At 37.8% G+C, this 72,089-nt stretch overlaps 2 protein-coding genes and 1 non-coding gene across 5 annotated transcripts; all 3 read right to left on the reverse strand.

The window, feature by feature from the left end:
• Nucleotides 1-22,049: 22,049 nt before the first annotated feature.
• On the reverse strand, nt 22,050-22,124 carry LOC118759374 (small nucleolar RNA SNORD107). Its single transcript, XR_004996164.1, has one exon. It is a non-coding gene; the product is annotated as a small nucleolar RNA SNORD107 (small nucleolar RNA).
• Nucleotides 22,125-26,172: 4,048 nt separating this feature from the next.
• Nucleotides 26,173-34,424, reverse strand: SNRPN (small nuclear ribonucleoprotein polypeptide N). 2 transcript variants are annotated; one of them, XM_058666533.1, is made up of 8 exons: nt 34,388-34,424; nt 30,424-30,490; nt 29,327-29,478; nt 28,286-28,397; nt 27,685-27,837; nt 27,150-27,288; nt 26,446-26,571; nt 26,173-26,339 (listed from the first exon to the last, which is right to left on the reverse strand). In XM_058666533.1, the coding sequence occupies exons 2-8, from the start codon at nt 30,424-30,426 to the stop codon at nt 26,302-26,304; spliced, it is 723 nt and encodes a 240-aa protein (XP_058522516.1). In that variant the 5' UTR covers nt 30,427-30,490; nt 34,388-34,424; the 3' UTR covers nt 26,173-26,301. The 2 variants fall into 2 exon arrangements, with proteins under 2 accessions (XP_058522516.1, XP_058522515.1); XM_058666532.1 differs by lacking the exon at nt 34,388-34,424 and adding an exon at nt 32,140-32,509 and having other exon boundaries at nt 30,424-30,569.
• Nucleotides 30,424-45,585, reverse strand: SNURF (SNRPN upstream open reading frame). 2 transcript variants are annotated; one of them, XM_058666536.1, is made up of 4 exons: nt 45,466-45,585; nt 39,689-39,784; nt 34,388-34,539; nt 30,424-30,569 (listed from the first exon to the last, which is right to left on the reverse strand). In XM_058666536.1, exons 1-3 carry the CDS (start codon nt 45,477-45,479, stop codon nt 34,434-34,436), a joined length of 216 nt encoding a protein of 71 aa, XP_058522519.1. In that variant the 5' UTR covers nt 45,480-45,585; the 3' UTR covers nt 30,424-30,569; nt 34,388-34,433. The 2 variants fall into 2 exon arrangements, with proteins under 2 accessions (XP_058522519.1, XP_012784670.1); XM_012929216.2 differs by lacking the exon at nt 30,424-30,569 and adding an exon at nt 33,734-33,766.
• Between the last annotated feature and the right edge of the window lie 26,504 nt (nt 45,586-72,089).

Genomic DNA, 72,089 nt, shown 5'->3' on the forward strand with positions numbered 1-72,089 from the left:
CAGTTGCTTCAACTATACGTACAACTTAGTTATCCTGCCTGTATATTTTAATACCAACCAAAGTTCTATACAACTGCATAAAAATGTATACCTGGGAGAAATTAGGAGTTGAATAAATTTTTTAATTGTTCCAACTGGGAAGGGTTTAAAATGTACTAGATAAGGAAAAAGGAAATACAGAATTTGTGTCAATAGAGGTGTCCTACAGTACACATCAGTAACCCCCAGCATATTCTTTAAATTTGACTTGCTTCCTTATTTCATGCTATTACATATGTGGACTATAAGGTGTTATGACAAGATATAATAATATGGCATGATAATTCAGGTTAAGAGTCATTTAATTTTATGGTGATGTATTTTAAATTAGTTACAAAAATACAAGTTTTTTTATCATTTATGTTCATAAGCACAGGAGAAATACACTTGGTAAATACCTATTTCAGATATCCATGTAATTTATTTTACCAGCGTTCTGTTGTGCATAGAAGCCATGGCATAATTTAATATTATCTCTCCCATTCTCATAATGAATTATCACTGTCTTTCTGTCTTCCAGCCTCTCATGAACACAGACTCCCTAATAAATCCTGATGGAAAACTGCTATTGAGAAATGCTTGTGGTTTTAAATATCTGAAATTTTCCAGCTATGCCCATTTCTTCAACTAACATACATTTAAAATCAACTCTCTTGCATTCATTTGTCATTCTCGATGCTACCTATCCAAGGAAATGCTTTTCTCCAAACTATTTTGCATTTACAGTTCAATTATGTTTCTTCGCTCCACCCAAGAAGCCACCAACTTGTGCATCACCTGTTCTCTATCAGTCTTCCTCACTTTACTCTCACCTGTAAACTTAATCCTCTATTTTATTTGGCCAATCATTCTCATGCTGATTAAATCATACAAAAATGTGTTCTCCCAGAGCATTTCAAAACACTTATAAAGGAGGTGGATTGAGGCAGTGGTTAAAAAGATGCTTCAGCAATTATTTCCACACACAAACAACAATTAGAACATCCTCACAAGAGCTCTGGAAGCCACGAAAAAGAACAAAGTTATCATAAGTGATCATCAGGGAAATGCACATAAAAGCATGAGAAAGCCATGTTATCCAGTAAAAATGGCTATTGTATGGAAAAAACAAAAGATAAGTGGTAGTGAGAACTTGAGGAAAACAAGTTAGACCTATTAGATTGGAAAGTACATCACCACAGCCATTGTGAAAAATGGATACTCAAAGGTACATCTAGAGCTGCCATATAATAAAGCAATGTAAGTATTCACTATGTACTCAAGAAATGTAACGAGTCTGCCAAAGACGTATCTTCACTCACGTGTTTATACAAGCACCATACAGGAAATGTAAAGAACCTAAATGCCTTTCAGCTGATAAAAATATAAAAATCACATACATACAGGAGGTAAAATCTATCATTTCTAACAACATGGAAGTCATAACATTAAACAAGATAACAAAAGCCAAGCATGTTATGACTCATATGTAGAAGTTAAAATTAACTGACCTCATAAAACTTCAAGGAGGGATGGCAGCTACTGAAGACTGCAGAAACTAGAAGAGAGAAATAAAGTCAGATAATTAGTACCACTTACAACTGTAATAAAAACAAGTTGTTTTCTATTGAACAGGAGGGTGACTACAGATTGATGAGTTTGTGCACTTAAAAGCTAAGACTTTTTTTATTTTTCAGTAAAACTCGATGTAAACTGTCAACCAAGTTGCTCCTTAGTAGGAAGTTAGAATCAGGAGCCAGAGTCAGCTATCTAATGTGGCAACTCTGCTGTGCAAGACTGGCATCCTGGGAGACAGCCAGCTATCACACAACTTCTCCCACAAAACACATTTTAATTCATTTTTCCACAATTTTTTTTTCTGGTTATTAATTTAATCAACACGTGTGAGAAGCTAATAACTGGTGTCCCACAACACTCTTCGGGATTAATAGCATCCCATGAGCACACTTTCCAGTCCTGTATACCTGCAAATGCTTGATAAATAAATGTAAGGTTATATATGCTTTTTCACAGTGTTTTGGGGGACGGATAAGTCACATTCACACATGTACAGCCAGTTTTCAGTGGGGGGTTTACAAGCATCTAGAACCTGTACCTTGCTTTCTACATGCTGCAATCCGGACAAATAAATGCTTCCATAATTGCAGTATGAGAAGAAAAAAAATGAACTTACATGTTGCTGAATGTTCAGAAAACATAATAAGATTATACCAAAGTTTTAATAAGAAAGATTTAGTAAGATTAAAAGGACACAATGGTCTTTTTTTTTTTGAAAGGCTGACTAGCCGCAACTAGTACAATTAGCAAAAACAATGAGAATGGAACATTTAATTTGGCAGCTAGAATCTACATACTGCATATCAGAGTACCTGTCCTTGATTCCTGGTTTCCAGCTCTAGCTTCCTCTTAATGCAAAGCCTGTTTCTGGATACTTTCTTCTGCTCATATCAGAAAGATATTGGGGGAATGAACCAGAAAAAAATAAGCCTCAAATAAAAATCTTAAAATTAAAATAATAAAATGTAGATATATTTTGGCACAGACAGCACTGAAGTCAACTTTTGAATATCCACATCCCAAATGGGAATTGCCTGGGTTGGAGACTGGCTCTGAACCTTATTCTACCTTCTTAGTAATTTGAACCCTGGAGGAAACTGGTGATGGTTAAAGTAAATGTTCTGCACCTTAAATGTCGACAAATGTCTTGTTAGAGGTAGAAGCCAATCTAGATTATCCTAAAATCTGCCAAGATCAGCAAAATTATACTTCAACACAACAAATGGCTAAATACTAAAGTGAAATAGACACAAGACAGCTGAATGGTACCTTATAGCCATTTTAAGGTATATAGCAGCCGGTTCCGTATGTAAACTAAAATTGAAATGTCAATGAGCTAATCATAGGTTGTGGTTAGGACTTGTTTTTTTTTTTTTTTTTTTTTTTTTAACATACTGGTTACTCAAAACCATGTCAACTCCATAATATTGCAAACTGCTGTTGATATTATATTGGGACTCTTAATTAACTGGGATGACCAGCTCTAACTTCGGACCAGAAATGGTCTCCCCAAGAAACTGTTCAACCCATCTGGACAATAAGTAGCTGGACTCTATGCGTGGTATATGTTTGCAAGGAAAGAATCTTGATTGAATTTGAACTGTAATACTGCATCAAGGTGGAGGAATCCACCAGGGGGGAAGGGAGGGGGAGGGGTGGGGGGATTCCCAGAGCCTATGAAACTGTCACATAATGCAAAATAATTAATAAAAAAAAAAGTAAGGTCCTATAGCCTACATGAAAAATATATATTGATTGCCCAACTTAGCTTCAAACACTTTTAGTTATTTGAGAAGTGAAACTGTGTATGGGATTTCTCACTTCATTTCAAATAAATTTGTTTTAAAGAGAAAACCAAAATGCAAAAATGATACTGAGGACCTTAATCCAGGGGGAAAAATATACATTAGTTAAAATATAAATACTTAACATGAAAAATTAGATGTTTCCTTTATTCTACCTAATTCCAAAATATGGAATTAAAATATTTGAAACCACAATCTAACACAGAATTACAGACTTCATGTATGCAAAAATAAAATGAATATGACAAACATTTGCAGTACCAATTATTACACATAAAAATCAAACCTAAAAAAACACACAAAATAATTTCTAATATATCTTTCCCATAAATTGGTAAACTCAATTTCAATAATGAAAGACTAATATTCAGCTATGTTATAGAAACTATGAAAATGTAAGAATTATTAAAATAAAAGAACCTATGGGAATGTCCAATAGGAAACAACTGAACTTTGATATAATATCAAATCTGTGACCAATGAAGAATTACATTAAAACTATAAATATGAACGTGGTGTGTGGATTTGCAAACACTAGCATTTCAGTGTTATATCCTTATTTAGGTAATTAAATAAATGTGAGTATTAAATAAAGCTAGCGACTAATGCAAAAGCGATCTATACTGCTTTGAAGTATATGAAAGATATTACCCTTCAGATTTGCAATATTAGGAGGCTATCCCCCTGTAGGGTACAGACAAAGATTTTAAACTTACTGTAGTTTTTACTTTTACTGTTTACTTTTTAAACTACTTATTTATTACCTAGTGATATATTATCCTGTGATTATAAAGTAAATTGAACTACTACTATAAAAGATTAAGGAAGAAATGAATGGAAGGAAATTTGGCTTGGATAAGGAAGCCAGTCAGGGAAGAATGTTCGGTTTTTCAGAAACTTGTAGCTATGAAATAAATTCTCATTATGCTAATAAAACATTTAAAAATAAAAAAAGCAAGTTTAAACATTCCAAAATACAAAATTTTCTATTATTCTAGTATTTCAGACAGTGATGAGATTGCAATGATTTACCAACAAGTAAAACCACTTAAAACTCTGTCATAAATAAGTATCAATTATTTAACTAAGGAGTATCACATCACAAAAATGACAGAGGCCTTTGGGATGCTAGGTGTGGCTTTTCCCCTCATCTCCTCCCTTCTCCCAGATACAGAAAGGGAAAAAAAAAAGATAATGTGGAAATGGCAATTTTACCCACCGTCCTGTATCCCTTGACCCTTATTACCCTAATTAACTATGTAAAAATGATCAAAACAAACAATTCTAAAAAAATAAAATTACAGAATATACTAACATATGCACGGTTTTATCATAAAATGCACATCCTATTTTAGAAAAAGAGTAATTCTACTTTAGTTGAAAATGCTAATTAAATCAAAATTTATCATTAAATTTGGAGAACATTAAAAAAGCTTCCTAAAATACTACATCAAATTAATTTTACTGTTAACAAAAAGATAAAGAGTACCTTGTTATGTATATTCTGAGTACTTAACCAGTGTATTTCATCAGATAATTATGAAAAACATCAATAACAATCATGTAATGCACTTACTGGTACCAATTTCTAAATTAATGCTTGGAATGAAAAAACTATACTATACAATAATTCAAAGTCATATTTTAATTGAGAATACACATACCTTATAGTTGTACAGGAAGGTTTAATTTTAAAGACATCTATTCTCTCCTAATTAATCTATTATATTTGATGCAAACGAAATTGAAACTTCACTTTTCCAACTTTCAATATATCTGTAGTCAATTGAGAGAAAAACACACAAGTATATACAGGGAATGTTCTGCAAAAGAAGAGAAATGAAATATCACTCAGTAGACTAGTTGTCACAGTGTAAATCATCAATTATTCAAGTATCAACAGAATGAGAAGCAAATACAAGAAATTCAATCACATATGTAGAGATACTAACTATGAAGGTTAATGTGAATAAAAAATAAAAATGAATACTTAATTCCATACCGGTACAGTAATATGCTGTCAAAGAAATTATTTCAAGACGACAAGAGAAAAATGGTTGTATTTTCAACACATAAATGCTGTATAAACAGAAACATAAAACACCACTTTAAAATAAAAGAGGAAAAGATGGTATTTCATTTGCAATGAAAGACTACAAAAAAATGTATTCTCACAAAGTACAACCAAGAGACTACGGCTAAATAAAGGTGATATCATGTAACATTTATATATATGTCACAAAATATTACAATGCATTATCATTATCAAAATATTGTTATCATATATGTACACGCAATTTTAGGAAATTAGGAACTACAATTCAAACTCTACAAGTACTTTCTTCATTCAGTAGAACATGCAATTAAAAATAATTATTGCATATATTTAACCATGGGTAATTCAAGCAGATAAAAATTAAGGATGCCTACTACACAGTAACTCTGTAATTAACACATAATTTTATGATAAACAAATTACTATCATTAGTATGATACACACAAAACTACTTCAATGGTAGATATCACTGGGGAGTAACTGATAATTGTAAATACATATACTTCATACTTAAGGACGCACTGAGATGAAACCCTGGTAATTCCACCATACAGATATTCTTTGTGGAATAAAGTCCAGATATTCCAGGTCCTTTGATTTAGTCCAATAACAAAAATGAAAGCAATCAACATGTCTAGCGAATATTCTCTCCAATGACAGATATTATGTTACTTCTCAAAATGACATAAATGCAGTTTCTGATCTATGGGGAGTTTCTTCTGTATGCTACTAAGAAGGGATTCCCACTTTGCAGAATGAAGACCGTCATGTTTTTGCTGAAGCTGATGAAACAAAGACAGAACTTCCTTTGCTGTCATCACCTAATAAGTCAGAGAAAATTGAAAAAAAAAACCTTAGAAGCAAACTTGTTCATCAGCAAGAGGTAACAGAAATAACTTGCAAAAAATGACATTAATAGCCAAACAGCAAAACAGCTAATATCTAATAGCAGGTGCTATTAGATATGAGCCCCCCATCATCGATCTTTCTACTATTAAAACATTCTAAAACATTTTATTCATTTTGTCCATGGATCTGGCTGCTTGTATCTCTAGGTCACTAATTAATACAGTGAATTATTACATGCAATTAAAAAAAGAAAATGATGCCTACACAATTAAATGAACTTTTCTTATGAACATTCACTCCTCTTTCATGAAAAAAAAAAATTGACAGGGAAAACAGAAAATTGCTATGCATCCTAAGGAGTGTGAAATCCAGACATAATCATTGTTATTTAAGGCACTATTGGAGGACAATTAGGTAACAACACACCAACACCAACTAGCTTCATTACCAAAAAGGCACCAAGCTTAGAAAAGCAAAAGCAGTATAGCGTAACTCCCAGCCACTTCTGTTACTTACTTCCTTTACAATCATACTGCCAGATGGTATTCCCGAAAAAGATGGGAAACAACAGTTGAAATAGAATATCCAAAAGATATGCAAAAAAAATCAGACGTATTCCTCCTCTTAAAAATAACATCCCTGGCACAGAAAAAGAAGAAAACCTTCTAAGAAAAGCACACATTACTCTCATAGTTTCTCTACACTGTTCTGGTAGAAATGAGCACATGTTCATCTGGAACATTCCTACTCATTACTAGCAACAACAATTCCTCCATAAGCAAACTTAGAGCTGAGTCAACTCAGCATCTTGCTTACATCTTTATACCACTGCGTAAGTTTTCATTAAGTTTCCACTTTTAACACATCCCCAAACTATTTGATGCTGTGGATTGTATCATTTCTAATCATTAATAATTTAGTAATTTACTTTCTTGTATTAATAAATTTTTTGTTTCGTCATAACTCAGCTGATGCATAGGATCATACATCCCACAACCATATCAATTTGTACTCTATTATCTTGAAAAATATGATAGATTCCCATATTCTTCAACACACATGAAAATTCTCTAGTGCATAATCTGATTTGTACTCCAAAATTTCTTGATACTAGACATCACATCAAAATGAACCAGAAAGTCGCATTATCAATGAAGAACCATACATTAAAGGTATTCCATTACAAAGATGTTTCTGATTATTTCAGATGTTGTCAGGAAATCTGCGAATATGTCTTTCCGTAAATATTTCTCATCCAAGTACTAAAATTTAATATAGCCAGTGATATACAAATGAAACCCCAGATTATATAAATTAGAATTATTAGGCTGGTGATACATCAGCTAAATTGAAAAAAAGCACTGTTACCCACTAGGGTAATCTAACTCACTCCTAGAGTACAAATATTAAAGATTCAGAAATTGCTCCTTGCTTATGTTTAGTGAGGTTAAAAACAAAGTCTTGGGCCTGAGGTGGTGGCCAGTAGCTCAAGTCCTCGCCTTGAACACACTGGGATCCCATATGGGTGCTGGTTGCAATACTGGAAGCTTTACACTCCATGCAGCTCCCTGCTTGTGGCCTGGAAAAGCAATGGAGGACAGCCCAAAGCCTTGGGACCCTGCACCCGTGTGGGAGACCTGGAGGAAGTCCCTGGCTCCTGGCTTTGGACTGGTGCAACCCCGGACGTTGTGGTCGCTTGGGGAGTGAATCATCTGACTGAAGATCCTGTCTCTCCTCCTCTCTGTATATCTGGTTTTGCAATAAAAATGAATAAATCTTTTTTAAAAAAGAAAAAAAACCAAAACTCTTGCGACCCATTGAAATCATTCTGACCTAATATAACACCAAAAAAATTAAAGGGCAAAACTCTATTCCCTATGTGCCCTCAAATAACTTGAGAATAATCTGTAATGAATCCAAACTGTGATGACTTCTGCAACATGTTGATGTAGTCAGAACACTAAATTTTGGATGGTGAATATTAAAATGTTATCATTTTTATATAGTTACCATGTGCTTGACACCTACCGCAATTTTGGTCTTCTTCCTTCATGGGCATTCCAACTATTCAATTTTAATTATTTCCTTCTTTACTGTCTAAATATCAGGCTCTTCTTGGAATCATTAAAAAGTCATCCATAATGGTCATAGCAAATAAAGTGTTGAATACAGTAGCACAACATTCACATGACATTTACAAATACAGGCATAAACGGTCCTCTAAAATGTCCTTTGTTGCTCATTTAAAAGAACCTACTCATTGTTATTTCAATACAGGTTTTAAAATTTTTTCCATGAACTGCTTAACAAATTAATATTCATATAAATAACATTCACTATATATTTATTCACAATCAAGACACAATATGTAGACATGCCTATTTGCTTGTTATTTTACACAGGTCTCTAATATACTATTAGATATATCAAAAATGTCAAAATATTATTTCCCTGAAAAATAACATGTTTTTTCATAAATAGTCATTAACATTTTTACGTAGAAAAAAAAAGAAGCTTATATGTATCCTTTGTAAATAGACAATTACTGGAAAAATAATCTAATGCTAATTATCAATATGAAAAGCAATGAAATGCTTCCATATTTATATTTGGGGGTGTTTGATTTACATTCAAGCTGAATAAGCTATAATCATTATATTACTACCTTGACTGATGAACATATCAGTGAGTAACATGATATGCTAATTTTTCAAGTGAAATTTTTTCTTCACCGGATATTTCTGAGTCAGAATCAAATATTAGTTATAAATTGTAACAATTTGATTCTCACTTCCAAAGAGCTGTTCATAAAATACTGATTTACACTTTAATCAAACCAAATTATGTTTATCAGAAATATTGTTATTGTGTATTGGAAATAATATTTGACATCTTTTATCATCCTGCAATATACAAGTAACAGAAATATACAAGATCATTTTATAAGAGCAAAAATAATCATCAGCTGTCTTGCTCTTACATAAATGTATAAAAATGGAAACAGCTTAGAAACAAAATGGTTATGGACCTTATTTAATCTGCTACCCTAGCAATGAGACCTCAAACATGTGTGTCCTTACAATGAAATATTTGTTCCTAACTTAAAAATGCTAAAACGTAAATCAATAAACTAAATACTGAGAACTTAGACCCCTGAAAGAATATCTCAAGTAGTATTCATATAAAAATAAATATTTACATGATTAAAAGTTTTATGCAGTAAATGTAGGTCTAAATGTGATCTAGACAATAGTAACAATCATGCTATCAAATTTAAAAGGACAATTGGCGTGTTCCTGCCCCGCTGGAGTAAACCTAAGATAAAAAAAAAAAAAGGACAACTGATATATTTTCTTCCAAAAAATGTATATCGAGGAATATTATACACTCTAAGATCAAGAGTTATTTTCTTGTGAAAGAAACCCTAACACTCGAAGAAATACAAAGTGGTTGAATGCTTTCTCCAAATACACCAAACACTACAAAGTTTTAGAGCTCATTATTATTGTTCGCAGTGACAAAACATTTTCAATGAGGTAATTGTAAACTTATACTTTGATGATATTCCATGCTTTTAAAAATATATATTTTTAAATAGTATACATTATACATGTTATACCCCAAATTCTTAAACTCTGTCATTCAGTCCAAGTAAACACAAAATTCTATTAAAGAGGTAAAGTAAAATTTTCTGTGTACTGTTTCCAATCATGATTATAAAAAGGTATTTATATAATGCTCTAAGATTAATAGTTATAATTTTATTAATGGCATATTAAAATATAAAACACACCAAAATCCATGGTTAGAATATGCTGTTTTAGAGGAGAATTTAAAACCTGCATCCTTCCTTCATATAGCTATATGACTACATACTAAAATATGCAATCCACCTACCAATTGCATCAATTTCATTACAGAAACATTTTCAAAATACAATGAAACCATGAAATTTGATAATCACTTATTTACAAAGTATGCCTTGTGACTCTATACATCTAGAAAGACTAGATGTTAATATTACAAATTATGCAGCTGTGCATTCTTTATAAAGTTGTCTTTGAATACTGTTATGCAATCATCAAAACACATACAGGATTTTGTACAGTTCTCAGAGGTAGCATATGATGTTTTTTATGAAGTCATTTAAAACTTGGACACTGGCAGCAAAAATTATGATATTCTTGCCCTTAGAATTTACAAAATGGATTTACAAATAACTTTGACTTAAAGTAATTCATACTTGATACAATAGCAAACTATTCTTCTACAAGTATGGAGGAAACAAAGTGCATTGTCACTTTTCTCTTAAAAAAAAAAAAAGACATTTTGTATAGCTCCATGATTTGGATTACCAATAATCTATTTCATCACAAATTTAATCGTGAAAGATGATGGTGCTAATAAATTTAGAATAATTATAAAATTATACCTTGTGAGACTCTGAATGCATCTAGAAACAATAGATGCTTAATAATAAATATCAACAAGGTTGTATTTGTTATTGTGATGCAATAACAAAACACAGAAACATATAATACAAGTTCTAAAACATATTAGGATAAATGAACTACTGTCATGAACCTCAGTATAGATAGGAAAACAAAAATATATTCAAAAATACATTAACAGATTTAATTTTTTTAAGCATAATGCACATGATTCAGTTATTACAATCTAAGTTTGCTTCCAGGCAAAAATGCATAAACCACTTTTGTGTTATACTTAATGTCATATATTTTAACAGGATGTATGCTCACGTTAATGACTATATGCGAGGAATATCTTAACAACCCCAATTACTGCAATAAAAATTTCACAAAGATATAAACAATGTATTTAACAAAATATATTCATTGTTTATGCTTCCATTGGTCAACAATCAATATATTTAAAAAGTTGAAAGTTTATAAACATTATAAACATATCTGTTTTTGGGTTGACATTGTGGTGTGTGGAAAGTTAATCTTCTGCCTTGGACAAAGTCATCCGCTATGAGTGCCAGTTCACTTCCAATCCTGCTCCCTGATAATTTGAGAGCAGTGGAGGACAGCCCAGGTGCTTGGGCTTCTGCACCCATGTGGGGACAAATGAGGAAGCTCCTGGCTTCAGACCAGCCCAGATGTGGCCACTGCGGCCATTTGAGGAGTGAACCACCAGCGGATTTGGGATCTTTCCTCTCATTCCCTCCTTCTCTGTGGCTCTGCCTTTCAAATAAAAAAACAAATAGATCTTTAAAAAGATATCTGCTTAAAGGTAATTCTCATTGTGTTATACTAATTTTATTCCTTAAGGTATTTTCTGTACATTAACCAACCTTCCTCTACCCTCCATCCCTTATATGTTTTACAAGACTAACAAGATTACAGGAAATTTATGCTACTAAGCAGAGTAACAAAATGGAAATGTTAATCTGATCTGAAAAGTACACATTGCACATGCGTACACTGATGTAACAGTAACTATTTGCAGTTACTATATGCATACTTACTCATGTGAAACTGTTGTGAGATTATAATTTTAATATTTAAGTACAAAGAAACTTTTAAAAAGAGCCATACAAATCCAGCTCTTAAAAAATCATTTTCTAGGGCCTGGTGCGGTGGCCTAGTGACTAAAGTCCTTGCCTTGAATGTGCTGGGATCCATATGGGCACCAGTTCTAATTCCAGCAGCCCCACTTCCCATCCGGCTCCCTGCCTGTAACCTAGGAAAGCAGTCGAGGACGGCCCAAGGGCTTGGGACCTGTACCTGCGTGAGAGACCCGAAAGAGCTCCTGGCTCCTGACTTCGGATCTGAGTAGCATCAGCCATTGCTGTCAGTTGGGGAGTGAATCACTTGGGGAGTGAATCACTGGACAGAAGGTCTTTTTCTCTGTCTCTCCTCCTCTCTCTATATATCTGACTTGGCAATAAATAAATAAATCTTTAAAAAAATCATTTTATAAATCTAAACATTTCAACTTGCTGAGATAATTTAGCAGTCATAATACTATAAAGTAGCTAATTGTACCTTTTTTTTTTAGATTTATTTTTATTACAAAGTCAGATATACAGAGAGGAGGACAGACAGAGAGGAAGATCTTCCGTCCGATGATTCACTCCCCAAGTGAGCCACAACAGGCCAATGCGCGCCGATCCGAAGCTGGGAATCTGGAACCTCTTCCTCCGGGTCTCCCCATGCGGGTGCAGGGTCCCAATGCATTGGGCCGTCCTCGACTGCTTTCCCAGGCCACAAGCAGGGAGCTGGATGGGAAGTGGAGCTGCCGGGATTAGAACCGGCGCCCATATGGGATCCCGGGGCGTTCAAGGCGAGGACTTTAGCTGCTAGGCCACGCTGCTGGGCCCAGCTAATTGTACCTTTACATGAGATCACAAAACACTTAACAGCCTTTCCAACATTTCTAAATTATGCAGAATTTAAGTCATTAAAATGTTGTTTTTTCAAAATGTATATGAACTGTGTATATTCATATTTGTATGTGTTTGTAGACAGAGGTTTTCAACACCTAAACTGACTATGTTCATAGCACTCAAAAATTGCCAATTAATTCAGAGGCACAGGGTTTGAACTACAATTAAATTTCAACAAGCCAAAAACCCTACCAAAAAAAATGGAGAAATACAGTCACAGAATTTTCTTCGCTTCTATAAAGCAGGACCCATGCACACAGATACAACTAGCAGCGCAATAAATCTTCCACTCTCAATGTAAATCTGTAATGGTTAACATTTCTATAAATACAAGATCTTATCCCCATCATCTTTCTGTCTGCTCTATCACCCATTATCGAAACACACAAGCAGAGGCAAGCTCACAGTGAAATTGAATAAGAAAAAAAAAATTTACACATTTAAAAATTCAAAATGAAAAAAAACCCAAAATTTAATTAATAAAGATAGACCATGATTCTACTTTTTCATATCACCAGGGAAATTTACCTATATATCTGACACTATGTATCCTGACATTTATATAATACAATCTTATTACATTGTCCCTACCAACCATATAAAATCTAAACATGGTCTAGCAATTCAATTATCATAGTATCTGGATACCAGCAACTGAAGACTGACCTATTGCCCATGTAGCTACGAGCCATACATAATCCTGTAGTGAATCAATAGAATTTCTATGATTTCATTAAATTTCATATGCAGATGTCTGTAGATATAACCCTCTGTACAAACACACACATGAGCAATTCCAATGAATAATAGAAAGTTTAAGCGAAATACTCATAGGCTATGCATATTTTATCTATTTCTGACAAAGTTGCTCAACTGATTATATAAGTGTTCAGAGAAGTATTGGGGAAAAAAGATCACTAAATATTTAGAAAGAATACATGTAACAGCTTCAATAGTTTCATGATATAATTCCTCTCTATTATGTACCCAATACCATTCCAGGAAACAGCCCATTGCCTATGGAAATTGGATATATTGTAACACTACTATCTTCCCCCTCCAAAAAAAAATAAATGCTTCTTATTACAAGCATTTTAATATTAAGTAAAATATAATTTAGCATTGTTAAATAAAGTTAAATTCCATTGGCAAATGCAGACTTTTCACAACTGTGGTGGATTTTTATGAGACTAAAGAACTCTGTTATTTTAATAGAAACACATCTAAAACCACAAATGCAATCAGACCAAAATTTACAAAGTCATTTTCACAGGGTCTGTCAAAAACACACCAAATTACATTATGGAAAAATATGTATGTGCTATAGTATGAGATATCACAAGAGTATTTACTCTGTTTACCACAACCACAATTTTGAGTTCAATGATGCAATGAATGCAAGTATGTAGATGCAACACAGCTTCTTGCAAACAAAAAATCACTCTAACATACACAGACTTTGTAGAAATTCATAATAATGTTCCTAAACTTTAATCTAGAAAACTGAACAACCCAGCAATTCCACTGAGTGACCAAGAATATCTCAGTCCAACAATCTGACTCTATTTCCAAAAACCAAATTGCAAGTTTAAGATCAAAAACTTCCTTTTATAATATATGGGGGTTATGAAAAATATTCCACAATCTAAATACAAATGTCTAGATAAAAGATTGTATATTAAAATTCCATCACCAAAAAGCATTTACAATGTGTTAATGTTAAAATAAAGAAGACCATCATCTACATGCCAAATTCCATCCTTATAAAGTTCCTTAACAAAAAAAAAAAATTTACACTTAAATGTCACTTGGGGGAAAATTCATGGCAATAATCCCATAAAAGATTTTTACATACCATAAAAAGATATTCTAAGATTCCTTTCCCATAACCCTATATTAAAATATTTACACCTTTCAGAAAACCTGATTATAAATCTACATCACCAAATGTCTTTTAAATGATTATATTTTGTACTTCATGTAATAGTCAAATGTGCATAATACCTTATCTTTCTAAATAACATGAACCATTTTCATGATCTCTTGTTTTCCTTCATCCTTCAGCAGAAAAAAAAAAAAATCCAAAGCATAACTGTATAAACATTTGACTGAAAATGTCTTGCTAAATTTTATTTAAAAGAAAATTTTAGGGCCCAGCATGAAGGTTCAATTGACTAGCCCTTCACCATGTAAGTGTTGAGATGCCATACGGGCACTGGTTCATGTCCCAGCTGCTCCACTTCCCATTCATCTGCTTTCTTATGGCCTGGAAAAGCAGCACAACATGGCCCTAAGGCTTGGGAACCTGCACTTGGGTGGGAGACTGGAAGAGGCTGAGCTCTGCCCACCATAGACATTTTAGGAGTAAACCAGTAGATGGGAAATCTTTCTCCATCTCCTTCTAACTAAATCTGCCTTTCCAATAAAAATAAATCTTCAAAAGCCAAAAACAAAAATTACCAATGAACATTCACATTTCAGTAAATAATGTAAAAGTTTCCTTTTGAAAAATCCAAGTAATTCTGGCACCTTAAGTCTATTTCAAAAGAAAAAGCCAATAAATACATGAATCAGTAAAAGTTGCATTTTCTGCCTCTTATATAATTTACTTTGTACATGTCCATCATCATATAATTGCCATATTTTTCCAGACCACTATCCAGTTTTCCCAAGAATTTAAGCAACATACATGAGCTAAATATGTCCAGAAATTAACTATTAATATAATTTGAAGAGTGGCAGGTATTTCATAATTCCATGAACAAGGAGAAGTATTGTTTGCTTCAAGAATAGTCTTAACAAATGTGGCCCATGCAGGATTTTTCTGGCAACATTTAAAAACAGTGGATATCCCATTATAACAAAAACAGCCTTCATTTATCAAAGACTATACAATAAAAAGTATCTGAATGTCAAGATTAAACACAGTATAGTAACAAATGCTGTGATAGGTTTTGTAGCTTGTGAAGATTCCAGTCAAAATCACAAGTGATACATTTCCCTTTCTATTGATGTACTCCTATAGATTGTGGTTTCTGCTTTGAATTATTTTTATAAAGTCATTTACTACACTTACACTAACAAGTAAATTCTGCAATATCTTCAACAGCAGTGTTCTCTTGATATCTAAAATTTACACAAAGAGCAAAATCAACTGAACAGATGCCTTCGAAAAACCAACCAAAAAAGCATGGTACTTATTCTCCAGTGAGCTAGCTTGAGGCAGCCAGAGACCCTCAATAAAAAGACAATTTCAAATTTCCCCTTCCATTTCCAAACTCAAGAGATCTATAGGCATCATGCAAGAGTCTCACGTACTGATGAAATAATTAACTATATTTAGCAAAAGAAAATTATCCAAATTTGCAATTCTTATTTACCTATAAACCCTAACAAAGGAAAGGAAAGTTTCAGAGAAAAAATGAAAAGCAAACTTTACTTCCTTCCTTCTTCCGGGTAAATTTCTTATAATATGGTTCAGTCATGTATTTACTTTATCAATTAGTTTGATAATATAAAAATCTGACTACCCATCAAGTACACTAAATGCCAATTTCTTTGTGAAGTTTTGGAAAACAAGAAAACGAAACAGCAAAGACATTTAGCAACCATTAGGTCTCAGAAAGCCATTTGATAGCATCTTGGGGTCACATTCTCAATATGTCATCATAAATACATGAAATGTATTTTTTTGGTTAAGACGTTAGAGAAAATACTACCATGATTTCAATAGTTTCTCAAGGTCATATTTTGTTGCTGATATTGTTGCCTTAACGTGACTCATGAGTATAATGTACCCAGCAGTTAAAACTAAGCGATGTAAAATCTGAAGCCCTAGTTTCACTAAAGATTCCAGATTCTTCAGCATTTCCAGCTACAAAGCAGCTACCTTTACAAAATTACTATATAAAACGTCTATAGTAACAGTATTCCCATAGATAACTGCTATAAGAAAATAGTACTTCACACAACAAATCACCATTTTTAGCCATCCTACGCTAATGAAAAGTTTCCACAGCACATTGAAGCAATACAGGGAAATTGGCAGATGTTGTGTCACAGAAAATAATCCAAAACTAAAGGCTTAAAAACCAATTAGTGTCCAGCACAGTAGCCATTAGTGGCTAACATCCTCAGCTCAAAAGCGCCAGGATCCCTTATGGGTGCCAGTTTGATTCCCAGCAGCTCCAATTCCCATCCAGCTCCCTGCGTCTGGCCTGGGAAAGAAGCAGAGAACAACCCAAGACCTTGGGACTCTGTACCCCAGTGGGAGATCCACAAGAAGCTCCTGGCTTGGCCTTTGCAGCCATTTGGGGAATAAACCAGCAATGGAAGATCTTTGTGTCTCTCCTTCTCTCTTGTAAATTTGATTTTCTAACAGAAATAGAGCTTAAAAAAAGAAAAAGAAACCAAGCAAAAGTCCTATGCTTCCTGGTAAAAATGCTACTTCTAGTCCAGTTTTAAGAATTAAACTATGGGGCCCGGTGGCATGGCCTAGCAGCTAAAGTCCTCGCCTTGAAAGCCCCAGGATCCCATATGGACGCCGGTTCTAATCCCGGCAGCTCCACTTCCCATCCAGCTCCCTGCTTGTGGCCTGCGAAAGCAATTGAGGACGGCCCAATGCATTGGGACCCTGCACCTACGTGGGAGACCCGGAAGAGGTTCCAGGTTCCCGGCATCGAATCTTTAAAAAAAAAAAAAGAATTAAACTATGTTATACTTTGCTTAAGATCACAAACATTTGTTCCAAACTGTCATGAGTTAGGACCGAGTGTCAGAGGATCAGATCTGATCAGAATATTCTATAACTTGACTTGTAATTATGTTCTTCATACACTAGCATTTTAAGAAACTGAAAGTTGCATCCTGGGCCCGGCGGCGTGGCCTAGTGGCTAAAGTCCTCGCCTTGAACGCCCGGGGAACCCATATGGACGCCGGTTCTAATCCCGGCAGCTCCACTTCCCATCCAGCTCCCTGCTTGTGGCCTGGGAAAGCAGTTGAGGACGGCCCAAAGCTTTGGGACCCTGCACCCGCGTGGGAGACCTGGAAGAGGTTCCAGGTTCCCGGCTTCGGATCGGCTCGCACCAGCCGTTGTGGCTCACTTGGGGAGTGAATCATCGGACGGAGGATCTTCCTCTCTGTCTCTCCTCCTCTCTGTATATCTGACTGTAATGAAATAAATAAATCTTTAAAAAAAAAAGAAAGTTGCATCCTGAATATGTTGTACTGACTGGCAGCATTTGGGAACTTGTAAAAAAAAATATATAATATATATTATATATATTATATCAACATTTCACATTTTAAATGTAATTGAGCCAAAAATTCTTAATGTTAGGCTTATGGTATGTGCCTTAATATACCTCCAGGAGAGGTTTGAAAATGACTGACTTAACCAGAACTTATTGGAAATACATAATCCTTTATTCTAATAACTTTAAACATTTGATAAATATTTCTTTAATGTAAGAAATTATCCTAACTATAAAATCAGCTAAAGAAAGGGCTCAAAAGTGCATAATACAAAGCTGAGACTTTTTAAACCTATGAATAATTCTTACTCCAACCTATCTCTACTGTCCGAAATTCAAGTATCTTGCCACAAAAGTAAAATACCAACACTGTTCACAATTCATCTACTTTGCTTCTTAAAACTGAAGCTCCAAAAACAGTAAGCTTTATTTCTTTACTCTTTCCACTCACTGCTTCCATTAATCTCTCCTCAAATTACTGTAATCACACACACACAGGTTAGCTAGAAAAAGAAGATTCCCTTTAAAAGGGAATTATCATCAGCTTAAAGAAAGTCTCATCATAAAGCCAAACCTGCACACACTTCCCCACAAAAATAAATTCTATTCACTTCCACATACTTTACTTACATAAAGTTAAAATTTATTCAATTGTGCAAGATATGTACTATATATAGATTATTCTAAAACAAACTTAAATCGCAATTTATCCTATACAAAAAGTACCACAACCAAAGCATGCAGTTAATCACACTAACTATACACTGTCAATCGCAGATTTTTAAAAAGAAAGATCCATATCTAGGTTGAACCAATTTCCATACATCTTCCTGTAAGTGGCCAAGGAAAAGCAGCAGCAGGTGGCCCAAGTTATTGAGTCCCTGAACCCCACATGGTAACCTGAGGAAGCTCCTGGATGTCTCTTGGCCTTGAACTGGGCATTGTGGCCATCTGAAGAATGACTGAATCTCTCTCTCTTTCTGTGTCTCCAACTCAAGACTTTCTTATCACTCATAATAACAAAATAAATATTGAATAAAGGGATGCAAGTTTTCAGAATCAAAAATTTTAGAACGCTAATTACAAGTCGTCAAATGAATCACAAAAGGTCAAAACTCACCTATGTCTTGCCAAGATAGATAAAATGATTGTTTATTAAATAGGTTGATTTTAAGACTAGAGAGGAGTACAGTGGGGTGAGGAGGGAACATGGGAGATCCCAGTGCCTATTAAAAGGTGGCATAAAACAATAAAAAAATTTAAAATAATTTTACCAATCTCTCTGAATGTACATTTACTATTCTGCTAAAATTATTTAAAGGCTGCACATTAAGAGCTAAATAATGTCTCAGTAACAAACCTGCAGTTTCTCATATCTGGAAAAAGAACAAATGGCTTCCAGGTAAATGGTGACAAATTCATGAATTTGCTCACACAAGGTTAGAGTTGGGTGGTGGGCCTTCACAGCAGCATACTAGCTAATCCTGCACATGGCATCCTTTTGGATGCTAGGGCACATCCTGGTTGCTCCACTTCTGATTCTGTTCCTCGATTAAAGTTCAGCAAAGCAGCAAAGCATGGAACAAATGTTTGGTCCACAGAATCCATGTGGGAGACCCAGAAGTTCCTAGCACTTGGCTTTAGACTGGCTATGTCTCCAGCCACTGTGGACAACTGCGAAGTGAATCAGCAAATAAAAAAACCTCTAGGTCTCATTTCTCCATAAAATATGTTTTCAAATAAAGAGAAATACAAGTGGGTGTTATAAATAACATGGAGAAAAGCACAATTTCCAAGTTGTTACTCTTGAATTTCTCATTCAAATGTAAAATGTAGAAAACAGGCTATATTAAATGCTCTGAGCATAGAAGATTCTCAACAAAAAATTTATCAGTTTATATGGACCAATTTCCTTCTACTAATAAAATATTGATGGAAAATATTCCGAAAACTTCTATACTGAGTGTTGGCTTTCAGAATAATCATATACAGGGAGCCTCCCTTCAATATGCTCAGTAAATGAGCACATCGTTACATCCAGCCTACTTCTATCCCAGATGTTACAAATCTAATGTGTAAAGTTTGTAAAAACATGAATAGGTTGCAGACAGTGTATTGTGTCCCATATTCTTCTGCCAATGTGCCAGAATTACAGCGAAAATAGGGAGACATAAAACCATGTACATATTTACAGCTTGGCAATTTGTCAAAACCATTAATATCATTAATATCCTAAAATTAAATTAATATCCTGTAACAAATTCCCACAAATAATTAATTGTAAGTTGGGATAACAAATCATTCAAACAATTAAGACACTTGAAATATCTATCCTTCCAGTTTTAACTGCCCAGAGGCAGAATCACCAAGGTTGGAAAACCCAGAAAACCTATCTCAGCTCCACCTGACCTCAAGACCTTTACTAAGGTATACTATGTAAACTCAGCAGCACTGCCACGCCCAACAAAGTCTTGCTCACTGCCTGTACATGCCAGTAGTTAGCCATCATCTCATGAATGTTTTTGTCTTGAATAGCTTCTATTTGTCAGTGAAAAACTGGAGATTCATTTGCTTAAGATATGGAGGACCTGGCCCTAACGTCTTTGCCTTGCACACACCAGGATCTCATATGGACACCGATTCTAATCCTGAGAGTTCCACTTCCCATCCAGCTCCCTGCTTGTGGGCTGGGGAAGCAGTCAAGGATGGTCCAAAGCCTTGGGACCTTACACCCGTGTGGGAAACCCAGAGGTGGCTCCAGCCTCCTGGCTTTGGTTTGGTTCAGCTCTGGCCATGCGGCCACTTGGGGAGTGGATCATCAGACAGAAAATCTTTCTCTGTCTCTCCTCTTCTCTGTATATCCAACTTTCCAATAAAAAAATAAAAATAAATCTTAAAAAAAGATATGGAGAGAAATATCTACAACATGCTCCCACATTATTTTCTGCTTAGTGAACATCTTTGTGATAAATCTTAATATTGCTCTTAAATTATGTAGCTTGCATGCCAATAATGACTTTTCATTTCTGTTTATCTTCTTTACACCTTTTTAAATTAAAAGTGAATAGAAGATCTGCCAAAATATACTGCAAATTGCCAGGTACTAAGTTTGATAAATAGAAATGATTCAACCATCCCCGTAGGTATGGCTAGCCAACTTCACTGGTTGTGGCTTCTCCTTTTTCTCTCCCTTTTCCCCAGAGACAAGAAATGGAGAATTAAGAAACAATGATTTCACCCACTTTTCCCTCATCGTTGATCCTTCCCACCCTGGTAAACCCTGCAATCACCATCATATAAATAACAGAAATTAAATATATATATGTGTGTGTGTGTATATATATATATAGTCAGCTGTTAATCACATATATTACAGAATAACACATAACTAATGTATCCAAAATCATTCTTTTAAAAAATAGTATTGTTGGGCTTGGCAGCGTGGCCTAGTGGCTAAGGTCCTCGCCTTGATCCCATATGGCTGCTGGTTCTGATCCCGGCAGCTCCACTTCCTCTCTCTGTCTCTCCTCCTCTCAGTGTATCTGACTTTGTAGTAAAAATGGAATAAATCTTAAAAAAAAACAAAAACAAAAACAAAATAGTATTGTTGCTTTCACTTACTTTGCATTTATTAAATGCTGCATTTAAATTTATTAACTACAGAAAACTAAACACTAAATAAATCAATCGTCATAAAAGACCAAATGTTCATATAAAGGAATCATACTCACTGTGTTTCAAAATACATGCTTCAAAAATATTACTCTCCCTCCTTCCTGGACATAAATCAGAACCCTTGAGTGCTCGCATTTTTTATGGAAGAGACATGTCCATGTTTCTGTCTCAGCAGATGCCTGTCTTCTCTGATCAAAGGGCGAGGTTCCTGTTCACTTTCAATAGACAGAGTGTAGAAAAAAGAAAAAAAAATAGCTCAGAAAATCCATGTACAAATATGGGGTTGCTGGCAAAGGGTAGCATGACACCTGTCATTCCCACATGTTCAATGTTTATTCATATTAGATAAAATTTTCTTATTGAAAATAATGTACTCTAAAATTTGAGATGAGGCACGTTGACCAGATTTCAGAATGTCGTTTTAAGCTCAAATTTTGAAATCATTAATTTTCAGACAAGGTCCTGTGTCATCATGAACCTAGTCAAAGCCTCTGCAATATAAATGGTTTTTGCTAACAAGGTTACTTTACCTGGAACATTGTATGTTTCAGTCCTAAATGCAGCTGGAATGATTTGCAGCCTTGTTGAAATACTCCTGGCTAGGTTCCACGTGATGCCACATCATTGAATTCAGCAGGTTCTCTCTTTCCTTCAGATTCAACAACTCAGTTGAAAATGTTGCAACACAAACATCCATTTTAGGCACATTTAACTTCACTATTCAAAAAAGGAAAAGAAAGAAAAAACTAGTAGTATGTGAGCTTTGATTTATTTCATAAAATTCATATACTGAGAATTAGATTTCTGAACAGGACTAAAGAAGAGAAATGCAATGATAAGGAGGAACAAAGAGTCTTAACATAAATTTCATTCATTTGGAAATTCCACACCATATAAGATGGGCTATAACTGTGAAATTAACAAAGGTAATATTGAGTTAACATACCATGTTTTTTTCTAATCTTTTCAACCAAAATATGAAAATAATATGAAAACAATACTATTTCACAGTATTATGGCAACCAGCTAAAATTTGGCTTCTTTATTTCAAGAAACAAAACACTAATGTACAAAATCTAATATTTGGCATGATAACCTAATAAAGAACAAATTAATGCATAAAAACAAAATCACCTTTTACAAAAATTTTTAGTATTTAGTGCAGTTCATAGTGATGCGCCTAATACATTGCAACTTACTTTAAGGTAGTTTAAATATGAAATCCATAAATTCTATCTGAAACATTCTCTAAACCATAGTGAAAATATGTATTAAATATGATACACAGAATCAATGTAATTGTGCAGTTAAGTGATAAACAATAAAATGTGTATTAGAATCCAGAAAATGAGCCTCAGATTGTGGAAGGGTGAGTAATCTACCTACCACTTGCAACACAAAGAATGCTGTTTCAAATCCCTACTGCTCTGCTTTAGATTGCAACTGACTGCCCACATACCTTGAAGGGCCGTGGAAGATGTCCTGTATGATCCCTGTAGGAGACAAGGATATAATTTCTGGTGTCCAACTTCAACTAGAACCAGTTGTGACCATTTGCAAAGTGAAATGCAAAGCTTGCTGTCTCTGTGTGTCTCTCTATCTCTTTGACTTTACCTTTTAGATATATAAAACAATTAAGGGAATATATACTGATGAAGTAACAGAGACTACCATGGCCAGATGTGGAGATGCAATGCCTCATGCATCCATCCCTACTTCCGAAACAAGGATGGACTTCCAATGAAACGGTTGGACATGTCTAAACAATGGGATGCTGGAATGTGTGACATTGTCTGTACCAGCAATGTTGTGGCATACTTAACAAACTTACGGAATTATAACCCCTTATGAAACACTATACCATTGTAACAACATGGCGAAAACCAGTCAGGGGGTGTAAATTGGGGGTGGGGTAAGGTGAGGTATACCAGACTCTAGAAATGTTCCATAAAATTCAAAATTAAAAATTAAATAAAATTAAAATAAAACAAGAGAAATTAAATTAAGCCATGTAAATCAAACACATTATGCCCTGAATTCTTGAAGGTTGGCAGGTTAATCTATATCCACAATAGAACCCAGCAGAAGCTTAGATCTGCCAAGTCACAACAAAAATTCTCGTCACATATCTATCTGATTCCACATTTTGTCACACTTGAAAATGTGTGCTGGCTTGACTTATAGTCAATAACTTGTATATGATTCTGAAAATGCCCAGGATTTTGAGATGAAAGATACAATTATATTGTCTGCAAGCAATGTAGTAAGACAAACTACCTTGCAGAGCCTACAATTCTTCTAATTCACTTAAAATTGCAAAAATACAACATAGTTGATCAATAAAATAAGTATGCTGCATTACCACTCATGCCAGAATTTTAGAGTCATTCATGTGAGCAGATTTCCATAAGGAATTATTTTCCTTCCAAAAACAAATTTCAGATTAACAGTTATAAATACTACGCAGATATTGCTTCTAAAGAAAACTTTATGCTGATTGGCCTTAGTTCACAAATCCAGAGAAAATGCTTTCTTTGACACAGCAAGTAGTATACTTTAACAAACGTTAGAAACTATAATCCTATCTATAATTATCTCTGAAACAAAATAAGGCATGGGCTACCTCTGTGTTCCATACCTCATAGTGGCCTTCATTTTTAGAAAATATTCCAGCATAGAATATAAATAATGCTGATGACACTAACTGTTGTCACTTCAATGGTTACCTCTCTAAATGTCTTACAAGGATGACTTAAAGATGGGAAACAAAACATACAAACATTGCTAATAAAGTAAAAGAAAAAAATCAAAGAAACACTTGTTGTATCATGTACGGCTTGCACAGCTCATAATAGTCAAAATGAGACATCAAGCAAGGTTTGTATCATCACATTAATGGATAACACAAAGGTGTATATGCCTGATGGAATGTGATTCAGCCATAACAAATAAAATCCTGTCTTTCTTAGTAAACTATATGGAAATCAAGAATGTACTAGTTAGTGGAATAAGCCAGTCACATTCAAATATTGCATGCTCTCCTTCACATGTGGGAGCTTAAAATGCAGTAACTAAATTCTGGGAAGTCTAGCAGGGAAAGGGGGAATTTTAATAAAAAGTTAGGCAAAGTCGCATATGGTTTATTATTGTGACACATCAATAAAATATTAATAAGCCAACATGGGCGTGAGTATTTGTGGGCATTCTTTATAAAACTTTATAATTTGTCCTGAAAATGTAAATCTACTCTGAATAAAATATGTAACTCCAATGACCCTTACAGGCTTAAATGTATTACATAACTGACACACTCCAACAGTAGATCTTAACAAGCTAACTCGTATATCAATCAATAATTCATGAATATCAGAAGCAAAACATAAAAATATCTCCACTTTTAAAAATGATTTACTGGGGCTAGAAATGTAACCAATCAGATATAGCGACCACTAGTAATGCTGGCATCCCATAAATATAGCAGTTTAATTGCTGGCTACCCTGCTCTGTGATCCACCACCCTGTTAATAGGCTTAAGGGGGGGATAGAAAATGACCAAATTTCTTGGACCCCTGTATTCATATAGAATTTCCAGGGTCCTGGCTTTGCTACAGCCATTTAGGGAATGAATGGCAGCCTGAGGATGTGTGTATGTTTGTGTGTTGTGTGTGTGTGTATCTGTCTGTTTCTTACTATAACTCTACCTTTCAAATAAAATAAAACATAACAAATATTCCTTTCCATGACCAGTTCAAAGTGTATCTATATAATAGGAAATTCCTTTAGCTCTAAGTCCAAAAACACTCTACTCCAACTTTCTATTACATCAAAGTGGTGCAATTGAAAATATGTCTAAAATTACTTTGGTACAAATTATTTTAGATTATAAATTAATTTTATTTTAAGCCACATAGCTTTTTTATCCTATGGAATTTATCTCAGTTACCTCAAATGCACAGTCCTCTGGCTCCCAGGAACCAGAATCTGAAACGCTTTGAGTAAAGTGTAAATGAATACTTACTGATAGGGAATGGTTACTTCAGAAGTCAGTCTTCTGTTCTCATCACTGGACAAAAGCGGATCAACTAGGCAAATTTCCCAGGAATTAGGCTGACACCTAGTACATTTTTTTTAAGAATTACATCACGCCATAGAAGTATCATTACTTCCTTCAGTTCACAGGTGGTCTTTTAAAGCCTTTGCTCCCATCTGGATTTCCTTTCAGATAATGTGGCATACTAAAATAATGAGCAGGTGGCCTGCAGTGGACAATGGCACAAACTGCATAAATCCTCAGATCATGAGCTTCCTTATGAAATATTTACCAACACCAACCAATACACTAAAATCAAAGCTTAAAAATAGAAACAAGCGTCATACACATTTGCTCCAAGAATTAAAGAAATAAATGATCTGAATAAATTGATTAATATAATTCATTTCATTCACAATTTCAAAATCAGAAAAATCTGTTTTACCCTGAAAAAAAAAAACAGTAGGCAACAAAAAATGTACAGTAGTTCCTCATAGTTTAATTGATCTGTGCATTTATTATTAGTTATTAACGCAGAAAGTGGGGACAAAAAGCTCACAAACATTGTGCACAATTTCACAAGATGCATTGCAGGGGAAAAAGTGACTGTGACAGAGCAACATATTCTAGGGTCTTGGTGGACGCATTCCTGGGGGAGGTGGGCCTGGAAAGTAAAAATAAATAAATAAATGAGTAAGATAGGACAGATGAATGTCATAGAATTCTCCAAAGGCCTGGCTGTCATCCATAAGCTGTGTGCTTCCATTTACCTCTGATTCCTGGTGGAGGTGGTCTCATTCCTGGAGGAGGCATACCTATCGGTGTCCCTCGAGCAGGAGGAAGCCCAATTGGTGGGCCCATTGGTGGCCTCATACCAGGCGGAGGTGCCATAATTCCTACAAAGAAAAATATAAATGTGTTAATTGGTGCTATGGCATAGTGAGTTAAACAGCCCCATAGTGTCCGCATCCCATAACCACTGCCTGTTGTGTCCCATTTGTTCCACCAAAATCCAGCTCCTTGCTAATGTGCCTGGGGAAGTAGTGGAGTATAACTCTAGTGCCTAGGTGTCTACAACCACATGGGAACTTCAGCAAAAGCTCCTGGCTTTAGTTTGGTCAAGCTATTGCAGCCATCTGCAGAGTAAACCAGAGGATGAAGCACCTCTCCTTTGGTCTCTCACCTCTCACTGTAATTCTGCATTTCAAATAAATACATTTGAAAAAAAAATAATAAAGGCTTCCTAAGGTGGCTAAAGTAAGTTACTGGAATTCAGACTCAAGGTAATGGTGAATAAATGGTCCCTAACATAAGCAATTTTAAGTCTTAACATATTGACAATTATTCCTATATGTCATTCCCAACTTCAAAATTCCATCACCTTTTTAGCAATTATCCTGGGAATGCAGGCAATATAGAGATCCCACATAGTCTCCTCAGAAACTCAACCTCTTCTTCTTCACCACCCGCTTACCTGGAGGTGGGGTTGCTCTACCCACAGGTGGGGGTGGAGTCCCTCGCCCTGGCGGATACTGTGTTGGGGCTCCAGCAATGCTGGCAGTAGCAGCAACAGCAGCAGCTGCTACTGTGCCTCTTCCCTGTGGAGTCATTACCTGTGAAAACATGAAAAGAAAGTAAAGATGACATTCCCCTCAATGTTCCATCCAAAAAAAAAAATAAAAGTGGTTATAATTTACAAAACACTGTGCACAACAATTCCACTCCTATCATTAGTCCCATTTTTTAAATCATGACATATCAATATTTAATAAGCTTTGTTTTCCCAAATGCAATTTATCATCTATATTTTTCCTTATTCACTAACACTGGTGAATTACTATCATTAATGTAGTTAGCTTTATTAACATTCCTGAAGTAATTATCCATTAATTCATTCTATAGCATCTGCTTTTCACACCATAAGATGTACATCAAAATTTTAAATCCCAACTGCATCATGCTCTAGTCACACTCTTTCCATAACCTAAAACTCTCTCCTAGTGTCCCACCTGCTGTGATGGCCCCCCAACTCCTCGGACAGGGCCTGCTAATCCAGCAGGGGCCTGGGGAATTGGGACCCCAGCTGGTACGCCTCTGCCAGCAGCCCTACCAACTCCAGGGCCTCCTGCAGCTCCAGCAAGTGGTACCCGAGCAATGCCAGTCTAAAACAAGAAAATTGTTAGCTTAAAAGGATAATAGTTTCTCAAGTTTTAGTTGTCTTATTCACAGGTCACTCCTTATTATTTTCCCATGCTTCCTATCTCATTATTAGTTCTGATTCCAACAGAATAAATCAGTAAGGTACCCTAGTATAAACCACCAAGTAGATCAGCTCACTCCTATCCTTATCTAGGTAGCACCCAGCATGTAGAACAACATGTCAAAAAACCCTACGTTCCTAAATAAATGGCGACCAGGAATGTCAGTATATGATGGCTCATTCGGTAGATATATTCTACCAAGCTCACTGTACCATGATTTCACATGGCAGAAATTAATGTCCTTTCACATCAAAATTCTTTGTGAATCAGGTAAAAAAAAAAAAAAAAAAACACAACTTTTTTTTAATTTACTGAAAAAAAAGTCTGTCCTGTCCCACATCTTCCTTACATCTTTGGGAGGTGGTCCCTCAACAGTCATCGATACCAAGTTTTCCCCACGCAGCAAGACCAGACCCAAAACCCGCTTTTCTTCCCGTTCTGGTTGCTTTGCATTCTTTGGCCTGTAAATTACAATGAAATTTTAGTTTTAAGATAAAATTTAGTGATTTATAGATCACTCAGCAAAAATTTGTAGAACATTATGAATTATCAATTAGTAATTACTGACAAGATACTCACAAATAGCTACAATTGTTTACACCCAACAAAGGAAAAAAACAAACACCTAAACTCAGTTAATACATAACAAATACAATTTTAGCTTTTCAGACTGTTTCACTTGATGTTACACTATAGAAAACAAATCACTTCTCTACAGACATAAATACAAATAGCATAACTAAATAAGGTAAGACAGGAAAAATTAAAATCCCAGTTACCAATTTAAGATAAGTAAATGGCTTTATTTTATTGACCTAAGAGGGAAACAAACAGCCAGCTCCTATCTGCTGGTTAACTCCTCCAATGTCATCAATGGTCATCAATGACCCAGAGGGGCAAAGTTAGTACATGAGAAATCAATCCCGACATTCCACATGGGTGGGAGGGGCCAAAACACTGGGAAATCCAAATGCATTAGCAGGAAGTTGGAGTCAGGAATTGGAGCAGAGTATTAACCCAGGGCAGGGCACTCATCTTAACCTCTAATATTAACTCTTACACATAATATTTTTTATTTCAATCAAGATTTCTTCAATTTGGAAAAATAAAACCTGCTGCAGACTCTGGATAAAATTATTAAATGGAACTAGATCTGGCAATACTGGACAATTTTAATTTATGAATGATAAATCAACAACTGCTTTTACAAAATCAAACCAGTCGTTACTTGGGTGCAATGCTCTGGTTTTGAGACAAGGTCAATAGCTTATATAGATAGGTACTGTCATGGTTTTTCTTTAGCCACCCTTTGTAAACCCTACTTCAGCTTGTCCTGGTTTCTCCTGGCCTCTGACTCCAACTTCCTTTACCCAACCCAAACCACCCGTACTTTATCTTCCTGAACTCATCACAATCACAGAGGATCAAATTCATATGCTTGTCAAAAGCCTTAAAGGTGCCAATGAAGATTCGGCCATCTTGCAGGATACATCTCATTCTATAGTCAATGTGTTGAAGCATCTTGCTGCTCTTGCCCACAGTCTAGAAACAGGAAGATGAGGAGTCAATGACCAACTTGTCTGCATCTAACCTTTCTGCCATCATGTCTTTAATATCACATTAAATCGGTTCCCCATAACATAACCTATCTCCCTCAGTTTGTTTTCTTCAACATTTAATTTATGGGACTAAATTTGACCTTGGAACAACTAAACATTTCTAAATCATCTCCACTAATCCTCAGAGACCTAGATAGCATTGCCATCATCATAACTAAAATTGCTCCCAAATAGAGATCCATGAGACTACCATCTTTGTACATCTGAAATGTTGATCTTATTTTCTGCTCCACCCCTAAAGCATCCTGTCTGTTATCATAGTATGTGACATTGTTGACAATTCTCTTTACCCTGGACAAATTCCTACTTCAATTAAACATTACAACTCCTACAAGGTATCAAAACATTTTGTAACTCTGATGTCCCAACAATTTTCACCCCTTTGGGGATGGTACCATTCCCTTAGATAACACATGCTCTAGACTGTGAGATCCACATAACCTTTGGTTAGGATGCTGGCTCCTCATGCTTAGTTGCTCTCTCCTTACAGAATGCTCTCCTGTGTATTAATCAAGCCACAAGTTTTTAAGAAGCTCAATTGTTGAAGTAGTCTTTACATTTACTATAATCTAAGAGTCATGCATATGAAAAACAGTCCCCTAAGAACTCAAAAGGACTAGCAACTTCAACCATATTCTCTCGCATCTTATGCATCTTTCAAGATGATTTCCAAACCACTTTGAGATCATCAACAGAAAAACATTTCTAATCCATATTTGTTTCTCAATGCAATTAGAGTGCATGTCTAAACATTTATCCTGTTATAACATTCAAAACCCAAAGGCACCCACATATAACTGCAAACTATTACTATTTGGTGTCCTTATCTCAGCTTACCACCACCCACCTTAATATATGTACATCTTACCATGTTGCTGTTCCACCAAATCCAACGTCCAAAGTACAATTTCAGGACCCTTAGACCTAAGGGAAGGCTACAGATAAAGGTATGATGGAAGGTTCTCCTAGAAACAATGCAAGCTGTGCAGAAGCTTCGCTAACAGTAGATGGAGCCTGCAGAGGAAAGCATGTTATAGCTGCACTACAATCAAGTAGGCAGAAAATTTTGCACAAAAAACACATTAAAAAAAGAAATGATCTCATGCCTTTATCCACTGTCTTCTCATATTTAACATTCATATTTGATGTACCTGCGATTGATGAAGCTGTTATAATTTCATTTTACCAATATCTTTTCATTTACCTGTCTCAAAACTTACTATTCTTCCTTTCCATCTTTCAGCTCCAAGACATGTATAATACCAATTACTCCCAAGTTATTTCAAGCTTCTTCTTTTACTCTTTCAACTGTAGTATTCTCTTTCCTTAAGTAAAGAACTAAATGAATTACAAACTTAAGGCTTTTTATGTCAAAAGATAATACATAACAGAAATAGACACACACTGATCGCTTTCTTCATAATAACAGCAACAAGTTACCTTCACCATTACTTTTCAAAAATGTGATATTAATACGAAAATGGAATCTAAGGAACACTCTCAGTGTCTCACACTGCTGATTTTACAAAGTGAGACATTATTTTTAATGAAAATTTGGAATTAAACATTTAAAACTGATGCAAATGTAAATAACACCACAATGAAATTATGTGTAAAAAGTAAATTTAGGACTTACATATATAAAAATTTTTAAGAATGATTTTGTATTACAATTGGCACACACAATAAAAGGAAATGCTAACCCATCAAGATATTATTGATCCCTCAATAAATGATCAAAATAAAATAACAGACAATGGACCACATAAGATTACAGCAAATGAAACTATATGTAGTATTTTTAATTTCAACAGAAAATAACTAAGCTGCTATTTTTTATGTAAGAATAAATGCTGCAGAAACCATTATCTAAATGTATCTAAGTTTTCAGCTTAGTATAACTTTAAACAACTTAAAGAGTCCAGTGTTTGAATTCAAGTGATAACAGATTTCGGCAGATTTCCTATCCTGTCTGTCTTAAATACTCTATTCAATTAAGCATCCGGGGGAAGATATGCATTGCTTATGATTAATAGATTTTTAATGTGAGATATAAACAAAATTTCCCTTAATTTAGAACCATGTGGGTTCTCCATAATTACTCTTTATACAAAGAATGCAAAAAAAGATTTAACAGTAAAGCAACAGGAGTATACAACTAAACTGAAGATACTATTTGACACAGCTCTATCTATAATCAAAAGACACCTTCTTCATTGGATGTGCTTATTCAAAAACCAACAGTTGCAATGAGAAACACATCATTTGAAAGTTTTTATTGATTATTTAGACAGGCAGAGGGATCCCAAGAATTAGAATCCATGTCTCCTATGTGGGTGGCAGCAATCTGGTTATCCATTTCATCACTGCTGTCACCTAGGGTCTGCATTAGCAGCAAGCTGGAGTCAGGAGTCAGAGCTGGGAATCCAACTCGGTACTCCAAACAGGACATCAATGTTCAAATGCCCACCTCTAATCTACTAAGGTTTTATGGCAATCAAAATTTCCTGTGGAGGAAAAAAAAACTTCCTGTTGCACATTTAAAACTCATTCCATAGAAGGAATCTGGGATAGTAGTTCATACTCATTGGGATAACTGCAATCTATATCACATTGTCTATGATGGCATCTCGGCCCCACTCCAGATTCCAGCATTTTCCAACCTTGTAGTCTGGCAGCCCAGTGGTATCCCTGCAATCCACAGACACAGTTTGAACTCTTGACCGGTGGTTTTTGCCTGGCACAGCCTTGCTGACTTCAGGTATTTAAGAAGTAATTCAGTAGATCAGAGATTTCATATTTAAAAGACATAAATATTTTTAGATATTATATCCACATTTGGGAAATTTATCCTCAAACTTTCTGTGCCAAAAAACAGAATTAGAGGTTCAGTATCTTTTATAAAATGCTTGAGACAACTAACTTGCATTTCAAATTATTTTATTGTTGAGTATTTTCATACACATCATTATTTTGCATATGATGTTTCATATACAACATATACACAGTAATTTTATGTGGGAGTTTTAGTAATCTTGTGCATGAAAAAAGACAGCATGTTGAATTTGGCACCTAAGGTGTCATGTCAGTGCTCAAATTAAAGCATCTTCAATTTCAGGACTGGGGAATAAGGACGGTCTGTCTATAACATTCATAAACTTACTTTCAAAAATTTCCTGGCTATCATAATTCAGAAGCTTTTAATTAAAACGGGAATTTTTTAAGTAGCCTTCAAAACTATCTACCCATCTGTATAAAAGTGGGATTCTCAGACCATTCCTTTAATGAAGAAATTCACACAGTACTCTAATTATCATTTATACTTCATTTACAATCTTCCAATAACCCCTTTTTCTTTAGCATTTTGTTATTTCCACTGGCAACCCCTGGCTATTTTCAGTCAATGTATGTCTCTAAAACAACGATCAGTCAACATCTTTGGCCTAAAGAGACAAAGATATTAAATATTTTAGGATGTGATTATCATCTGATCTGTCACAGCTGCTCTATAGCCAAAATAGCCATCAGTTATACTAAGACATGTCCATATTCCAATAAAATGTACATACATATATAATGAGCAAGATATCAAACCTTGGTCCAGTGAAATAAATATTAATAGTAGTATTTACGTAGAACTACCACTTGGACACAGAATAAAACAAGATACAATTAATTAGGAGAAAGTGAAATGGCACTATTTTTAGATACTGACATAGTTTAAATACCATATCTAGATGTTTTCAACTGAGATGCCAAAAAACTTATTGGCTTTATGAGTTAGAACACTAATTCATTGAGAAATGCCCTAACTGACAATTTTCAGATTCCACACTTGATTTGTAACCAGGTTCATTTAATTAATTGGGCATGTTGAATATAAAGGTTTCAATAATGGAACAGTTCCCAGAAAAGTCTTGTCTGTTTAGATTTAAGCTCAAAACACTAGATATAAACAGGTCTATTAATTCATGTTGAGGAATAATATTACAAAAATATTAGTGAAAGCCCTGAAGATAAATCACTCAAACACTTAATTCCATTTTCTAATATGTATTTAATATTCAGAAATAAGGGTATTCTAATTAAAAATAGAAAAAAATATGAATGAAAACCAAGGTATTGATGTGGAAAATGTAAAGAAGCAACATAAACAGACAAAATAAATCTACATCACATTGATAATTTATGGACAATCTTTATTGCATTGTCTGTCAATTCCAACAGGAAATACACATTGATGAAAACAGAAAAGTGAGAAAAAGACAAAACAATGAGAGAAATAATTAGCTAAATAAAAACAAGGAACTTATCAGATACTCTAACAATCTTATTAATGATTATGATGAATATTTATAATTTAGTAAGTATAAATTACACTACAATTAGAATTAAGATTGATAATTATTTTAAATATCACACTACTGTTTTATGGAAATGAAAACTAATTCAATACAACACAAAACTTGCAAAAAAATGGAATCATCCACAAATAGCCATTAACATTAACATTATCTTTTTTCTGTAAGGGAAAGCAGAACAAACAAAATTGTAAAGGACTCCAAAAAGCACACACCACAAAGACAGGAAGCAATACATCACTAATCGTCCTGTCAGGGACAGGGAGATTTTTCACTTCCAAAAAAGAAACAACCTTTGTGCTATGTGTTTTTTGTTATGAATATTTTTATTTTATAAGTAATTTAGATAAATTTAGTAAAATAAATATATTCATTTAAAAAATCTTTTTCAAATGCCCTAGATTATTACACAAATCCCAACCCCTATGTTTCAATAATTCATTTTCTCATCATTACTTTATCAGCTCTAACCTGGTTTTTGCTTGGGAATCGGCTACCTTGAAAATCCAATCCTGCTTTAACCACCTCTCGGTGTCTCGGCTAAGAAAGCCTGTCTCAGCTCCGCCTGGAAATCCAGCACAGGCACTTGCTGCTGCTGAGAACGTCTTGGGTACAACTGACACCTATGATAAGAACACAGTATACATGAATGATAAAATAGAAGTCTCTGAACCCAGGAAATGGTGGATACTTAGCCAGTCTAGGGTTATTTCCAAAAACTGAAAAAAAAAAATGGTTGCAGGACTATCAGAAACATGAGCACTGACTTCACATTACTATCATGCTAGATGGAAACATTCTTTTCTCCACTAGATTGCATGAAGAATTTGCTAAGGCAAGGCATTAAGGAAATCACTATTACAGATCCTCCTAAGATGTCACCCCAAGAACCAGCTTCTTGACAGGATCTGAAAGCATAAATCATCTGTGAATAAGCATAACATTATGCAGAAAAGATCTCAACATACCTCTACTGACCAGTAACCTGGATGTAACTCTGATCATGAAAAAAAAGAGATATAGGTGATCATCTTGTTATGCAATAAAATATGCCTAGAGCACAGAACAAGAAATCACTAACAACTCTGCCTCATATGTAAAGGAAAAAAAAAGATAACGGGGAGGAAGGGAGAAAGAAGGGCTTAGAGGGAGAAGACTTGAGATTGATTACTTGACTTTCCATCCACTAGCTTACTTCCCAAATGGCGTCAACAGCCACATCTGGGCTGGCTGAGAACAGATGCTAGACGCTCTATCCTGGATACCCATAGGAGCTGCAGGGCAGCAAACAGCTGAGTCATTCTCTGCTGCCTTCCCAGGCAGATACAATCATGAAGTTAGGTAGGAAACAGAGAAACCAAGACTCTGATTCAAGCAGATGTTTAATGTGCTGTCACAAAGCAAGCTCCCCAGAAAAATCTTTTCAATTCATTTCCCAACAAACTTTCTGAAGCTTCATGAGTAAATAAAAATATTTGATAGCACTGGAATTAGGAAATGGAACAGTGGTAATAAGATTTTGTACTTCAGTTTTTCAATATTTGAATCATGTTGTTGGATGGACAGTTAAGATCATCTAAATCCTTGTAATTTACCCAAAAAGGTATAAGGGTTTTTTGTTGCTGTTTTTTTTTTCTATTGTTTATTTTGGGTTCCTCAGATCACACCTGAATTGATGTTACTGAAGTGTCTTCAAGAAAATGGTGATATTAGTATGGAAACAATGGTATTACCCACTTTTCTGTAGCCCTTGGCCCTTTGTACCCTAATCAACTAAGTAAGGTTACTGAAAAAAAACAGATTCTGGTCAGCCATACCAGACACTAAACCGATGGGAGATAAGAGGTTTTGGCTGATTTCTTAGGAAAGAGACTGGAAGTAAAGACTGAAGTCAATCACACGGTGAATCAAGGACACAAACAAGGCTGTCTATTAAATGAAAAGTAAAACGAAGTTATTAATATCTAAAGTTTTCCTGAGCTTCCTAGTTGGTACAAACTGCTAACAGGGATGCTTTATCTGGGACCCTCCTTGGCCTTGCCACATTAGCATGCTTATTTGAATCCTTTATGATAAAAATCTTTACTTCTTTGAGTCATTTTTAAAAATACAAAAGCCTGTAAAGGCAGCAAAATTATTGCCAAATGGTCAGAAATGTGGGTATTCTGAGAACTGCAGAGCTCACAACTGGTGTGAATTCAAAGAAATCTTAAAAGATAGACTTTATGAACTCTGCATTAAATTTGGGTTAGTAACTAAGTAAGCTAGTATCTTGTTAATTGCATATTGTTTCGGATATTCTTACTCTAATCACTGGAAAATGAAATCTTAATTTTGGCATTGTCCATTCTGATTTCTGCCACCAAATGGCAATGAAGTCTTTTACCTAACCAAATCCTAAATTGTCTTATCAAAAAAAAAAAAAAAAAACTTAGCTTCTTAAACATTTAAAAGAATTTCCTATTCTACTATTTTTTTTTTTTTTTTGTGTGTGTGTGTGTGTTTTTTTTTTTTTATTGTTAATTATTTTGCATTATGTGACAGTTTCATAGGCTCTGGGAATCCCCCCCTCCCTCCCCCTCCCCTCCCCCCGGTGGATTCCTCCACCTTGATGCAGTATTACAGTTCAAATTCAATCAAGATTCTTTCCTTGCAAACATATACCAAGCATAGAGTCCAGCTACTTATTGTCCAGATTGGTTGAACAGTTTCTTGGGGAGACCTTTTCTGGTCTGAAGTTTGAGCTGGCAGAATATCATCACAGTCAATTAAGAGTCCCAATATAACATCAACAGCAATTTGCAATGTTATGGAATTGACATGGTTTTGAGTAACCAGTGTATTAAAAAGAAAAAAAAAAAAAAAAAAAAAAAAAAAGGAAAACAAGTCCTAGCCACAACCTATGATTAGCTCATTGACATTTCAATTTAGTTCATATACAGGACCGGCTTCCCAGACCTTCACCACAAACTATTAATACGAGCAACAAGGACTATATCCCAACTGCCAAGGAGGCCACAGGGAATTGGATGCCCTCGGAGGCCGAGTACTCTGAGGTCACCCACCCCCAACCGGAGCTTCCACAGGGGATGGAAGAAGTCCAAACACTACAGTGCAGAAACCAACGTCATCGGAAAGACAACCAGAAGCCCTGAGTGGTCTGCAGAAACAGAAGAACAATAAACGTCCTTCCGGACCAGGGAGGAGAGCTTTCTCTGGTCCGAGACTGGCTCCACCTCTGGACCCCCCCTCCCTCGCAATGACCATCGGGATCGCTTCGAAAACCCCTCACAGCAAACAAACAATCATACAAACTAAAAAAAAAAAAAAAAAACCTAAAATAAATAAACAACAGAAAGTAGAACTTGAAATCTGACAGGAAAGAGCTGGCATGGATTGGCTCATGCCTCGCTGGGTGGGTCACAAAGATTAGTTTTACTCCTCACCATGGTGCTGAGGATTTTCCTGCACACTCCCCCCCAAAAAAAAAAAAAAAAAAAAAAAAAAAAATGTTCTGCACCTAAAATGTTGACATATATCTTGTTAGAGTTACAAGCCAGTCTGGATTATCCTAAAATCTGCCAAGATCAGCAAAATTTTACTTCAACACAACAACTGGCTAAATACTAAGATGAAATGGACACGAAACAGCTATTCTACTATTTTAAGTTGAACCTACAACCCAACAAGGATATGACTGAGAAAACAAGACATTATCCAATCCCAAAGAACAAGAACACTTTTGAAGTAAAATTAGTGAGGACAGAATGACAATAATTTCCTAAGTGAGAAAAAAGGAGAAAAAAAGTCAGCAAAAATTCAAATTATTTCTGCTTTAAATTAAAAACACCAAAATGTTTCCATCAAACACCAAATGTCCTCATCCCAAAATATAAAATGATGTTGTGCTGAACAGCAGTGAAGCCATAAAGAATACAGTATCTAATAAAACATTAATAATGGCCTCCAAAGAGACTCTAACCACCATCTCTGCTTCCTACTGCATTCTCTAAACTACCACTGTAAACTGTGAGTGATCTCAAGGTGCAATGATTTTCTGAACAGTGAATAAGGATGTTACATGTTAAAATGTAAAATCACATCATCTATTTCAAATGACAAACTATCACAGAAGACACAAGCAAGCTTTTTAAAACATGTAAGAACAATGTAAATATTAAAACATACTCTCTTCAGATTAATTTTCCTAAAATGTAATTTAAATAATACCCAGAAGCAAGATATAAACTAAAGTGAGAACTGAAGTGTTCATTCTCTCCAGGAATTTAAAATATGCAAACCTTTTACAACTGTCATATACAAAATGAGCAGATAAAAGTCACACAAAATGTTACCTACCTTTTGTAATTAAAGTTAGTTGAATATAAATAAAATTATTAATAATACACTGATTTTTGAGCTACTGCTTTGATTGTTAATAGTCAAGAAAATAAAACTAAATAATGCATTGGTAGGTTGATGATTTAAATAATACAATAGGTACACGTATTAACATGGAAGACTCCTAGGGCATATTTCCATGCAACACATTGAATATACATATTGCTCCCCTATTTCTTTCTGCTCTTCTCTCTACCTTTTCCCTATGAACAACCACACAAGAACAATAATGCACAGATCTAAGATATGGAGAATAAAACATTTACAAGTTATCTCTGCAGTGGGAAGGGAAACAAATTCATGGTGGCTTTAAGATTTTACTCATGGGCCTGGCGGCGTGGCCTAGTGGCTAAAGTCCTCGCCTTGAACGCCCAGGGATCCCATATGGGCGCCAGTTCTAATCCCAGCAGCTCCACTTCCCATCCAGCTCCCTGCTTGTGGCCTGGGAAAGCAATTGAGGACGGCCCAAAGCCTTGGGACCCTGCACCCACGTAGGAGACCTGGAAGAGGTTCCGGGTTCCCGGCTTCGGATTGGCGCGCATTGGCCCGTTGCGGCTCACTTGGGGAGTGAATCATCGGACGGAAGATCTTCCTCTCTGTCTCTCCTCCTCTCTGTATATCTGACTTTGTAATAAAAATAAAATCTTTAAAAAAAAAAAAAGATTTTACTCATGTTTTATGTAAAAATGTCAAAACCTAGAGGCAATGACAAATACTAAAAATTCAATGTAAACTCAGCATGTCTCATGTCATTGAAACGCTTACACCATTTTAATTAAACCTATCTTTCAGAAACTGTGTGTTAAGCTTTAAATATGTATAAATATATATATATATTCTGAGAAAAATATGTACACATTAACACAAAAGTATGATTTTAAAATGAGAGTAAATGTACAGCACATAAACACTTGTATGCATGTAAACATATTTTTTTAAAGATTTATTTTATTTTTAGTGTAAAGTCAGATACACAGAGAGGAGCAGAGACAGAGAGAAAGATCCTCTGTCCAATGATTCACTCCCTAAGTGACCATGGCCAATGCTGCACCAATCCGTAGCCAGGAGCCAGGAACCTCTTCCAGGTCTCCCACGCAGGTGCAGGGTCCCAAGGCTTTGGGCTGCCCTCAACTAATGTCCCAGGCCACAAGCAGGGAGCTGGATTGTAAGTGGGGCTGCAGGGATTAGAACCGGTGCCCATGTGGGATCCCGGTGCATTCAAGGTGAGGACTTTAGCTGCTAGACCACAGTGCCAGGCCTGCTTGTAAACATCTTACAAGCATACAAAAAGGGTTCTAAAATTTAAAGATGTGTTCTGATGAAAGACAAATCCGTAAGAAAAAACCTGCTTCTCACCCCAATAGTACTTACTCCTGATTGCTCAGTGAAGCTGTCCTCCTACGTTTGACTTGGACTTCCACTTCAGGCACGTGCTGTTCTGTAGTCCGTCTCAGGTGTAAGCGATCCCTGAAACAGCAGAATTTATATCATCAACTTTACAAAGTCCTAGAACAGCTATTTATGTAAGGACAAATTTACAGCCATATAGTAAATACGATGAAAATTTAAGGAAAATGTACCCCAATACTAATAATCACAAGACATAATTAAAGTATCATATCTTTCCCTTCAGGCAGCCAGAATCAATGTTGTTAAACTACTTTTGCCTCTACAAACCCATCATGTCAGAAAACTAGGTTGAAGAAAAAAAAAAATCAGGAAACAAGCAAAATAAATATTCTATCCACATGTTCACAAAAACTCACACATTTATAGAATACTTTTAAAAATTTGTGGAAAATGCAAGCTATATTATTGTAGTGCACAAAAACAGATTTATGCAGTTTTTCATAATACGCATGCTTCATTAACTTTACTAAAATAAAAAAAAATGATGCTAAAACTAGTTGAAAAAAATATATTCTTTGGTAGACTTGAATGGTGGAACACAAAGCTTAAGTCACAACATGTATAAAGAAAAACCTCTAAGAAAACACTGCTTTGTTAGGGTTTGTAAAACACCAAAAAATAATAATAATAAATAAAATAAAAAAAATTTAAAAAACCTTCCCATGCTAGGAAGAACATATCACAAAATGACTACTCTAGGGAATTCAGCAAACATGAAGTTTCCTACACAGCTTGTACAGTTATGGAATTGCAGAAACTCCTCACTTACCAATTACACATTCTAAAGCAGAACAAACAGAAAAAAATTCAGCCTTTTAGAAAAAACATATTACATCTCAAAGTGAGAATTCAAATACACATTACAAAACCTAATTTTCTGAACATAGATAGGTGTTTCCAAAAGTGATATTAAATTTTCTGACTTTCCAAAAACCTCCAGGTTTATTACTTTGACAAACGTAATGAAGATGTTTAAATTTATATCTTTGAAAAGTCGGGAATGGGGGTAGAGAGATCTTACATTTGCTGCTTTACTCTACATACAGCTACGACCACGGAGGCTGTGCCAGGCTAAAGCCAGGTTGTAGGCACTCCATCTGGGTTTCACACGTGGGTGGCCAGAATCCAAAGACATGAGCTAACACCTGATGCCTTCCAAGATATGCTCAGCAAGAAGTTGGTATTGGAAGCACAGAACCAAAAGCATGATAACACAGACTACAATGCAAATGTCACACTTACTGCTATGGCAAATAAACACGTTATAAATTGTATTTAAGGTCACAGATGCATTATAATCTCAAGATTCAAAGATTGCTAATCTTCCCAACTTCAGATCTGGTGTTTTTTCATAAGTATAATACCTAAAGTACAAAAACTTAAATAGAGATTAAATTTCATGAACCTTGAAAGATAAAAAAAAAATGCTTTGCTTCAGAGATGCTAAAATATCTCAGATCAAAATAGTGATTACTAGAGACTGTTAAGGGTGGGAGGAGTTGCAGAAATTTAAATATAGGGTAGCAAAATACAAACAGTAATTAGTATTATGGGGTGACCATAACACAGTAATGTAGTTAATGTAGATAGCATGTAAACTAAAAGTAAAAGGCTGATAAAATCCAAATAGGTTAGAAAGGTTGCTGAGTGGGAATGCTAAATACCTGATTCGAGCAGTTTACACCACACATGGCCCATTAAATATATACAAACTACACTGTGCCCCATCAACAGATACAGCCATTAAATGTTAAAAAATTCTTCAACATAAAATGGAAATAAAACCACAATAATTACAGAAAATATTTGCAGGTCATATAGCTGCAAATGAGACCAGTTTTCAAAACAAAAACACATCTAAGCAAGAACACTAACAAAGATAAATGCTATTTTTGTCAGTGACGTTGTCTAGGCAACTCGTTGTAGTGAAGGTTGCAAAGCACATACTGATGCAACACTTTCTGTATATTATTCACACCTCAGTGAAGTGTTCTTTTAAAGTCCTATGTACAGAACACTTAAGGAGCTCATATACTAGACAACGACAAGGATTTAAGTAAGCAGTTAAAGAAAAAAACATAATGTATGTGTGTGTTTAATACTAATTCTTGCTCCCAAAGCATTTTCACTAAAAGGTATTCCTCTAGAAATAAACTGTAAAGTCAAAGAACAATGACATCCTCTGATATCCTTCCTAAACTTTTCAATTTTCTACAGATTTTTTTATGTGCCTTACATGAAAATGAATAAATAAAAATTCAACTGAAATTTTTATTTCATAAGCAGAATATCAATACCTCCAATAAAAAAGCCCGAGTTGCCTAAAAGAATTCTGAGTCAGCTGGCATTCAACATGTGGAAAGAAAGGAACTAGCATCCAGTCCTTACCTTTTTAAGTAAAAGAGGCAGTCTTAGCCAGGAGTAACTGTCACTCAGGCTTAACTCTGAGTCACACATGAGAGACAGGGTACTTTGAAACCAGTCTTAATTCACATGGAAGAAATAAGATTTTTAAATCAACTATTCTTTGATGCGTTAAGAGGCATGTCATAACTTGCTTACTTTGAGATCTCCTTCCTAAAATACCTAAGTAACAGAGTGAGATGACAACTTGGCAACCGCTCCATCTAAAATGGGAGTGAAATCTATTGGAAATTATTATAAAATACAAAGGGAGAAATGATAATACAAATCAATCATAAATGGGAATAATGCTTAATGAATGAAACTCATATTTAAAACTCTGAATAAATCCAAATCATGGCATTGTTTAAAAATGGTGCCATGAGACTCCTCGTACAAGCTACTTTATTCCAAATCGTGAAATGAGCTCATACTCCCCTCATTTTCCAAAAACCCTATTATACTAGATAAGAGACTAAATTTCTGAGCCCTTCCAAGGAGGTCTGCCATATTGTGACCCTGGTGTTAACAACTATAAAATGGCAGGCCAGAACACTTGAACAGGTCAAATAAGTAACTGTTTAAACCAAACCTTATTTGTATTTTACAAAACCAAAAAAACCTGGCAAATGGTTAACACACTCAAAATCCCAAGCCTATGTTATTTTCAAACTACCCAAAAAGAAACAACTATAAAATGAGGTTTCTTAAGCCTCCCTGATTTACTTTTTATTAATTACAACTCAGACACACCCTTGTTGATGATATAAAAACAGCATGAAAATACTGAAAAGGAAAACAAAATTGATAAACACATTTTTAAGACAAAGTAGAAAAACTGTTACTCTTGGTTCAGGGTTCTTTCTCAAACGTTCATAGTAGCTACAACTTCAAAATGGATCAAAATCATTTATTAAAATGTCTGCAGACAAGTAAATGATTCCACATTTTGCTAGCCCAATAGGATTCTGACCAATTTTCTGATTTTTCTCTGAGCAACAAATTTACAGATTTAGCACACCCTTACCTTGATTGGGACACCACCCCATCCCCTCACTTTTCCATTTAAGGAACACCCAGAGAAGAATAATAAATCCTTGATAACAATGGTGATGGTGACGCAATCGTAAAATTATCAAATCTGAAAAGTAAAAAATCAAAGGACAGGGAGACCATCTGGCCAAGTTTACTGAGTCTATTTTGACAAGAGAAAATTATGTACAATATAATCAAAGGAAATTGACAAATTAAGTTTTCCCAGCGAGTTGAAATAAAATCTAGCAATGATGGTGGCAGCCTACAGCACAACAGGTCCTGAAATGGGTGTGTCACTGGGGTGCTCCAGATCCCTATTGGTCCAGCCTAGTTCAGAACAGAATTGCAGCAGTATACTGCAGCTACCATCCCACACAGGCAAAGACCACTGTTTTATTCTTCCAGTTCTCCACACTATGGGGAGGGGTACCATAATGCTTGCCGGCTGGAGCCAGCACTGCCCATTGAGGCTCCTGCATTGTAATGCACCAGGAAGGAGGGAGGGACAGGAAAAGGGACAGTGCTGGAACAAACAAGTGGTGGATATGGTTGCCATCCTACTCAGGCAGAGACTGCACAACCCCCTACCCACAGCCCGCGCCAATTTAGCAGAAGCAGCTGCCACGCCCATGGCGCCTGCGCCACTCTCCCCACTGCAGTACTTTGGGGAGTGGGCAGCACGTCACCCAAATACGCCTTGATTTCTCCCCACTGCACACTGCAGGGTTTTCTGGATGTAATTCTAACACTAAAGCTGAGCTGACGTTTGCTAACGCCCTCCCTTGCCTGCCGCAATGTGGGGAGGGGGAAGCCGCCCCTCACCCAACAGCCCCCCACCCTGCCGCGCCTGCGCAGACCCGCGCCTCTGCAGCAGCCGCCATCTTTGCAAACTGCACAATGGCGTTGATAAGCACAGGACCACCCTGCGACCCCTGCATCCAAGCATAAACAGGGAACAGAAAGGAAGCCCCTGAGATGCCATTTTGCACATGTCAGAGATATAAAAGCAAACTGTGTCTGCCCTTTACCTATCTCATACCATTTGGCCACAAATGTGACAGATCGTAAGGCAGTAAAGAACAAGGACCAAATGTTGTGGTTCATGGTAGGCGTGAGCCAATTTGTAAAAAGCAGCATGAAAACCACAATATACAAACTGGACTACAGGTAGAAGCCACAGAAAACCTTATGTTCCGTACTTTTCTCAGACTAAAGGCTCCCTCGCCGTCTCCCTCTGCTGCGTGTCAGCAATCCACCTGTGGCTCACACCCTTGGTTCCCACTTGGAACGCAAGAATCATCCCAAGACCAGAGCTATGCTCACCGATACCTGGCCCCTCACGGCCCGCCAACAGTCTCAGCGCCACCCCCCCCGCCCTGTCCTCCCCACCACTCCCTCCGACTGGTCAATTATCCCTGAGGTGCAGCTACCACCAGATGAGCGGCCGCACCAACACCCCAGCATGACCGCACCAAGCACCAAGCACCCTGGCGCGACCGCCCCAAGCACCCCTGCACGGCCGCACCCAACCCCCCCTGCGCGGCCGCAATAAGCACCCCCGGCACGACAGCACCCAGCACGTAGCACAGCCGCAATAAGCACCCCGGCACGACAGCACCCAGCGTGGCCGAAATAAGCACCCCTGCACGGCCGCACCCAACCCCCTGCGCGGCCGTAATAAGCACCCCTGCGAGGCCGCATCCAGTACCTTGGCGCGGCCGCACCCAGCACCACTGCGAGGCCGCAACCAGCACCCTGGCGCGGCCGCACCCAGAACCCAGGCACGGCCGCAATAAGTACCCTGGCGCGGCCGCACCCAGCACCCCTGCGAGGCCGCAACCAGCACCCTGGGGCGGCCGCTGCAGCAGTCCACTCCCCACCCCCAAGCACTTTCCCTGAGGTGATGCTGGCCGCTCCCTCCCACTATGACAGTCCCCAGCCATGGTCACCTCAGCATATCCTGACTGAAATAACACTGTCCTCGCCCTAACAGACCCTCGGCAAACCATTCCCTGGGTGCGCCTCGCTCCCATCCGCCATCCACAAATCTGCAATCCGCCCCAGGCACTGCCTCAGAATGGAAGGAAAGAAATTCAGCCGCAGACAAGTCTACAGCGATGCGGTGCGTTAGGACAGACAGGAAGACATGGCAGCGCACCGGGCAGAGCCCCGAGCCTCCAAAGCTGTCCAACCTAGCTCTCAGAACAAAGGCGTTGTAGCACCCCTGTTCCCAAGCGTACAGTATCCAAGTGCTGACCACTTGGAGTCTTTGATGAAGAAACACGGACATTGGCGCTGACCTTGCTCGCTCCATCGCGTCGCTGACAGCTCCTCAGGCCGAGGAGTCAGGCATCTCCGGCAGCCGCGGAGTTCTGCTCAGCAATCACTGCCGCAACGCAGAGCTCTGGCCCGCCCCGCCCGCGCCTGCGCAGCACGGCCCTGGCGGCCGCGCATGCCAGCCCGCGTGCCGCAGTGCGGGGGTCCCTGTGCGCCCTGCCTGTCCCCTGCGCCCTGGGCACAAGGCTTGCATGTCCAGCACCCTCAAGAAGGAGATCACTGGACCCTCAGCAACGTGGCACCAATGGACACAACCATGTATTTTTGAAATATATACCAGATGTTCAGGAAATATTTCCTAGTCAACCAAGAAAAATTCCCGGTCATGTTTAAAAGCACCCTAAGGTTTCCTATAGGCAGTAGAAGAAAGCTGGTTTGAGACGTTAAATGGGTGAGAACTATAGTCTTTGCAAAAAATGCCAGTTACTTTGCAAAAATCTTGTCGAGATTACACCTAATTGTAAAACAGATGCTAAATTGCTTAAATTCGGTGGGATTTGTTTTCCCTTTTTAAAATTTTGACATTTTTAAAATCATGAAAATTATTTTCTCTAATCATATTGTGCTGAAACCCTCCAGTATGGTTAAATTGATTATCTAATTAGGAAAATCAAATATTGTTCTCTTAAACACAAAATAACTTGGGTTCCTGCCTGTAATCTTGAAAGAGGGGAGGAAACCTTTCTTTACCTATTCTATTTGGAGTATTTAAAAAATAATCAGTGCAATTCAGAGCACTAGAACATAGACACATTCCTACAGTTCTAATTAACATGAAAATATGCATTTGACTTACAAATATCCTGTCTACAGATGTAACAAACAAGTTGAAAACCCCCAAATCCTGACATCCTATACAGCTTTTGAGAAGATTATGCCACGGAAATAATGCTAAAGCTCTGTTTGCATCGTATTTTGCATATCTTTGTCCTTTATCAACTGTCCATATCAAAGAACCAGGGGAGGTCATGGTTTAACCAGGAGCAAACAGGAAAAATTCTCTAACTTCCTAAGCTACTATTCACTTACCAATAATTCTGTATTAAAACAACCATGCAGAGAAATACCCATGCCTTTTCTTCACAATAAAATCTTAGAAATTAGGTAATATGCCTCACTTTACGATAATTTTAAACAATAAAATATCCCTGATACAAGTAACATTTTATTAGAATGAATTATATAGTTATCAATATCCAATGATTTATCTACAAAATTTAATTTCCAAGCGTTCATTTTCAGATTTTTAGTTTAAAGGCATTGGACATTTAATCGAGTAATAGTAATAACAGTGTCATAAAACAATAAAAATAATAACTATAAAATGTGTAAACATTTATTTTCATATTGAAAAGTAAAGAGTATCTACTATCACAGCTTAGTGATTAAAGTCACAGGCTTGGACCCAGACTCTGTGAATTTAAATTCTAGCTTTTATGTTTGACAGAAATGTTACCTCAGCCAAGGTACTTAATATTCTGTACTTTCTTCCCAATCTGTAAAATTGAGGATTATATGTATTTTAAACAATGATTTGACAATTAAAATACATATTGAGAACTATGCCATGTAGACAGTTTTCCCACTGTTATTAAAATCTATGTTGTCTTCATATTTCCTCATTTTTTTCCCTTATGCCCTTTTGCCACTGCAGTATTCTACACAGGACATGGCACACATCACAGTCCTCTCTCTTGAATGTAACAATTATCTTTTTCATCTGTTTAGTTCTTTTATGGTATTTTTCATCTTTTTGAAATGATCATGAATTACTCTGTGTAGCTAATCTTAAATTTAAAATTAGAATATTTAATTATCTCTTTCCTGAGATGAATCTTCTACAGGTTCTTGTCTATTCCTTTTGAAACTCTGAATGACCTTCCCATAATATCCTGTTGATTCAACTGAATGAGAAAGTAGACTGGGGAGTAGGCCAATGTGGTGCAATGACTGAAGCAGCCACTTGGGACACCCGCTTCCTATATTTGAGTGCTGGTTTGTGTACTGGCTATTCTATTTCCCATTCAGCTACCTGATATACAATCAGAAGCTGCTGATAATGGCCCCAGTTGAGTCCTTGACACACACAGGAGACTAGATGGAGCTGTGGGCTGCTGGTTTTGGCCTGATCCAGTCCATGCTATTGCAGACATTTGGGGAAGAAAGGATAAACCCAATGATTTCGTTATCTGTTGGCTAATTCAAGTAGATGACATCATAAATAAACAAAATAAAATGGACTTCACAATCACAGGCAAATTTTAGCTTCAATCACATTATTAACAGTGAAACATCAAGGGAAGAAATGGCCATGTCTGCAAGTGATAGAGCTGTTAAGGGTGTAGCATCTAGAATATATAGATAAACTTTTGAACTAAACAACTAAAAAAAAGTGAAATTGAAATGGGCAAAGAATTTAAAGACAGAGTTCTCAAGGGAAAAAAAAGTCATGCAGGTGGAAATCAACACATGAACAGATCTTCCCATGAGTCATTAGGAAAATACAAATGAAAAGCACCTTGAAAAGCCACTTAGGGCTGTAATTAGAAAGACAATAGCAAGTGTTGTAGAGGAGGTAGAGCAATTGGCACTCTCACATTTGGCTGTTGGGAAGGAAAAAGTGTGAACTCACTTAGGAAAGTTTGGCAATACCTAAAAATGTTAACTCTAAAGTTGCCAAGTGAGTACGACCTATGATTCTATTCCTAAGTATATATCAGAAAAAATGAAAATATATCTGTGCAAAAACATGTGAGTTTTTGCAGAAACCTTATTCACAATAGTCAAGATATTTAAAAGATTCAAATGTCTGTCAACTGATGGATAGCAAAATTTAGTATTGCATGGAATAGCCATGCAATGAATTATCATTCATCCATAGAAGTGTGATCTCAATTTATGGTACTACATGGATGAACCACAAAATACTGCATCAAAGCGTCACAGAAATCAGCTGAAACAGAACTACAAAAATACCAAGGGGCTACCTTTGGCACAATGAAGACCTGGCAGTAGATGGAGGGCTAACATGGAGCAGAGAGTTAAGCTATTGACTATGATGCCACCAGTTTGAGTCCATGCTACTTCCCTTCCTATCCACATCTTTGACAGTGACCTGGAAAAAACAGTAGAAGATGGCCCAAGTGCTTGGACCCATTACCCATGTGGGAGACCCAGATGAAGATCCTGATTCCTGGGTTCAGGACGTCCTGGCCATACCATTCCACTCCAGCAACTGTAAGAGCCCTCTGTCTCTCCCTCTGTAACTCTTTCATATAAATAAATAGATCTTTTAAAAGAACATTGCTTGGGATGTCTATATCCCATATTGGAATTCCTGAGATTGAATGCTGCTCTACTAGTGCCTGAATCCAGCTTCCTGCTCATACAGAGCTTGGGAGGCAACACTGATGGCTTTGATCCTTACTACCCAGGTTGGAGAATTAGACCAAATCTCAGTCTCCTATCCTCTCCCTGGTCCGACCTGGCAGTTGCTGGCATTTGAGGAGGGATCAGTGGATAAGACCTCCCTCTCTCTCTTCTTCTCTTTCTCCTTCTTTTTCTTTTTCTTTTTCTCTGTCATGCTCACTGACTCTCCACAACCCCTCTTAAAAGAAAAAACGTCAAACAATAAATTAAAAATAAAATTGTGTCTATACTCAGGTACCAACCATTTTTTTTAAAAGTGCAAGCATCCGCAGGGAATATGAAATATGTGCTCTTCTTGATCTTCCTACCCTGAATTTACTGTAGTTCTCTAATGTCAAAAGTAACGTCAAAATAATCCTTCCTACTTTGGGGTATTGCTTCAGTCTTTACAGCATGTACAAATCTTCAGGCTCTCTACCTGGCAAAAGGAGTGAGTTCACCAACACTGCAAATTCCAGCATGCAACCAGGAAAATACGAGGCAGGCAGGCAGACGGTAAACACTGAAAACAACCAGAAGACAATGGCTGGAGTCCAACCTCAAAAAAAGTCTTTAGGCTTTAAATAGATAAATAGATATTATGCCCTGAGAAATTCTGCTACCTGGACTCTATTTACATAATTTCTATTGCATTGTTTTCATTATTTTATTGCTGCTTGCAACAATGATAATGAGGAACCTAAGTATCAAAATCCCAACCATTTGTCCATGGCTGATTGCTACTAAGAAACTGTAAACTTGCAGACCAAATGGCCTATGTGACCATTAGCACCAGTGGGCTCCAATTCTCACAAATCAAGGCCCATATCTAGCTATCTCACATGTGGCTCCAGGTAATTAACTGTTTACCTTAATTGCGGGACCAGAGAAGAGCCAGGCATGGGCTGTCCAGCTGAGATAGGCAGGGAATGTGTGGTATTTCCCCCTCACCTTGCACACTATTGTGAATTGCCCTTTTTCAAGCGAATGTGGACTGCCCCTATAAAACCCTGTGAATGTGCTCTTCCTGGCTGTACTCCAGTAAGGGGTGTTGGTCCCAGCTGGCTGGCCGGACATGCTGAGCTTGAATAAACCGTACTTGTGCACTTACATCGACTTCAGACTCCTGGTGATTTCTGGGGATCTCAAATCTGGGCACAACATTAATTTCACATACAAAGCCTTGAAGATTTCCTAGCTAAATATCCTAGAGGAGATGATTTAGGGGTGAAGGGAGCAAAGAAAGTGTTCCATTTCCACAGTCTTTTTTTTTTTTTTTTTTTTTGTATTTTTAAACACTGATGCAACACATAAAAATTCTACTATAAAATGTAATGGTGGATTGACAGCTTGTGAATCATACAAATTGCCCTATATTTTCTTTTTCAGATTTTTTTTCTTCTTTTATATTTACTGGAAAGGCAGAGTTATAGAGAGAAGGGAGAAACAGAGATCTTCCATCTGCTGTTTCAGCTGCCAAACAGCCATAACAGCCAGAGCTGGGCCAGATCAATGCCTGGAGCCAGGAGCTTCATCTAGGTCTCCCAGGTAGGTTTAGGAGCCCACATCCTAGGCCATTTGTCACTGCTTTCTCAGATGTTTTAGCAGGACACTGAATGGGAAGTGGAACATCAGGACTTGAGCCTGTGCCCATATGGGATATCAGGCCAATTCAGACAGTGGCAGGCAGTGGCTTAAACCCTTAAGCTACAACCTTGCCCTATTGTTTTTTAATTTTTAGTTTATGGCAAGTATACAAAGTCCAACCAAGAGATGAAAATAAGATGTACTACTACTCAGATAATAACCTTTCATAAAGAGTAAAACAATTCTAGAAAACAAGTACAAACATAAGTAAACAAAATATAAATTCAGTTTGTTTTAAATATAGATGATTATAAACATTTGTTTGTGATCAACAAATAATCCCTGATTCTTCATCTTCTTCTCCTCTGGTAGTACTTTTGGGGCAAGTCTTTAAAAAAGAGTATTTACCTTAACAAATCATTTCTACTAATATTAAAATAAAACATTGGTTCTACTCACCAACGATACTTACGAAAAGTATATTCCAATGTATTAGAACCAACACAAACATAATACATACCAATTACAACATGCAAATAATTTAAAGCTCTTGTAAAATGATTTAAGACCTTAAAAATATGTCTGATGCGGACAATAGTTGAAATGACACTACTACTGTCATATGAAATGTGAAATGACACAAATATTGAAATGACCACTCCAGCGCACAGCCTTGGAGACAGCTCAAATACTTAGGTCTGTATCATGCAGCTGGCACTCAAATTAATTTCCAAGGTGCTGGCTTCGCCATGGGCTGGCCCAGCAATAATGTGGGCATTCTGTCTCTCTCTCTCTCTCTCTCTTCACCCCCTCTTTCTTTTCTTTCTGCAAGACTTTTAAAATTATATTCTATGTAAACAACTGTATTGTTTCATTTACTTTTTATACAAGTACATATCCTGCTTACTCTTCTCAACCACATATTTTTATGTGTACTTTAATAGTGGCCCACATGGTGACCAGCACAGTAACACAGAAGATTAAACCACTCCTGGAAATGCCAACATCCCGTACAGTGCTAATTTGAGCTCCAGATGCTCTACTTGTGATCTAGATGCCTGCTAATGTCTCTAGGAAAGTAATGGAGGATGGCCTAAATACTTGGAACTCTAACACCATGTAGGAGAAGCAGATGAAGCTTCTGCCACCAGCTCAGCCAAGCCCAGAATGACTGCCATGGCCATTTGAGAAATAAACCAGCACATGGAAGATCTTTCTTTCCATGTCTCCTTCTCCCTAAATCTGTCTCTCAAGTAAATAAACCTTAAAAAAATAGTGGCAGACCCAGCACAGTAGCCTAGTTGCTAAAATCTTAACCTCCTTGCACTGGGATCCCATATGCATACCGGTTCATGTCCTGGTAGAGCCACTTCTCATCTAGCTCCCTGCTTGTGGCCTGGGAAAGCAGTTGAGGATGGCCCAAAGCCTTGGGCCCCTGCACCCAGATATGATACCCTGAAAAAGTTCCTGGTTCCTGGATTCAGATTGGCTCAACTCTGGCCATTGTGGCCATTAGGATTGTGAGCCAGTGGAAGGAAGATCCTTCTCTCTATCTTTCTTTCTTTCTGTAAAACTAACTTTCCAATAAAAATAGCTAATCTTTAAAAAAAAAAAAAAGACAGAAAACCTGACAGTTTTCTTATTGATGGACGTTGCAGTGGTCTCCTCTTCCTGTGGTTACAGTCATGTTTCAGTGAACATCCCTGCCCATGTACATTGGAGACTGTCCCTAAAAATAAACTTACAGGGTGTGGTAGCCAAAAAAAAAAGATAGGTTGGCACAGTGGCACAACAAACTAATCCTCCGCCTGCCCTGCCAACATCTCATCTGGGTGGCAGTTCATGTCACATCTACACCAATTCTGATGCAACTCTCTGCTTATGTTCTGGGAAAGCAGTGGAGTGTGCCCCCAAAGTCTAGGGACTCCGTGCCCATGAGGGAAACCCAGAAAAAGCTCCTGGTTCGCAGATTCAGATTAACTCATTTCTGATGAATACAGCCATTTGGAGAGTGAACCAGCAGATGGGTCCATCTATCCATCCATCCTTCCTTCCTTCCTTTTTCTCTTCTTCCTGTAAAATGCCTTTCAAACAATAAAATAAATGTTTAAATACATTAAAAATAGTGGTGCACAGAAAAGCTATGTGAGCTAGCTAGCTTCCATCTCCACTCCTTTCAAATTAGGAAAGTGGCGGTAAAAGAATTGCCTTTAAAGTCACACAACCTCAAGTAATTGAGATTCAAGTTCATTACACTGGTTCCAATGTACCAGCTTTTACCATTATCCTATTGAAGGAGTCTGGAATCTATTATGTCCAAACACAGCACTGTCAGATGCTAACCTTTTAAAATTCAAAATTTTTGAAACCAACAGTTATGGAAAGAGTCTTCTCTTCAATATTCATTTTTCTGTTTATAGTCTGGACATAGTGAGAGGAACAAAACATTCACTATCTCTTGTACCTTCCCTGAATTTTCATGAACTATGATATTCTTGGAGGATGAAAGAATGTTAATAGACCAGAACAGATTTTTGTTGTACACTACTGACTGCTATTTTGGTTCATCAATATTCTAGAAAGAACAATTTACAATTTTCTATTCCGTTTGCCCAGTGGACTTCATCCTAGTTCATGTTTCTCCAAACCTATCTCACTAAAATCGTCTAAGTTTCCCATTTCGCCTCTTCAACACATCAGCTCCTAAACCATCTTGTTCTTGTAGGCAAATAACCAAGACTGCCTTGATGCGTGTGATAAAAAATGCAGATCATTTTTCCTATTTAATCTTTGTCAATTCACTCCACTTAAACTTCAGGGGCAGAAAGGAAGCCTTTCATTTTCCCCTACACATTGTTACCTTTCTCTACTATAATTTTTATTCCCCAAATATTTTTTATAAATTCAGGCATATAAATCTAAAGCCCAAGCAAAAACGTGGGTGAAGACACACGTTAGGACACAATCACTCACTGAGCACAGCAACCCAAAAACTACCAGCCAGCCTCTTTTCTTAAAAGAGGTCAAAAGGACAGAGGACAGGCTCCAGCCTTCTCCTTACGTGCACAATCTGTCACACTGGAAAGCAGCTCAGAGTCAAAGAAATCCTTGCTGTCAGCTCCTCCCTCAATGTGTGCAGCAGCTGGAAGGGTTTTTAATAGCAGCCTTCTGGGAAAGATACCAGAGAATGCTTAGGAAGAGACTGGTAGAAGAAAAGACCTCTTCTTGAGAATGCACACCCACAACACTTGAAAGATAAAAGTTGTCAATTCTCATGCCTGTGTTTTGGTCTAGGAAATCCTATAGTATCACTCAAATATGCCAAAACCCTGCCTGATACCTATATATTTTTTTTACATTATGGCCAATAATCAAAAGAAGAATCAAAACCAGTGAAAATTACATGAAGTTCAAATTTCAGTATCTGTGAATGAAATGGTGTGGAACACAGCCTTGGATGTCTATCTACATATTGTCTATTGCTACAACTGCATTGTTGAACATTTGCAACAGAATCCATATGGCCTACAAAGCTAAAAACATCTGTTATTTGGGTGTGATGATAATTTTGTGTCTTATTTTGGCTAAAGCATAATCCCCAGATATTTGCTCAAAGACCAATCTGGATATCGCTATAATGATCTTAGATAGGATAATATTTAAATAAGCTTATTAAATCAGTTCACCCTGTATATATCAGCGGTGGGCCTCAGGTCTCATCAAGTCAACAGAAAACCATTTGAGAAAATAGGACAAAGATCCCTACGAAAATTAGAATTCTGATTTTGATCAAATTGCAGAATATTTTCTTCTTTGGGATTCTTAGGCTTTAGATCTGCCCGTCTTCACAATGAATCAATTCCTTAAAACAAATGAAGAGAGAAAATGAGGCTGCATCAACATTCTATTCATTCTGTTTCCTCAGAAAACCCAGATTGATACACATTTGTGTTAACACAAGTAGCACTAGAGGAATCAACGGATTAATATCCTGAACTGGTTCTGGGGTTTCTGAAATTATTTCTCTTATATGACCAAAGGCACTAATGTCTTATTTCCAGTAGAAAAACGGAATCCATGGTGGTGCTATGTGCAACGGATATATGTAAATATCACCACTGGTTACTCCAAATCAGATCCATACACATCAAAAAGTTCTACATAAACCTGTAGAGGGATATCTCAAAAATTCATGCAACACAAAATGAAGTTTAACCTGGAGCAAAGATTTTTAAAATTCATCCAAATAAAGGGTTTTCAAAATGCTCATGGAAAAAGTATATTATTAAAAACTATATTAATTTGAAACATTTTGTATCAAACTTGTTTGTTAATTCAATTTCCCATGAATTTTTTTAAAGTATCCTTATGTATGTTACCCTCAAAATTTTTTTTTCTACCTAGCAAGTATACTGAGATACGCTGGTGGCCCCTAATTTCTTTGGATAAGCAGAGAATTAAAATGATAAGCTCAAGAATGAAAGCTCCCAGACCATTGCTACATATGACAATTTTCTGGGGATGGTTCAAGAACAAGACAAGGTTCTGCAAGAGATCCAGACTATTGTCTAAATTTATGACTTGTGGGCCATATGATCTAGCAGATTTTATGTCTACCGTGTCAAATAGCAATGTTGTTTGGAGCATTTTCAGGCCCATTCAGATGAATCATAGCTCAGACCCTTAGGGTACTGGAGCATCTTCAAAAAACAGCTTTTGGTCTACTATTAACAGTTAGTAGAGACCAAAAGCCTCAACACAGTACACCAAGCTATTATGCCAACAGATTCACCCATTGTCAACTGGGTGATATCTGATCCACGAAGCCATAAAGTTAGATATGTTCAGTACACTCCACTGTCAGATGAAAGCGAAAGAGAAGACCAAACGAGGACTCTAAAAATAACTAAGCTGCATAAAAATGTGTCCAAAACGCCCATTTTCCCCATTCCTATTACATTGTCTTTTATATCCCCACTATACCTCTGGCTTCATGAGAAATTCCTTCAAATAAACAACAAAAATAGAAAGTGATCTGGTTAATTCTTGGCTATACTTGATTTTCAGGAAGCACTTGCAAGTGAACAGCCCTAACACCTTAGTCCCACTCTGGGGCATGCCTGGAAAACACTGAAGAGAAATCCAGTCAGCATATTACTATATCTGGCTGTCTTGCTGAGGAGATACATTCAAACACGCAGTTATATACCAACTAACAAGTTTTGGCCAATGGTTTGGCTGAACAGTAAAAGACTTGAACTCAGAGAAAAATGACAATAAGGGAGTCTGAGGAATAGATATATGGTTTCACCTCTCTAAACTTGTCAAAAAGAGATGATGCCATTTTGTGCCAGGTGACTATCTGAAGGGTTAATCAAACAGGAGGAGGATTTCAAGATTCAATTAATAGGATGAGCTACTGTGTGAATAGTTAATATCCTTTTCCCACAGTAGCCCCCTGCGGCTGCTCAATAAACTCATGAGGAAGTGGTTATGGTGCCACAGGTGGGATCATCAATTTAGGCTTCTATTTCCCAAGACCTATTGGATTACAGTCACTGAGTGTTCAACCATCAACAAAAGGATCTAATGTTGTAAGTAATGTATAGCACCATTCCCTGGACTAGATCAGTGAGCATGCCAATGGATCACATCCATCACTTTGTTTTACTTACAGATTTTCCTTCCTATAAAGTAATTCCCTACCAAAACTTTTCTGTTTCAACTTCCAGAATGCTTTATTAACATTCATGGTAGTCCCCATAGTATTTCTTCTGAGCAAATAACTACTTTGATTAGAAAAAGACTCATGCTCCATATTGTACACTGGTTTTATCTGCTAGCCAAATATCCATGAGCAGGTAATTTGATGGAATGATGAATGAGCTTTTGAAGATGCAGCAACAGCACTAGCTGAACAATAACATGTTTAAGGATTGGACAAGGTACCTAGGACACTGTAGTGCATTTACACACACACGTTCACACAGAAAATCTTCAGAGAAAAGATTTTCTGACCCTGCCCTAGAGAATAAAACTTGCAGGGAAAAAAAATGGAGAATTTTTCTCATTGCATGTGTTCCTACAAGTCACCGTAGGAATGTTAGAAATTGTGACACCTACACTCACAATGGAACACCTCTAAGCCATGAAAAAGAACAAAATCCTGTCATACACAACAAAATGTACATAATTAGAAACCTTTAGGCTTAATGAAATAAGCCAGTCCAGATCTTGGCATTCGTCTGGCACAGCTCCAGTTGTTGCAACCATTTAGGGAGTGAACCAGTAGATGGAAGATCTCTCTCTTCCTTCTCTCTGCAACTCTGGGTGCCAAAAATAAATCTTTATTAAAGTTATGTATATGAATGAACTCATAATATATCAAATATCTAAACATAAAAGATTTTACAATTTTCAGGGAAAAAATCCTGCTAACATTGAATTTGGCAGTGATTTCTTTGATATCACATCAAAGGCTAAGCAAACAGAAAAACACAAAAGCACTTCAAAAGCTTCATTGAAGGCCTGGCTTGGAAGCCTGCTGGCTAAAGTCCTTGCCTTGCACATGCTTGGATCCCATATGGGTGTTCAGCTCTGGCTGTTGTGGATACCTGGGGAGTGAATCAGCGCATGGAAGATCTTTGTCTCTCCTCCTTTCTGTATATCTGACTTCTCAATAAAACTAACTAAATAAAAAGCTCCATTGAAATGGTTATTATAAAAAAAACTATCATGGATTTCCAATTTTTTGTACCCAAATTTCATTTCTATACTACATTTCCATGAATTAAAAAAAAAAAAACTACCTGAACAGCAGAATGAATAAGGCATACAAACATACAAACAGACAGATCTTCACATTTTATCTTAGCCAAAATACAGAGAAGTTGGGCCTGGCGGCGTGGCCCAGCAGCTAAAGTCCTCACCTTGAACGCCCTGGGATCCCATATGGGCACCGGTTCTAATTCCGGTAGCTCCACTTCCCAGCCAGCTCCCTGCTTGTGGCCTGGGCAAGCAGTTGAGGACAGCCCAATGCATTGGGACACTGCACCTGCATGGGAGACCCGGAAGAGGTTCCAGGTTCCCGGCTTCGGATTGGCGCAGCACCGGCCATTGCGGCTCACTTGGGGAGTGAATCATCGGACGGAAGATCTTTTGTCTGTATCTCTTCTCTGTATATCTGACTTTGTAATAAAATAAATAAATCTTCAAAAAAAACCAAAATACAGAGAAGCAGTTAAGATAATTCTTCCATCTGTTTCATTCCCACTGCCACCAACAGCTACAGATGGGTCTGGCTGAAGCCAGGAACCCAGAATTCAATCCCAGCCTCAATGTGAATGACAGAATTCCTATCATTTTAGTTTCCTTCTGCTGTCTTCCAGAATGCATGAGCAGAAAGCTAGATTATAGGCAGGGCAGCTGGGACTCAAAATGGCACCTTAATATGAAATATGGCATCCCAAAGGGTGGTTTAACTGGTCAAACAGCTGCTCCCCATGATCTTGATGTAGCCTCATAAATAGGAGTATATAAAAGTTAAAACCTGTGCATCCAAGAATTCAATCAACATAATGAAGTGTATAGAAAAGTAGAAAACATGTACAAATTGTGCATCTAAAATATACCTAAAAATCATATATACAAAATACATGCAGAAATCCTACAACAAAATAAAAAACATGCCACCCTATTTTGAAGTTATTCCTTAAGCCTAATGATTGATATACTCAAAATCCATCTCAGCATACCCAGATTGAATATCTGGGTATAGCTCCTGATTTAGCTTCCAACTAATGTAGACTCTGGGAGGCGACAGTGATGGCTACAGTAACTGGATCCCTGTCAGGAATGTGGGAGATTTAAATTGAGTTTCTGGTTCCTGGCTTTGGCTCTGATCATAGAAAATATTTAGGAAGTCAGTCAGCAGGTGGGAGTGCTCTTGTTCATGTTTGTTTGCTCTTTCTCTCTCCTTCCCTCCCTCCGTGTGTGTGTGTGTGTGTGTGTGTTCCAAAACTTCAAATAAAAAAATATCTAATTTTAAGACAACGGAAAATGACTTGAATAGAGCGTTAAAGCAGACAAGTAGATAAACAACTGTAAGTTTAACATAGTGAGCTCTACCATATGAGAAGACCTCAGCAAATGAATTAGAAAGAATAATCTGTTTCCTCTTCACAGTTAGCCACTACTCATGTTTCACATTGCCTACTTCTGGCATTGATATTTATATAACTACACATACCAAAATACATTGTAAATTGCAATGCTTAAATGCATTGCTACAGGTATATAGATATACAGATATATAGATATAGGTTGATAATATATATATGTACACATACAGGTCTATATATTTCTTTTTCTGGTGAAAAATAAATCTCAAAATTTATGTACAGATTATTCATAACACATTTCCACAAACTTTTAAAGACTCTTCATACACAGTGATGTAAACACATGAAAATATGACATAGTCATATAAAATGACATCCATGTATGTTAATGATATGTGACAATAAAAATGAACAAATTTTCAAAAATAACATGGGTTAATACTAAAAATTCATTAAGTGGAAAACACAAAATCGCATACAATGAAACAATAAACCTTATAAACGGTATTCCTGTAACTTAAATATATAATTATACAGAAAAACCTTGATAATAAATAGCATGAGGTATGATGGGGAGCTGCCAAACAACGGGCAGGCTTGAGAAGTAAATTGAAGGTTAACTGAGTATTTAGAGATGAATCCCTTCTTCCCCTCCACCCCAGGTTCTATATGCTCCATCCTCTTTGACATCCTACCACTTAAGCTAATTGGAAGTTGGTACTATGTGTAAAAACTTTGTGCTGTGTGCCTCTCAAGCTGATTGGAGGATGACAGCTTGAAAGCCCCAGACCTCAACCATGTAATGCAGCAGCTCCTGAAGTGTAGTGGAAGCAGCTGTTGCCAAGCTTGGCCAATAAAGACTCTTCTTTATCACCCTACACTCAGGTCCAGCATGATCTCTCTCACTCTCCACAGCATTTTGGAGGCTCTAGCGAGATTGAGGTCCTTGGTCAGCGAGCAGTGGACACCCTGTGCTCCATAACTTGGTTCAGTAGCCTGAGGAGGCCACTGTGAAGAGACTTAACATGGCCCCAGCAACTGATCAGGCTTCATGGCTCACGGGATTTGCATTAACCTTTAAGAGGAAGAGTAGTCTGGAAGACAGGTCATAGGTGAGTTTAACTGTTAGCAGCTCTGACTTAAGAGGGTATCTCACCATTTATTTCAGTGTTGTTTACCCATCTGGGACTCTAAGGCACACCATCTTGAGTCAGAATCCAAATGAGACATTATTACAGTCCATCAGGTTTGGGTTCTCAGGTTTCTGGGTTCCTGTCAGGTTTGAGTTCACATTGGGTTTGGGTTCCCATCAGGTCTGAATTCCCATTAGTTTTATGTTCCCTTCAAGCTTCTTGATTGCATAAGTATGGCGGCTGCTGGTGTCTGATTTGCTGTCTTAATGTGTTTTGTTCCAGGTTTGTTATGTCTTGCTGAGTCTTATTTTGTCCAAATATGAGACAGAATCAAAACAAAAAGAAACTCTTGTAAATTGTGTATTATAGCATTTTGAGGAAGCTTTTGAGTCTAACGAGGGTGATTATAGAGTAGTTATCATGAGAACATTCTCTGTATCCTATATTAATTGGACTGGCATAAATTAAATGCCAGATGGCCACATTGACCCTGAAACTGCTCAGCATGCCTGGTCCATGGTGATTGGTGACTCCCAATACCCTCAACAGTTTCCTTACACTGATAATTTGGGTTCAATTTTTGGACACCCAACCACCATGGGTCAACATTTTTCATCCAGTGTGACACCTGAATCCTTGTGGTGTCCCACCCTATTCAATGAGCACTTATGAGGTCCTCATAGATTCACAACTGGAATAAAATACCTGCAACTTGCCCCTACCATAGAATGCTCAGCGTGATTCATAAGAAGCACTAAGCCCTCCACAGACCTCTTCATGTTCCTTGCATCAGACTGACCACAGGAGTGATGGCAGATTGGTATATACTCAGAAAACTTGCAGCAACTATCTACATTACCAAGGAGGTGAAATACTTCTCTGCTGCCTATCCAGAAGCCCACACCAAGGACTACTGGCCAGTACAAGACTTGCAAGAGGTCAACAACATGATGGAAACTCTTCACCTTATGGTACCTAATTCCTGTGCCTTGTTGAGCCTTCTGCCACCTGACTGGATTGTATACACTAACATAGGTTCGGAGGACTCTTCTTCAACCCGCCCTTAGCTGACATGAGTCAACCCATTTTGCCTTTGAATGGATGGATCCAGAGGGTGGGTTCACAAGACAGCTAACTTAAGTTTGGGTGCCATACACATTCAAGAATCCCCCCACACTCTTGATGAGACCTTAAGTGCAGGTCTGCTGACACTCAGACAAAAATAACCACATGTAACCCTTCTGCAGTATGTAGGTAAACTCATATTGGCTGCACCTGATGGAAAAAAAAATGTTGGGAGGCCACTGAGGAGCTGCTGGGACAATTCCAGGACCCAGAATATAAGATCTGTGCTAAGAAGGCCCAGGTGTCACCTACCTTAGCTGTTCCTTAAAAGAAAGAATGCAGGGCCCGGTGCAGTGGCCTAGCAGCTAAGGTCCTCACCTTGCATGCGCCAGGATCCCATATGGGCACCAATTCTAATCCCGGTGGTCCTGCTTCCTGTCCAGTTCCCTGCTTGTGGCCTGGGAAGGCAGTCAAGGACGGCCCAAAGCTTTGGGACCCTGCACCCATGTGGGAGACCCGGAAGAGGCTGCAGGCTCTTGGCTTAAGATTGGCACAGCTCCCCCGTTGCAGCCACTTAGGGAGTGAATCAGTGGATGGAAGATCTTCCTCTCTGTCTCTCCTCCTGTGAATCTGACTTTCTAATAAAATAAATCTTAAAAAAATGCAAACACTTGTCACCAGCAAACATCAGAGCCATCTTACAGATATCACCTGAGACTAAAAACCAGGTGTAAGAGTTCATGGGGCTGACTGGATACTGCAGACTGTGGCTACCCACATTTGCTGAGTTAGCAAAACCTTTATATCAGAGTACATTTGGGCCCCACCTGCCATTGGACTGGATTGCCAGAGCAGGAAGCTTTTTGCTCTCTAAAGTTGCTCTAGCCTCAGTGCCAGTCTTGGCTTTTCCAGATATCACCAAACCTTTTCAGCTATTTGTGCATGAGGCCAAAGGCATTTCTAGGGGAGTACTCACTGAGACTGTAGGGCCATGGAAGAGCCCAGTGGCCTATCTATCAAAGTGTTTGAACCTGGTGACCACAGGCTGATCAGCTTGCTTAGGGGGAGAGGTGGTAACCACTATCATGGTAAAAGAAGCAGATAAACTGACCATGGGGCAGGACTTGATCCTCACGGCTCCACACTCTGTAGAGATCCTGCTGTGGAGCACCCCAGACTGATGGATGTCCAATGCCCAGGTGACTCAATATCAAGTACTCCTGATAGATCAACTATGCAACTATTTCTCCAAAGCCAGCTACCTCAACCCTGTGACCCTCTTGCCAAATGGTGATCCTGAGGAATCAATCCACAATTGACTGGAAGTAACAACTTTCCTCCAGGTCGTAACCATATATAACTGACATCCCATTGCAAGATCCAGACATGGTGTTCTATACCAATGGAAGTAACTTTGCTGGGGAATGGTGAGAGATGTTCAAGGGTAGCTATGGGGAATAACAAGGATGTGGTCTGGGCTTAGACTCTCCATCAGGGAACATCAACTCTGAGTGCTGAAATTGTAACCCTTACACAGGCTCTGAGACTATCCAAGGGCAAAATGCAAATATATACACAGGCAGCCACTATGCCTTTGCCACCCCTCATGTGCATGGGGCTGTATACAAAGAGAAAAAACTTTTAACCTCCGGAGGTAAAACCATCCAGAATGTGGAAGAAATCTTAAAACTGTTAGAGGCTATCTGACTCGCTGAAAAGGTGGTCATTATTCACTGCAGAGGACATCAGAGGAATAAATCAATGCAGACTAAAGGCAATCAGCATGCTGACAAAGCAGCCAAGGAGGTAGCCCTAATACCAATGGGGCCTCCCAAAGTACTAGTCACAGCCTTCCACAACCCAGTCATGCCTGACAGACCAGATTATAGCACAAAGGACCAAAAGTGAATAAAACTAAAACAGGCTACTCAGGAGCAGACAGGTTGGTGTACCATTCCTGGTGAAAGAAAACTGCTACCTACGGCTAACTTAAGAGACACGTGGCACTACAATTACATCATAGCACTCACCTGGGCACAACAAAGCTGGCAGAACTCCTAACACCACATTTCCTCATGCCTAATCTGGACTGGACTTGAAAGTGTGATAAGTCACTGTCACACATGGGCCCAGGTAAAAACGACATAACCTACCAGCTTGATACCTGGAACCAGGCACTGGGGTCATGCTCCTAGGGAACACTGGGGGGTGGACTTTATTGAAGTCCAGCCTGGACAGGAAGGTTCTAGGTATTTGCTGGTATTAATGGATACTTTCTCTGTTTAGGTCTAGGCATTTCCTATCCAAGCTAAGACTGCTCAAATTACTGTAAAGAAACTGTTATGAGACTGTTCCCCAATTTGGTCTCCCATTGGCTATGGGATCTGATCATGGACCACTTGCCTTTTGTAGTTAAAATCACCCAGCTGACATCAAAGGTACTGGTAATCACTTGTAAGCTTTACTGTGTCTACAGGCTGCAGAGCTCTGGCCATGCAGAAAAGATGAACATAACCTTAAAGGAATCTCTGGCAAAATTAATACTTGAAACATGCAGGGGGGTGGGTTGCATTCCTTCCCTTCACCATATTACATGTGTAATTCACCCCCTACCAGCTAACTCCCTATCATATAATGAATAGTAGGCCTTTGCCCATCCTGTCTAAAATGTGGGACATCCTAGAAACTGAAATTTCCAACCAGTCCTTCCTCAGGTCTCTCCAGGCATTGCAACAACTCTATCAGAAAGCCTGTCCCAAGTTTTGACTCTCCCAGCCTGCAGTGGGTACTGAAGGAAACCCAAGCCCTGTGTACCAGCCCGGTGAGTTAAGAGATATTACCCACATACCCTAGAACCCACTGAAAAGGACCTTACCAGTGATTCTGAGCACCCCCACCTCCACAGCCACAAAGGTGGCAGGAATCAACATCTGGATTCACCATTCCCAGCTAAAGAAGGCCACATCTGAACCAGAAGATAAAATGACTGTTCACACACCAGTGGACTCTTAAAGACAAGACTCCTGGAAGATTTATCAAAGACTTATTAATGAGTAGGAATTCTGAAACATAGACATTGTCAATTTAACTGCCAGGACCCAGTCAGTGCTCAAGACACATACTTACTGGCTGAGGTCAATGTGGGATTTGGGAAAACATGAGGAATTAAATCATGTATACTTGGGAGAGAACGTGAGATGAAGTTGATGACTCAATGAAAGCCAACAAAGTCCTCCCCAGTCCCATGCCCCACTGGGTCTGTAGTAAAAGTCCCAAACCCCTTGTGCTTCAGTCCTACCCACCCCCATACTATGTAAAAACTGAGGTAAATGTTAAATTCCCTTAAATTCCATCAGATGTGCTCATCCTGGATATGAGATGAGTCAATTATTTGGCTCAGGTGTTAGAACAACAGTAGGAACCGTGATGGGGTGCCGCCAAAAAATGGGTAACTTCAGGAGTAAATGGAAGGTTAACTGAGTATTCAGAGATGAGCCCCTTCCTCTCCTCCACCCCAGGTTCTTTATGCCACATCCTCCTTGTCTTCCTACCATGTAAGCTAATTTGTACTGCATGTCAAACTCTGTACTATGTATCTTTCAAGCAGATTGAAGGATGAGAGCTTAAAACTCCAGACCTCAGCCATGTAGTTCAGTAGCTCCTGAAGTATAGTGGAAGCTGCTGTTGCCAAGCGTGGCCAATAAAGACTCTTCTTTATCACCCTACACTCATGTCTGGAATGCCTCTCTTGCTACCTGTAACAGAGGGACTCAATATGAAAAAGAAATACCCAGAGATTTAATCAGAGATCCTCTATACATTTGATGACTTGAGCATTATTTTTATATATTTATAAATATATTTTTCCTGAAATGTTGCCTAAATGGAGCTCAGAATAAACTTAATATTAACCTAAAAAAAAGTTTCAGTACACCTGAAACTTCTGGGTTTCAAGTCAAAATATTTAAAGAGGAGTTTGAATGATTTAACTTTCTGCTTCTGTCCCTTCTATGTAAGTCTAAAAAAAGAATTTAGCCTTTGTAACATTTTTAAACACTTACTTCCATGAAACTCAGAGTGACAGAGCGGCAGACACTCAGGTTCCACCAGTTGTGTTCTAGTCCCATGAAGCTAGGACCGGGCCAGGCCTAAGCAAGGAATCAGAATCCTTATCCAGGTCCAGCAGGTGGGTGGCAGAAGCAAAAGTACCATAACAGGCTGCCTTCTCAGGTGCATTGTTAGCAGGAAGCTGTTCTGAAGCAGAGCAGTTCCTACTGTTCAGGGAGACAAGCATTGCCAGTGGTAGCTTGACTCACTATGCATCAACTCTGACCCACATCTGTAACATTTTATCAACTGCAACACTGAGTACTCCATGCAAATCCAGAACAGCTGCTGTTATAAGTACTTGATAGAGGCTGATACTGGTAACATTTACACAGGTACATTTAATCTCCAAAATTCCAAGCCTCTACTCATGAAAGCAACTCTTTCAGTAGCCTAAGAAGTATCCAAGTGCATTAATGCAGATGACTGTCTCACTTTAGGAATGGTCACTTGAATGTAAGCAGAAAGCACGAAATCAGGTCTTGTGCCTCAATTGTGACATGAAAACAGTCCCAGGGCCAAACATATCCTCATTTACCAAGCCCCAGGCTGCCAGCTTCCTCACTGTTCTACTTGTCTCACAGGCCAGAGTCCTTTAATTATAAAATGACTTAGAAAAACTAATTCTGTTGCCTGATTGACTACCAACCCCCACACCTCGGGATTCTGTGGTATGGTTGGCTTCCAATTCCTTACCTGGACGAGTGGGCTCTCCTTAAAAATCACCATAAAGAAGATTGCTGAAATACATACATCTTCCTGGGCATGGCACAGTGGCCTAGCAGCTAAAGTCCTCACCTTGAATGTGCCAGGATTCCATATGGGTGCTGATTCTAATCGCGGCAGCTCCACTTCCCATCCAGCTCCCTGCTTGTGGCCTGGGAAAGCAGTCGAGGATGGCCCAAAGCCTTGCGACTCTGCATCCCCGTGGGAGACCTGGAGGAATTTCCTGGCTTCAGATTGGCAGCCTTGCTTCCCATCCAGCTCACTTTTTGTGGCCTGGGAAAGCAGTCAAGGATGGCCCAAAGCTTTGGGAGCCTGCAAACCTGTGGGAGACCTGGAGGAATCCTGGCTTCAGATTGGCTCAGCACTGGCTGTTACGGTCACTTGCGGAGTGAATCAGAAGAAGGAAGATCTTCCTTTCTGTCTCTCCTCCTTTCTGTATCTGACTTCCCAATAAAAATTAAATAAATATTTTTAAAAATTACATACATCTTTCAGGGTGACTCAGAACACTTTCTGGAAGAACTTCTCAAGGAGCGCTTGTTTTCCTTTAATAATAGCATACACCTGCTTCCTCACAAATAGTCTGCAAGCTGGGCCAACTCTGCACACCTGCTTAATGTTGATCTTCTTAATAAACATGCTTAAGTCCAGCCTTAACTGAACTGCAATGTCAGTTCCACTGGCTGTGGGTCAGGTATAGTTCTGAATTAAAATGAGCCTGTCGGACAATCTTAAGAAACTAAAATATTGTTGTTGGTTTTGGATTTATGCTTCTTTCAGAACTTGTAAGTATCCCTTCCATGCCAAACACTGAATGTCCTTCATCTGGGATAACATTCCTCCAGGGCACATTCTTTAAACTCCTGACCCTGACCGACTGAAAGAGCACCACACCTGCTAAGTCTCTAAAAGCAAACCTTTAACATCAGCTGGTACACAACACAGTCACAAAGCTTAGCCAGCCAAATGTTCTGGATCTGAAACCTGAGAATGGAAGGAGGTCTTAATCAAAAATTCTGAAACTAAACTGAAATGCAAAACATTGAGGATCTTTCCGAGGTAATGGGGTTTGGATTCAGTATGTCTGCATTTCAGCTCAGTGCCGCACCCCCAAGTTCCAGGTCATGAGGATGATGGCATATGTAAAGCACCAGTAACATGTTAAAATGCAGCTTCAGCCCTGCTCTGTGTTCAGCTTTGACACACTCCACTGATATCTTTAGAATAGTGAGTACCAATTCCACTGACTGCCTCTTTCTTCTTCTGGGTGTGGTACTTAGTGCAACTTCGACACTTGCTAGAAATGCAAGCATTCAGGCCTCACTTTAGACTCATGAATTAGAGGTCATGGTTGCAGCTGGCATTCAGCATGTTAACCAGCCCCAGGTGATGCTGATGTACTCAAGCAAGAGAAACGCTGCCTTTACCAGAGGGATACATAACCTGAAGCAGAGTCACGGGAGAAAAGCAAATGTACAAACATGGGGAAAAGCTGAAATTACAGAATTAAATTTTAGTTGGAATAACTTTTTGTGCAATACAAAAAAATGTTTCTAAATAAGAAAAAGTTTATAATCATGTATAACAGAGGTGATGACGGAATAATCAGAACACACATGCAAATATATGGTAGAAGGAGAGAGGCTTTGTAATGTAAAATCACTACTTACATAAGAAAATGTGCCTTCCGTGACTGGTGAATGTAGCAGCCTATGCAGAAAATTCTGGTGGAGCAGAATGTCCAGGATATTTTGACTTCTATAGGCTGAAGGTAAGAATTAGAAAGAGAAAAGAAAGTTGTTCAAAATACATATGTGTTTTGTGTTCTTTCCAGACATGGTTAATGTGGGGAGATGTGGCAGGGAAAAGGGAACATCTTATAAAAACATGATTTCTTGCACACTGACCAAGATCCTTTGCTTCATCAAACTTTGGTTAAGCTTGTGCCCCTTCTCCTATGCTTATTTGTGTACTTAAAATTAAAAAATCAAGTTTTAACAAAGAAGTCTGCTTAGCCAGAATTCTCTACTGTAGATATCAGATCAACTTCCATGACTTCTTGCCACTCTCCAGGCAATATGTGATTCCCTCAATCTTCTTCTGTCAGAACTGTACTAGACTGGTCCAATAATCCCCTCTACACCCTTACTCCAGATGTTACCTCTTCATTTTCCATCCACTTATCCCCATTCTGTTTCTTGTTTGTATATTCTCACTTGCCCACAATGTATGGGTGTTTGAGCCCCATTTTCTCCTTCAGAGGACAATGCTGGATTTTTTTTTTTTTTTGGATCTATGCATCTTTGGCCAATCTTACTTGCTCTTAATAAATATCCAGTATTTTCTGCTTTTAAAAAAAGGAATAAAACCAGGCACACAAGAAACAGAAAGGTCTATACTGATTTATTCTGCAAACTTGATACGCTGTGAAGACAGCGTGAATGACACCATGGCAGACTCTAACAAGCCTTTCTTCAGACTCTCATTAGAAAATTCGGTAGAAAGTGATAGAATCAAAAGGGAAGTATGTATATGTATATACAAGAATATATGCGTATATCATATAAATATTGCTTAGTCTCATTAAGAAAAAAATAACTCTACCCTCAAAAATCAATGAAAAATATTTCAAACTTTTTTTAATGACAGTTGCACTGGAAACCCTAAATGTATATTGTAAAAAATAAGGTGTGTATACAAATTTCCCTACGATGATTTCTGTAACCATAAAATTAAGGTAAAACTATATTCACAGCTTAATATAGTATCAAAAGTTCTCTTTGGGTCACATTCGTAACGCTAAATCCAAAGGAAAAACATTTTTAGAAAGTCAGATCTATTAAAATGTGTATCACCTACAGCTCATTGTTAAAAGCGGATGTAAAATTACGTTTTAATCAAGTAAAAAAAAAAAAAACACGCAAATACAAGCCATGTAGATATGCGTGGCCAGTACATGGAACCCAGCATCAGGAAACGACACCGCGCGGGGCGAAAACCAGAAGCTATTAAGCTGCCGGCGCCCGGGTTCACCCCGAGCGCTTAGCGGAAAGCCGTCGGCGCCGGGTGCTGACGTAATTCCTGTGCGCGGCTCTGCTGCGACGGAAAGCTTAGAACGCGCCGCGGAGCTCCGCGAATGCGCTGTCCTGACAGGACAAGAAATACTGGCCAAGTACGAGCGGCTTAAATTCTCTCGTGACGATCCAGAAACAAAGATTTTAACCAACACAGTATAGGCTACCGCGACCACAAAGCAAAAAACTCTTTCAAACGTAGTTGAGCCGGAAAGAATTCAGTCTTTGGTGGGAGAAAAACAGTATGTAACAACATCGATTTTCAACGGAATTTTCATTTTCTTTCCTTAATTACATTTCTACTTTTCTAGAAAGTTATAACACTGAAAACTTACTTAAAAAAACTGATTCTTAATTATAATTTTTAAACTTGACACGCACTACAGCCTTAACAACTGGTTGCTGCTGCGTGATTTGATACCATTAAAATGGTATGATTTACATTATACAGCTGTGCAATCAAGCACATATAGAAGCCACCGCCAAAGTATTTCTCTTCAGGGGATAGAATTTCTTCAGTGTTTTCTAAATGATTTATGAGTGTTCACTGCTTTGACAATTAGAGAAATCATAAGTACAAGCAAGCAGTAGATGACAGTATATAACTGAATGAGATATTTCAGTGTACGCGGAGCAAAATAGATAGGAGGACACTTTGGCAAGACAGCACATAGGGTGGAGAAGCTAAATGGTTAGTGACTAAAACCTGTTAATAAGCCTTATTTTTAGCATCATTGCAGCAGATCTTCATGTTGTTTGTATTGTTTTTAATTAGGCACTGTAAGTTCACTCATGTATTTTTTGATACTAGTTCCCTCATGGTAATAAAATAGAGTTGTCCCACTTAAGTTATTAATTGACACATGGTCTTGAATGGGTAACAGTCTTCATCAAGCAAGCAGAGAATATCCTAAAATGAAGTGACCAGGGATTTTAAAGTGTAGAATTGCATTGAAAGAAATCAAAATCCCGATGTTGCAAGGTACGCACAAATGAAAAAGTTGAGATAAAGTTTTCTAGTTCATTAAATTATTTCAGTCTGTGACACTAGCATACATGTCTGCTGAATAAAAACAAGTCAGTGGTACCCTTTGCCCAACAGTGACTTTTTTTGTATGTATGTGTTAGAACTAGGGGAGTGGAAGGAATTTCATGGTTTTGGAATTGTGCCTTGCCTTCACCTAGAAGTTTTTAAATCCAGTATCCTTATTGTATTTTTAAAAATATAATTGCAAATAATTAATAGAATGAAGAGTTTTCCACTAATATTTTCTTTAACATTTTTAAAGTTTAAAGAGATTGACATCTTTCATCAGAGAGGGAAACATCTTCTATCCACTAGATAATTTTCCAAATGCTCATAATACCCCAAGTGGAGCCTGACAAAAGCCAGGAGCCGGGTTTCCATCAGAGACTTCTGTGTGGGTGGCAGAAACCCAAGTACTTGATCCAGCACTGAGGTCTAGCAGGGTGCCCATTAGCAGAAAGCAAGATTGCTTTCATCCTTGTGACCCAATGATTATGGCTTCAGTGTGTTGATAGCCTGTGTTTCCCAGTTAGGTCAAAATTTCTTGCATTTTGGTGAGTATTTAATATGCAGGTCCTGGATTACTAACTACCTGAAACACACACACACACACACATTTAAAAATAGTACCAATCAGAAGTCTGAGATCTCTGAATAAGGGTTTATAAAAAGAAGTGAGCAATCCCAGAAGTAGGCAGTTGCCTAGGTTGCCTTGTATGTGGATAAATGTTGCACTGCTAGGATGAAAAACAGCCAATAGTTGGCAGGCATTCTGGGCCCAGTTAATGCCAAATCAGGGTTAACTATATCAATTTGTCAGCATAGTTGCTTACTTTATCTTTTAAAAGATATGTGGAGAAGTTAGGGGATGCTGTGCCAGGACATACCACCTGAGTCCCTACACATGCTATGCTGCTGCACTGCTGAGGGGAAGGGGATTTAGGGATGTGTGGGAGTGGGGACCACCAAGGGAGTACTTTGTAAGTGTGGAATGACTTCTGGGTGGCATCCACAAACCAGATCACTGCACTCATGTAAACAAGTGATCTGAGACAGGGTGGTTTAGAGAAGGGAAACCAGAGGGTGTCTGGATTAGACCAGTGCACCCACCAATATGGGAGTGCTGGGTTTGGCTTGGTGGCATCACCCAGTGGCACACACAAAAGCTAGGACTGGGAGCCTAACTAGCAGGGTTAGGCCACAATACCCGGCAGTGTTTATTGGGATGAGTCACCCAAGGTTGGTCTGTGACACTAACCAGCCAATGAGAGAACCAGGTTGGGAGCAGATTCTGTAGGGATATGTGGACTTACCCCTGCAGGTTTTACCCTCACTGGTTTGCATGAAGTCTGTGGGTGGTGAAGGATCCAGCTAGACATGATCACAAAATTCACCAACACCCACAGGAACTGAGATTGGGAAAAAGCTGAGCTGGCCTAGGTTATAGCAACTGCAGGTGCACCCAGGAATTGGGTGTGATGGTGGGCTAGGCTAGGCTAGGCTACCATATCTGCTGGCATATGCCAAGTACCAGAATAAATGCATGCAAGCCAGAATTTGCCACATTATCTTCTGGCAAGTGCCAGGACTGTGTGCAAGTCATGTCAGGATAGCCTGCAGTATCCCTGGCAAGCACAAGATTCAGGTCTGATAATGGACCTAGTAGGGGAATTGTGGGAACTCCTCTGCTGCACTTCAGCTTCTGCTTATAAAAATGAGAGCCAGGGCTGGAGGCAGTCCAGGCTGGACAAGGTTACAGCATCCACTGGCATACATGTGTGCTGAGTTTGGGTGTGGATCAAACTGAGCTAAGCCACAGCACCCATAGGTTTGTTTGAGAGATGGCTGGGACACAGGATAGGCTGGACTAGACTGGAGCACACACCAGCAGGTATAGGAACCAGGATTGAGGGAAGAATGGTGGGGGTTATCGGGAGTCATCTCCACTAGGCTGCAGTTCCTGCTGGTGTGCATAGAACTTGGTTTCTGTTGGGAGATGTTGGACTAAGCTGTAGCACCCATTGGTTTAGTTTGCTTAAGAAATACGGCAGAAGTCAACAGACAGATGCACCCACTGAGGCAAGCGACAGACTGCTCTGAACAAAGCTTAGTGCATGCTGACAAAATGCTCTTCAATTCTCTAAACTGTGATTGGAATAAACCTCTACAATTTTTACCCAGTTTGAGGATTATTGTGACAGAAACAGAAAACAAACATTATTAAGTGGATGAAGTGGTCTATCAAAGACCATTTCAACATAAGCTTGGAAAAGAAGCTCTTGTGGCTCCTAATATCACAATGAGGTCTGACTTCTTGCTGTAAGCTCCTGGTCTCTGTGT

This window comes from Ochotona princeps, chromosome 6 (genome assembly GCF_030435755.1).
Source record: "Ochotona princeps isolate mOchPri1 chromosome 6, mOchPri1.hap1, whole genome shotgun sequence".
Taxonomy (NCBI): Eukaryota; Metazoa; Chordata; class Mammalia; order Lagomorpha; family Ochotonidae; genus Ochotona; species Ochotona princeps.

Bases quoted from the DNA above. Each gene is read 5' to 3' on its own strand.
- SNURF (XM_058666536.1), bottom strand. The intron at 34,540-39,688 runs GTAAGTACTATT...TTCTTATCATAG, and splicing joins GCTTCACTGAGCAATCAGGA to GTGTCAGTTGTACCCAAGAC.
- SNRPN (XM_058666533.1), bottom strand. The intron at 27,289-27,684 runs GTGGGACACTAG...ATGTTTTCACAG, and splicing joins TTGGGGGGCCATCACAGCAG to GTAATGACTCCACAGGGAAG. The intron at 26,340-26,445 runs GTAAATGGAAGC...TTTACTTTCCAG, and splicing joins ACCTCCACCAGGAATCAGAG to GCCCACCTCCCCCAGGAATG.